We start from the raw sequence: 72,089 nt of genomic DNA on the forward strand, positions 1-72,089 counted from the left end.
GGTAGGCACAACCCATCAAAAGTCCCATTTTTAGAATTTATGGTAGTATTGGGTGGAGCCAGGCCATCAACCCATCAAAGGTCCCATTTGTAGCTTATGGTAGTATTGGGGACAGAGAATGTGGGACACCTAGCAAAGCCTATTTGTAATTTATCATAGATTGAGAATGTGGGGCAAGTGACCATGTGGTGAGTTTACTTAAATCAAATTAGAAAAGTTGCAAGTAAGGTGTTTATTGACATCGGGGTTACTCTACATAGGCTAGTGGGGAGCTCGGTCCCCAAGGCACAAAGTGTTGGCTTGATGGTGTCTTTGAGAGTTGACATAAGGAAAGTAGGGAAAATGGAGACATGGTTGATGTACGATTGCATGCATGTACCTTTTACCTCAAACTCTCCACCTTTTACTAATTGTTTGTTTTTGAAAAATTTAATATGTATTTGGATGGTCCCATGCAAGTTACTTGAAATCCTATTCCTCCTCAACCCCTCCATCCCCTACCTTGATGACCAATAATATTGTTTTGGAATTCTTATAAGGCGGGGTATGGTCTAGGAGTGGCTCATCTCTCATGTTAGTAAATGGATTTGCAAGTCACCTTTGTGGTGGCACATGGTTGTTTAGTAGTCCTTTGTTGGAGCTTGACCCTTTTTCTCGTGGTTGGCGATTGGAATTTCTAGGTAGGAGGCTTTGAGTTCATCAGTTCTTGACGTTTGCTGAGAAATTAGCACCCAACTGTTGTTGTAGGGCCCCTCATTATCATGTTGCTGGAATTTGCGAGTAACCCCCAATGACACTTCTCGTGATTCTGATGAAAGGTTAGCAACGAATCACTGTGATGACCCTTTCCTCTCACAATGCTAAGGAGCGAGTGGTCTGAATGCCAGTTTGAAGGAGTCTTGAGAGAGGGGAGAGGTAGGGAAGGTGCTCAGTGAGTGGGTCTTGACTCTGGAAGAGACTTGACCCACAAGACTTGACTCATGAGACATGACCCATTCATGATTTGCATGGCGGGAAGGAGCAAATGAAAGAAGAAAGAACGAACGTAGGCAAGTCAAATTGTTAGGGTTAATAAAAGCGATCGTCTTCTTCGGCGCATATGAAGGAACATATATATCATATATACACTGTGTGTATATATATTTTCTTCTTCTTCTTCTGACAGAGCAGAGCTTTTGTCGTCCTGAGCTCAGCGGCTATGGCGTGCAGCACGGTTCCCTCACATGCTTCCAAGCACCTGCTCTAAGGTATCCTCCCCCTTTCCCTCTTCTCCCTGTCCGATCTGCCCTTTCGCATCTCTTCCTTTCTTGCAACATTTTCACTTCTGCTTCTTTTCACTCCCCCGATCTCTGCCCTTCTCCACTCTTGCCTTCGCCTCCCTTCTCCGGTGCGACTCTCCTCACTCAATCCATCGCACCTCGTTGGTGATCGATCGTTCTCCTCACATTTTACGTCCCATCTCGATCTCGTTTCACCCATGCACGTCCTCTTGTGCTGTTTGCCTTCTATAAGAATCATTTGGCTCTGTGGTGCTCTGGTAGATATGCCTCGTCCACCTGCAATACAATGCATTGCGTTCCTCTTTGTTCTTGATAGTTCTGGCGCTCCCTTAGTACGCGTGCTGAGTGATTTTCAAGCGAGCGTGCCTCCAGCTTATTCTTAGTCATCTGTTGTTAATGACGATGCTGTTTAAATGGTCGCCTGTGACTCTAAAGAGCTTTCGCCTAATGCATTAGCAAAGCCTTGATTTCATAACGAGGTCGGATAATAAATCTAATTAGTTTAACATCGCGCTTGACCGAACAAACCAACAATCTTCGGCAACGTAATTGTCCACAGGTGAAATACGTAGCGCCCATAGGGATAAGAGTTTTCTGCTGAACGACATTTAGTCCACGCCAGGAAATTCAAGACAGTCTTGTCGCAGATTTCCCAGGCTTTTTTCAACTGCAAGGATCGTGCAAGGATCGTACATTAGAAGCGTTGAGCTATTTAAATTGCGGTAGATTTGTTGCTCATTCAGCTTTATGGGCCCTGTCAAGTCTATATGCTGTGCCTCTGCTCTCATTCTGCACAGCTATGGCATCGTTTGCAGGACATAATCAGGATTCATAAAGATCAGTTTCTTGCGCACCGGGGCACGTGGAATCAGATTTGCTGATGTTGGATTCCCAGGAAGTCTGTAGCCGAGCAAACCTTGAATACTCATCAAAGACAAAAGCCAATTACGCCCATGGTGGTTCATCTTGACAGCTGCTTCTTCACTCACTCTTCACACTCAAGGACATTTGCCAGTCAGAGGAAGTTGGAGCTTTTGAGGACTACTTTGCAGAGCTTAAGCTATAGCTGTGCTACGGACATAATATGGGTTCGTGTCTCTCCGGTGACACTGGAGGAAAGTCTGCTGTTGGAGGGATTTCTCAGCAAAATTTTCAAGGAGGACCAGATTCTCTAGAGGCTGTGCGTGCAGTCACTGGAACTCGTGGTTTGACTTCACAGATAGAGGTGCAACATTTCCTTTAACTTTTTCTTGCCTTTGTATATCATGTTCTGAACAGTCTGTTCAAGCTGGATGGTATAAAGTCAGTAGTATTGTAATGCCAAACGAGAGAGAGAGAGAGAGAGAGAGAGAGAGAGAGAGAGAGAGAGTTATTAATGTTTTCGGATGGCCTTACTCACCTATGAGACAAAGTATACACCCAAAAAAAGTAGCTGCTACATCTCTGAGTGTCAGAGAGTTGAGGATCTCAGCTTGAAATTATTGTAGCACACATCTATCTTCTAATCCTATCATAAATTGGCCTTCGTTATGTCAATTTAAGACAGTCTTTGGGTTTGGATTTGAAATCCTTAATTAATGCTCATCCGTTTAGATAGACCGCCTTTTCCAGCTTTACACTCTCCTTCAGCTTAGTGAATTCAATATTACTTTGTTTAAACTTTGAGCTGGGTCAGAGTGAGCTATTCAGATATCCAGATCATTGTACTCTTCAACTTATCTGTTTGTCTATGTATCTTGACCCTTGCTACCTTCTCTCTGAAATAGACCTGCACTTGTGTTCAACTTATATAATTTTCATCCCATTCGACTTGTGGTATTTTCTTCTTCAGGATCCTCTCAGTTTGTATTATTGCTTCCTGCTCTTTAACTTCCACATAAATATCTGCGCCATTAATTTTGTTCTTGGCATCAATAGCCATTTCTTGCTCAATTGAGCGCACTTGATTGTTGGTAATCATCTCCTTGACAGTGGAGACAAGCATTGGTGTTGGTGGATTTGTGTATGACCTCTGTAATGATATTCTGCTTTCCAATACTCTCCAAATTCTGCACTTTCCCCAAGGGCTGCAAGCTGAAGCCTGAGCTCTCTTACTTCTTGCTGCAAGTAGTAGATTTGCTGCTGAAAGTTCTTCTCTCCGCACATGGGTTCTATTTGTAGCTCATTGTAAAATCTAGACCCTAGTAAGGTGTAACCAAACTATTTCCAAATCTTGTCCTCCAACTGTTATTGTGAATTTCGTGTCTCATGTCCCAATGATTGTGGTTGCCTTGGCAATGCTCACTTATGTTTAAAAACTTAGAGAAGTCATAAGTCATTTTCAGCTCTTGCAAAGGGAACATCATCTGCAATGAGCCGCAAGAGGAGGATGTAGCTTATGATCTGCTCCCTTGCCCTATTGTGCGGGTAATATGTTGATGGCATCCTCCAGTGGTGTGTCACACCCCCCCACACATCCTGCTGGTCTAGATATTGGTCCCTCATGATTGATGGAGATGGGGGCAGAGATCACAAGGTGGGGAGAGCAAAATGTGAGAATCCACGAGCTGAGGTTGCAATACTGAGAGAGTACGGGGCTTATCGATATGACAAACCACTTTGGTTAAAACTGGGGCAGGCACATGGGCCATCAAACCCACCAAAGATGATTGGCCTACAGTCCTAGATTATGGTTGACCTTAAGGGCTAGCTGTGGGGCTGAAAGGTGCCTATGCCCAGCTATTGGTCGATCTACTGGGCAGGGAGCTGCATAAGGTGCCTGTAAGCAGTAGAGGCTGCCCTGGTCGTCGATCGGTGCAGTCTGTGGAGAGGATTTGCAGGAGCCCCCATTGGCCATGTTCTTGTTGAGCTGATAAACAGATTGGGTTGGCCAAGTCTGTAGGGTATGGTTGGCCAGACTGAGGGCCCCTTAGTTCAGAGTTGCAGCAGACGCCAGGCTCCACGTGTACATCCCTACCGGATGTAGGAGAGTACACGTACAGTAGCAGGGAGCACCACGTAGAGCTCACTCTAGAGCAAGCTGCTGAAGCCTACGAGAGGCACGTGGTGATCTAAGAGGGTTGTCATATGGAAGAGGGAGGAATTGATAAAATCACATGATGGAGACCGGAGTGAGGTAGTGGTATATTTTTGAAGCAAGGGTAGCTTTGTCTTTGACATCATAGGTCAGGTCACTACACCTCCACCTCAGACTCCTATTCAATCACAACCACTACCACATATGACATGTGGCTCTGAAACTTAGACTCATTCCCAATGAGACTCTAGTGAGGGACACTCTAGGACTTCTCACACTATGGCTTCAATGGTATGAATTGTAGCAGAAGAGGAATGTCCAAAAGCAAAAGAGGAGGAGAAGAGTGGAGTGGCTGAACTCAATCCGGGAAGTCTCTATCCTGCTCTGATACCATGTTAGAAACCCTGGTGGAAGAGGGAGAAAGTGATAAAATTACATGATGGAGACTGGAGTGAGGTAGTGCACAAGATCTTGTTGATAGGTATATTTCTGAAGCAAGCGCGAGAGCCTCCTTTTGTAGGCAAGGGTAGCCTTCCCTTTGACATCATAGGTGAGGTGATGAAACCTCCACCTCAGACTCCTATTCAATCACAACCACTACCACATATGACTCATTCCCACTCAGACTCTAGTGAGGGACACTCTCTAGAACTTCTCACACTATGGCTTCGATATCCAACACCCCCCTTCAAAGCAAGGATGAGAAGAGATGAGAGAGAGGGACTTCAACAACAATTGGAGTCAAGTAGCTACAACAAAAAATCTGATGGCATAGCTTAGAATTCCATTCGATGAAGACAAGCAACAGAGGTAGATCTCTTCAGGAAGATGTTAAGGAAGAGAGTCTTCATGGTAGGGCAGCGCATTCAGAATCCACATTGTGATAAATACTCCACATGGGAAGTAGGAACTCCAGCAGGCAATCACGTGCAGAAATCAAGAACAGCGTATATCTTGCAGAGTAGATGAGTCTACGCTGGTTGGACAGACACGGTCGTTGAAGATCTTCACAAAATGAGCTTAGTTCACGCTCTTCCAGACATGTGATCCGTCGCCATGCAGCTCCCAATGCTGTCCATTAGCTACAAGGGATGGTTCTTGACAAAAGCTTTGAGATACCTCCGTAGTGTCAAAGGAGCTAGATGAAGGAGGTAGGCGTTGAGGTCTTCCGTGGAGGCATAACAAAGGGCAGAAATGTTCAGCTGGCTTGAATCATGGTATGAACTGTAGCAGAAGCAGAATGTTCAAAAGCAAAAGAGGAGGAGAAGGGTGGAGTGGCTGAACTCAATCCGGGAAGTCTCTAGCCTGCTCTGATACCATGTTAGAAGCCATGGTGGAAGAGGGAGAAAGTGAAAATCATGTGATGGAGACTGGAGTGAGGTAGTGCACAAGATCTTGTTGATAGGTATCTGTTTGAAGCAAGTACAAGAGCCTCCTTTTGTAGGCAAGGGTAGCCTTCTCTTTGACATCATAGGTGAGATCACTCAGACTCCTATTCAATCACAACCACGGTCCACTACCACATATCTCATGTGGCTCTAAACCTTTGACTCATTCCCTTCCCACTGAGACTCTAGTGAGGGACACTCACTCTAGGACTTCTGCTTCGATATCCAACAAGCGGATGTTTGCTGAAGGTGTTGGAAATCTTTGATAGGTTTTGTATTCTTTCGGCTGTACATCTGTGTGTGATCTTCCACACATGAAGGCTCTCTATATCTTGTATATGCACAAGTCTTGAAGGGATACAAGTGGGTGTTGTACCATGGCATATCTTCTGCATTGGATATCTTCCGTTTTCAGTTGATTAGTGAAAGAAGATTAGTTTATCTACAGGCTGTTTTAGTTTAGCTATGCTATAGACATGTGCAGGTCTGTTTTCCAACATACAGATTTAGTGGGACCCATTGACGTCAAATCTCTGAGTGGTGCTCAATGTTTTATTACTTTCATCGATGACTACTCCAGGATGACTTGGGTATTCATGGTGGCACACAACTCTGATGCATTATATTATTTTTCAAAAAACTTGTTTCCTCTTTTTTATTCTCTTTTGTTTTCTCTGTGTAGATTTTTGGAATTTCGAACATCAAAATTTCTGAATTTGTACGATTGGAAATATCCAAGTCGTGCAAAGGTATATATAAAAGATTCTCAAGCTTGAAAATTGTGGAGGATATAAGTTTACAGCATTTATTGATTATTGCAGGAAATGTGGCATATAGGGACAATATACAACAGCTCATGCCCCTTAACACAATGGGGTCGTTTAAATAAAGAACAGTATTATACTGGAATCTGTTGGAGCAATGCTCAGGAATGTACCAAAATATTTGTGAGCTGAATCTGTAAATACAGCTGTGTATTCATTGAATAGAGCATCTACTATAGCTGTCCCAGATACGACTCTTGAGGAGGCTTTCACTAAAGGAACCCAACTGCTAACATCGCAGGATCTTTGGATGTAAAGCTAATGCTCATGTTCCAGATGAGAAGAGGAGAAAGTTATATACTAAATCAGTCACAGGCATCTTTGTTGGTTACACATATGATTTGAAGTCATATAGGTTGTATGATATGCAAGCCAGGAAACTGATAAACAAGTAGTTGACGACTTTTGATGTTGAAGAAGAAGAAAGAAGGCAAGAGGTGGAACTTAAACAGCCGAAACCACCTGACAAGGGTAAAGGCAAGGAGAAGGTTGAGGAGGGAGCTCCCCTTACCACTCAAGAAAGGAAGCTTGCAAAATGATACATGGACTTAATAAAAGGTTCTGAAGTATAGGAAACCTCAGAAACAACATCAGAGGGACCTAGAAGATCTGACTGTGAAAAAGCTCATTCAGGGGTTCTAGTTATTCCAATTTAGCTTTTACAGATGAGATACAGCATGTGTCATTTGTGGGAGAGATGCAATTGGACTGTGTCTTTTACAGAAGCTGTGAAATGACAGGATGCCATGGAGTTTGAATATAAGTTATAACTCCATCATGAAGGATCAAACATGGGAGTTATGTGAAGTACGAAATGTTAAATCAGCAATAGGTACTAAATTGATTTACAACATCAAGAGGGATTGTGATGGTAGAATACATAAATACAAAGCAAGGCTTGTTTCAAAGGGTTACAAACAAGTTGAAGGTATTGATTATTCAAAACCTTTGTGCCTGTCACAAAACTCAATATCATCAGAACATTTTGCTCTGTTGTAGCACAGAAGAGCTGGAGAATCTTTCAGATGGATGTGAAATCAGCATTCTATGGCATGGTATGCAAAAATAGATACACATTTCCTTCTTAGGAAAAGTTATGCTGATCCAAATCTCTGTTATTTTAGAAAAGGGATTAATTTGGTGCTTGCGATTATGGATCATATCCTGATTACTGGCAGCAACAGTGCACATATTTACAGCAGTTAAGGCTGATCTCTATAGGTCATTGACGTGACAGATCTGGGACTGATGCACGATTTGCTTGGGTATTGAAAAATGGCAGCTTTCTGGTGGGTATATTCTCTCACAGGTATTTTAAAGAGTTTTAATATGTAGAATTGCAAACCTTTGAAATCTCCCATGGATGGCAGTGACAAGCTTACAGTGCAGGACGGGTCAAGTTAGTTGATGCCACTTTATACAGGCAGCTTTGTGGGCAGCCTAATTTATCTGATTACTACCAGGCCTGATATCAGTTATGCAGTCCATAAAGTAAGTCAGTTTTTTCCGAAACCTTGGGAGTTTTGCTGGAGAGCAGCCAGAAAGATCCTTGGATATCTAAAAGGTCCAATGTAAATGATTCTTCATCGCGTTAGTGATGGAGACTGGACTGGTTCTGTGCATGAGAGGACATCAACAACAGGATACATGCTTTCTTTTGGTTCAAGCAGTCACCTGGAGCAGTAAAAAGTAACAGAAGTGACAGTTGCATTGTTTCCCATTGAAGTTGAGTGTAAGGCAGCAAGCATGGCAGCATGTGAAGCTACTTGGTTAGGCTTGAAATGCCTCAAAATGACAGTAGAGTTGTGTTTTGTAACGACAGAAGCTGTATTTGTTTGGCTGAAAATCCTGTTTGATCAAGTGCACTGAGATACCGTTTCACTTCATCATAGAGAAACTAGCAGAGCAGGAGATATATCTCATAGTTTGCACCACAAATCAGCAAGTCACTGATATTTTCACAAAGCCATTGGGAGGCAGGAAATCTGAATGGTGAAGGGACATGCTTCAACTGCAAGAGATCAAATTGAGCATTAAGGGAGAGTGTTAGAAATTAATGCTCAATCATGGTATACTCATTGATGTGATTTTTTGACCAACTAGTGGTCGTTTTTAAAATCTGACATCAGTCAAGCTAAGCATGAGCAGCTTGTCTTTACAATGGTCAATATATTTTTGGCTTGCCATGTGGTCATAGTATCTAGAAACTCTAGTTCTGTAACTACATCAGTTTGGTGTGTCTTTTTCATGTGAGTACTTCTCACTCATGTTTTGTATGCTATCCCTCTTTGATTGTGAGACTTCTATCAATACAAGCCGGCTGTTTTTCTCATTTCCACCTGCTTCACACTGTTGCAATAGGGGTTGGGTTTCTCACCTGAGCTGAGGTTGAGAAGGGCGAGCTATGCCCTCTAGGGTGTTGTGACGTCGCCTAGATTCACAGGCTACATTGAGAGATCCAAGATATATGATGACTGGTAGCCAAGTCAGGGGGGCCAAGCCTCTTGTATAGGCTTAGTCCCTAGCTATACTATAGTAAGGTTTCCAACTCAGCCCTACATGGTCTTGACTCCTTAGCATTCGTGAATATATCACCCAATCTAGGTACAAGCGGACTTTCTCATTCTAGGACATTGATCACCATGAGCCTAGATATCCTTATGAGGACACCTTCAAAGTGTGTTTTGGTGGTCTGGGATGCTAGGGATGACCTTCAGATTGGAAGTTGTCCAAGATATTGTCACCTATGGTTGGTGGTGAGCTTGATGCCCTGAACCCAAGGTTGCTGATTCATCATGATAGCTACTTTAGGTGGTTAGTTTTAGATTGTGGCCTTAACATTGCCTAATGAGAACTGGATTGTTTTGATTTATAATCTTCCATTAATCAATACATTGTTTGTCTTGGGTGTTACCTTATCGGGTTTGGTACTTATTTTGGGGGTTTAATTCATCTTCTTTCTATTGGAGAGGCTTCACAAGAAGGTTATACACTTAGTTTTTAAAGGGTCTTACAAGACAGCAAGGCATTCTAGTAGCATTTTGAGTGTGGCTTGCAAAGTAGTAATTGAACATCGATGCTTAAAGGTTTGGTTTTGAGGTTCACGGTGTTGTGATCTCAATTTTTAGTGCCTATCTTAGTTGCAACTTCTAAAAAAAGATTATCACTTGGTGGTTTGAAAAGCTGTCAAATCACTCGCAAGTTGAGCTTGCAAAGTCCTAGCACAATGTGTGGACAATGAATTTCATGACTATCAAGATTGACTAATTTATCCTTTTGTCCATGTCATCAGCTATCGATATCAGCATCCAATTTGCGTGATAGAGACATTTTGTCAAAGGTATGCCTATGTGCAATATCGAGTATGTCACTTGTTGGTAGATTGCTATCTTATGAAGGGAATTTCATTTCAGTATTTTGACAAATGTTTTTGTTGTTAATAAAGATAATGAATTTGACATTTGCATTCAGAGTGATCCTTTGGCGGTCCTTTATATCAAGACTAAAGGTGGAGGTCTAGAAGAATTGGGACGAACCGAAGTAGTAGTGAACTCTTTAAACCCAAATTGGGTCACAAAATTGATTGTTTTGTACAATTTTGAGGAGGTCCAACAATTATTGTAAGTGACAAAGAAATATTAAAATACCAAATTCTAATGGGTTATTTTGGGCAAATTTATACGTGTCAGTGATTTAAGTTCTTAATGCATGTATTCTTTATGATCCTTGGGATTCTTCCATGCTTTTCTACAAAATTTGACTCTTGCTTTTTACTTTTACAACAGGTTTAGAGTATATGATGTGGATACAAATTTCAAGGTGCCACCCAAGGTGCTGCATTTTACATTTTAGGGTTCTTTGTAGAAGTCTTATACTTTCGTTTGATGTGATGGTATGGATAAATGTTTAATAAAAGCGTGTTCTAAAAAATAATAATCGTATATCAAAATTGTAGTTTTAGTGTTTAAATGGGCAGGACAAGCTTGTGCAGTGTGCATTGCCATGTAGGGGGGGTAACTCATTAGCGAACTGATATAAACGTGAAACATTGCATACGTTTTGCATACATATAATAGAACACTCTCTCTGTCTCTTCCTCTCTTTCTCATGCCATTTCTTATTCACCATCCATGATGCATACTTGATACTTGTAAAATATAAATAAAGTATGCTGAATTGAAAATTCTGACATTATATTCAGACTTCAAAGTCTGAAGACTTAAGGCTCAACAGAGCAGTTGCGGGCTGCGGCTCAGGCGGTCGGGTGTTCACCCACTTGAGCTGGCTCCCCATGTTTGATTTCCTCAGGAAGGCCCCTGTTGCCTTTTATCGTAGGCCACGGGCGGACGTGCCCCACATAGATGGACATGTGTGTGTGTGTGGGGGGGGGTGTGAATGGAAAGAAGAAGAAGAAAGGCTCAGGCTCAAAGGTGCAAGCATAAATTTCAATGAACATACAGGTACTAAAAGTTGTATACTTGAGACTCAAGCCTCAATGTGAAAGAATCCAGTAGATAGCAAAACTAAAGTTGCAAAAATAAAACGTCAAGTCACAAGTCTAATGATTCATCGCTCAAGCCTATGGCTTAATTCCTGTGCACTACCGAGGGAACAATAGCATCCAATGCACACTTGCATTTATTCTACATCCTGTCGTTTGTACCATCTGTTTTAAATCCCCTCCGTTTGTACCATTATCAAACTCAGATCAGACTCTTACTTGTCCTCTCTCATCCATGTCATCGAGCTTAGACATGATAATTTGGTTGCATTGATTAATACTCACTGGTTACTAATTTCTTTTCTTCCTATGGATATGTCCACAAGCACTCCAAGTTCTCTCGGTTGAACTCCAAGAGAATGTAGAATATTGTTATTGTTGACAATGTCAACATTTTCCCATCATGTCAAAGCAAAGAGGCTGTTTTTTAACTCTTGTTCAATGTCATGAGCAACTAATGCCATTGTGATACTGTGCAAAGTGATCCTCAATCTTGAGATAACCAGGTTTAAGATGGAATCTGAATAAGCAATATTACATATTAACAATTTTGTAATAGGAGTCAGGATCTAGATTCAAGTTTCAATCTTTGATTGTAGACATCTTACCTCATTTGGCCCGAAGAATCGTAGTTATGATTGAGATGGCTCATCTAGCCACTGACATGTACTCCATGGTTCAATGTTATTACTCCTTCCTAAAGGGATGGAGCATCAATTGAACTATGAAACAGATCCCATATCTTTGCCACAAGACTTGTAAAGATTTGAGAATGATCATATTTGATTGCAAGATGCTAGCACCTTAATATATGATTGTGAATGTTGAAACTTTGAAGACCCTAAGGTTCAGCAATCAAAATTTCAAAAAAAGTCTATAGGTAATAGAGATATTTGTCCTAAGGAGAGATGTGCACTTTGACATAGCATTTCCAAGCCTTCCCACGAGCTCATACAGTTGGCCCATCGTGCAACCCACTTTATTCAGGAGGCGGATAATCGTTAACAAGGGATGGAGCATAGTTTTGATAGCAATTGTGCGCTTGGAATGTTCGTGCCACTACTTAAAAAAATGTCTAAGTGAATCGATTGGAGGTCACCATTGCCTTGGAGTCAAAAGTGTTCTATATAGGTTCATGCAAGACTCACATATATTCAAAGATCAATGGATGGCAGATAAACCTTCTACTTATCTAGGCTTCCGTATCTTGTACATTGTGTCCATGTTGAGATGCCCGTACTACTCATGCGGCAACTTGTTGGAGTTGGTATCAATTCTAGCTATGTATAGAAACCATTTTCAAAATTACACCTTTGTCTAAGATTCCTGCACTACTCATGTTAAATTGAACTTTATAGCAATCTTCGTAAAATGAACTGAATTGAGGAAACAGCAAGCATGTCTGCATCATTTCCTCCAATGCTTCCAGCATTGCTGGATCAGGCTGTCACTGTTGTCACTGTTGTGCAGACATGGCTAGCACTTGGCTTCAAGTATGTATCCTCCATGACCTTCCATATTCACCATCAGGTCATGAACCTCTTGATCTTGACTTTCCACAATGGTAGTTGGGTCATCCAGCTTCTCCAAAGTTGGGAATGGGAGTTGGCAGGGGCAATTGTTAATACTCTAAATTTGCTGTAAATAAAGAAAAATTCATTGCTGTGCAAAACAAATCCTAGAATACCCTTTCAATATAACAAGCTTTTTCTATTGCCTGCTTTCCCTCTTGAATAGTAACTTGCAGCAGCTCTTCAATGTTCAATGTGGACTATTTGTTGTGTCTTCTTCTGTCCAAAATAGTAGACACCTCAATGTGAAGTGGTGTGGGATTGTTGCCCATCTTTTTGCTATTTTGCAAGTCGCCTCTCTTGGAAGCAAGAATGAAATATCACCCGGCTACCTGCTGTCATGTCCTGTACTGAGGCTCTTGCTTGGAGTCTTGACTTGACCTCACCACTTTTAAATGTCAGGTCACTAGTGAACAAGCTTGGCTCTGATACCATGTGAGAGATTTGCTTTGCACGTACGCTTAAAGATGAAGCAAGTAATCACATCAAACTTGAAGACACACATTGGAGCAATAAGTTGGTCCTTTGTTTTTGGGCATGTCACGGTCCCAAGGCAAGCTGAGTACAAAAGTGAACACGTGCAGATGTGTGCCTGAAGTAAGGCCCTTAGTGAGCATACAACTGTCATTGTGAACTAATCACCCTCAGAGGGTGGGGGACTGAGAGAGGAGGAGGTGAGGTGAAACACACAACTGGTGCCATCCTTGATAAGACCACCTTTCCATTCTTTCATGACTCTCTCAAGACCAGCTATTTCGTTTGAGAATATTGGCTCTCTAAAAGGTCTTGATTGACCCAGATGAATTTCTCATTATGGTCGTACTTCTGCTACAGTGTCTTTATTCTCGTTTTAGCATTACCAAACTTCATATCGGGTTTTCTTCCCACTTTTTTCCAGTCATGTATTGAGACTGTGAATTGTCATGCGAATTACTGTCTTTCAGACCCTGTATTTGCCAGTTGCACTATCCAAATCTGTACCTTGTCTCTTGATCAGGTTACTTTGTGCATCTTTTATTTTACAAGGCCACATAGAGGTTATATGGTTTACAGTTTGCTGCCTTCTTTTTACGGATTCTCCATTGCAAAGTGGACTCTGGTGTAAACCCTTCTTTTGCTTGTGAGACTGTTAAGACATCCTACTCCTTGTATCTAGTTCTTTGCTTTCAATTATTAAATTCCATTGGTATTCTTGCATCTCTTGTTGGCAGGCCCTCACATCATCCAATTCACTTTGGCTTTCTTTTAAATGTTAATCTCTCTTCAATTAGTGCCTTATTTTCTGCTTCCTATGCTTCTAATGTTTCAATACGCCAAAGAGCCTCCTTGAGTTGTAATGTAAAAGGTGAAGTGGGGTTGCGGGCATGCTCGAGCGCTTTGAACACACTATCCCTTTTGCTCGACCGAGTGTGCATTTTTGCCTTGTATGATTTCTATTGTGTTTCAGGCAGGCTTATCTTTAGGAAGAGCAAAAAGAGCAAAGCAAAGAACCCCCCTCACGCTAACCGGAAGAGCATCCAAAGGCGAATATATTGTGAGACTTGCTTGCACTTTGAGGTTTCAAATATGTGGTGACTTTTCTCTTGTATGCCAATTTGAACCTTGTGCCATTGCTTTCAAATTGTGTGTGCATTGCTGCTTGTAATCAACATGGGTCTTATATATAATTATAAATATAAACATAAACAAATAAATTATTAAACAATCAATATAATTTATTTATTTATTTATTTGTATTTATATTTGTATATATGTGTGTATGTTGAGAGAGAAAGAAACAAATGTTTATTCATGTTTGCGAAAGGCAAAAATTACTAAGAGACCAAGAGATTGAAGTCCATGTGAAACACTTCCTGTGGGAGGAACTGAAAGTGTCGATCAGATGCTAAGCAAAAGATAAACTAATCGGGGCAGCACGGTCCTCTATGAGTGGTATGTGATCGATGTAGGTTAGGAGTCTGTTTAGGCGTCCAGAGTAGGCCGGTGAGAGGCTGTGACTAAAGTGTATGTCATGGTAGGTGTCGTGCTTCCTATGTGGTGTGTGTGGTGTGGCTAAGCGTGGGGAGAGAGAGAGAGAGAGAGATCAAAGGGTTTATGAGACTGAAGAAAATCTAAGATACAAGAAGCTAAAGGGTGAGGCAATGAAAGCGAACATCAAGGCTGATCTCTAAAAAAGAGAAATGCACCGCGTTATCTCTGCATGAAAACCAAAAATCCAAAACACATTGGGAGGAAGATTCCATCAACTGGTCAATTTGTCGTCTCATCATTCGAGTGCCAAAACTTATGTATGCTGTCCAGAGGATCAACTCTGTGGATCGGATAAGGATAGAAGTGATAATCACAGCCGACATAGGCTTTGGCTCTGGCATTGTCGAGGAAGGGACTAAATAATAGAGTGCACTGGTGCTCAGCCTGATTGGTCTATTTGGAGCCCTCTATCCTCTGCTGTGGTCTTGGAGCGGTAGGTTGTTGTTTGAGTGCCACCGTCACTCTGGTCGGCCTCCCCTGGTTGAATAGTAAAGAAGAAAGACTTGTGGTCCTTATGTGAGAGTCACCTTGAGTGTGATTCTATCGTATGTTGCTCTCTAAGTCTTGGCAGTGTCGTGTCCCCTGCTATATCTGGCTCAGGTCAACAAGAAGGAAGATATTGGTGATCGCCCTTGTATTGGGCTCTAACGGGCCCTGGTCTTGCCTCTGTGATCAGAGGAGTTAGTCTCTATGATGCTGGGCCTTAAGTAGAAAAGTCACCATTCGTCACTGATTAAGATGGGGCAGGAAATCTGAGTGGTTCAAATCTGCTCCTGAATGGACAGTAACGTTATGCATGGATCTCATAGTACACAAGGCATCTGAATGCAGCAGGATACATGACTTGATTACCTATGTGACTTTCTACTTGAAGATGCTGTTGTCCACAAGTACGTGATCGCATAGATGCACAATGTAGACTGCTCTCCATTCTTGGCTGTGCGTGTTGTTTTGTTTAAGTATTTAGCTAGTAAAATGGACTTAGCCTTTAACTGACATGACATACGGTCACATAACCATACTTTGGTGATAGTTATTTAAGCATGTTCTTCGGTCTTTGGTATGCATTTTTTTATTATACTGCTGATTGATCTTGCTGCTTTATAATGTTTGGGATTGGTGTGTGCTTGGAAATAATGTTTCTGGGGAGAGGCTGTCTGGGTTATAGGTCTGTCTGCCTCCTTCCTCTGTGTGTGGGATTGCAAGTCATGGCTTTATTTCAGGTCTGTCAACATAGTTATAAACTAAATAGCCCAGAATGATCTAACATCCTCCAGATTCCTATTTTGAATATCAACAGATGATTCCTCTTCAACAGCAGCAGTTCCTCGGAGAGATGGAGTGTGTCTTATCACAGGTATAATGCCATCACTTGACTTGAAGTCTTAAATGCAACTCAACCTAATCTTTCCTTATGGATAAGGAAAACAGACGTGCTGCTAACAACACATGCTTCTAACCTAAATTTGAGGTGCAGTCTTTCTTGTCATATTACCATAGACCATCTGGGAAGTTTATCTAAAAACGTTATAGGATTTCTTCGCTTGTGTTACTAATATGCCCACAACATGGAAACTTTCAACATTTAGGGTAAAATATGTGAGCGGGGTGTAATTGTTTGATGTCCTTGGTATTGATAACAGAGTATGATGATGGGATTGTTGCAACTTGCATAAGTGAGGAAATCAGCCATTAGGGTTGAATTGTTTGTTAGTGTTTGCCCTCTATTGTGTTACCTTGACACAACTTACTCAACCGGATGATTTAAATACTGCTGAGGTAGGAAAGGGTACTAGCTGTCCTGCCTATGTATATCTTGCAGTCCTCTAAAATAGTTATTTGGATTTACTGCAAATTTTTTATGTGCTCCCTACTGTTGCACTTGTCATGGTTGAGCGTCCAAACAACAATCATTGTGACACGCTAGCAAAGTGTGGCATCTGCTCTGATTTGGCATTTTCACATGATTGGGAAGATGTGCTTCTAATTTACTTGTTGCAAACTTATTATCGTTTCCATTGTTCTTTCTTTTGTGCGTAAGATGGGCATAGGTTAATTCTGCAAATAACATTTTCTCTGCTTCATCTTATCCTTTGTTTTCACCATTTGTGTCAAAGACCAGCATTTGAAACACTGCAGTAAAGCTTCCTTGACTATATGCAAATTCAGAGATGGGACTGGCCTGTGAAGGCAAGATAATATTATATTTGTGATTATTCTAAAACAATTTGTGATAATGGATTCTAGGAGAACTTGGTCCCTTTATCTACTTGTATTTGTGCTCTTACTCATGTCATCATGGTTTGATTTTTCTGAAGAATGATTGGAATTTTTTCATGCACGTGTTGGCATCTCAGGTGACTGAGGCTCATCGGTGGATTTTTTTCTCTGTCAGATGACAAGTTGAATTACATAATAAGTAAGGCTTTTACTTTCTATGTTAGGGGCTCAGCATTTCTACACTGTTAAATTCTCAGCCAGCGCTTTGCATGGCACTGCTGTCAAATAGAGTCATCTTGTCTATTTCCTGGCCTGCCATGATGTTTTAATCGTGGTAATAGGAACACTCTCTTTTTATGCAGAGAGGTCAGGCATTCTAGGTCCTCTAGGTTAGCTTTGTTACATCCCTAGGTAACCTTGGCTAGCTAGTGACTCACCTGTGGGTTTGGGGAGACCCTAGTGGGTGTAATCGATGGGTTATGAGGGGTAATTGATGGTCTAGAAGGGAGTGGAGCATGTATGCTAATTATGGCAGTGGTGTGTGGCTATATATTGGCATAGGGGGCTTAGTGTTGGGAGACATGGGTTAGTACTAGTATAGTGGACAGGCATGACGTTTCTCGGGAAGCTAGGTCGATGCATCTGCAACAGATTGGGCTCTTGCGGTATGGGACACAGAGGGCTGTTGACCGAGAGTCAAGATGTGTGTCTTTCTTGTGACTTCTAGTTCTTGGGGGGTTGACTGAAAGCTCTATAATTGGATGGTGAGTGCTGGAGAGGGGTCCAAATCTAAAGACAATGGTAGTGGCTTCTGATCTCATGGTATACAGGACATCTGAAGTCACAGAGAGAGAGAGAGAGAGAGAGAGAGAGAGAGAGAGAGAGAGAGAGAGGACCTCACTTCTGTGTGAGTCGTGCATGGGCTGCATGTGTCATAGTGAAAAGGGGTCCTATGAAGACTGATCCTAAATAGGTGTAGATCTGCAATATCTCCATTGGCTTGTCTCGGTAAGTGAGGTTGAGTCGACGTAGTACTGTATGTGAGTGTTGAAGACCATAACCTTGGTCTTGGTCTTCCCAAGGTTGACTATCAGGTCTCTCTCTCTCTGTGCAGAACACAGCTAGGGCCTCCAAATGTCTCTGCAATGCCTCCGCTGAGGATGAGATAAGGATCATGAGATCGTCCAGTAGTGATCCTTCGCCTCCCAAGCGGTCTATGAAGTGATCTCATCAATGTAAAGCCCAAAGAGGGTTTGTGAGAGGGGTGTAAAGATTGTGGGAGAGAGGGAAGGAGTCTCACTTGCGGCTTTCTCACAATCACAAATGGGGGAATACACACAAAGGTGGAGGCTGAAAACAGTTTTCCTCTTCTTAGTTGTGAAAGCCAAAAGAACTCTTGTACAAAGAAATAGAAGAACTCTATATGTGGGTCTCAAACCAAACTCAACTAACTAAGGTGGCATACTAACTGAGCCACAAACTATAGTAGATAAGGATAGCTGTCATCCAGCTATTATTCGTGGGCGGTGTACCAACCGCATCTCCAGCTAACAAGTCGGTGACATAAGTACACAACGGTCACCCTGGCATATCTCGAGTGGAGCTCGATATCTCAACACTCCCCCTCGAGCTCAATCCTAAATCCTGCACACCAAGCAGGTCTCTGGACTTGCGCAGCTTCTCTGCGCCCAATGCTTTCGTGAATATGTCAGCTACCTGATCCTCTGTGCTGACATAAACTAGATCAATAAGACCTAGTAAAACCTTCTCCCGCACATAGTGATAATGCACCTCAATGTGCTTTGTTCTGGCATGAAAGACTGGGTTCTTTGCCAAGTGTATACTGCTCATGTTGTCACAATAAATGACAACCGGCCCATCTGTAGACTGATGCATATCATAGAGTAGCTTATGCAACCAAGCTATCTCACATGCTGGACAGCATGTCCAATCCATACTGCCTCTGCAAGAGCTGTATCCCACTTAGTGATCTAATCACCTCAATGCCCAAGAAATAACGCAGCTCTCCCAAATCCTTCATCTCAAACTTCTGCCTCAATAGCATTTTCACATGAAGGATATCTTCAACACTATCACCTGTGATGATCAAATCATCAACATAAATGACCAGCAGCATAATCCCTTTCTCTGTTTTTCTCACATAGAGTGAGAAATCTGCCTTGGAAATCTGAAAGCCAATAGTGACAAGATACTGTCCTATCTTGTCAGACCATGCTCTAGGTGCTTGCTTCAAGCCATACAAGGCTTTCTTCAACCTGCAAACAAACTCAGGATGAGTAGCATGAACATAACCTGCTGGCTGCTCCATAAAGACCTCTTCTTGCAAATCACCATGCAAGAAGGCATTCTTTATATAATGGCTGTAAATCCATCATATTTCAGCCTATCCACAGGATACCTAACCCTGGTAGACCTGCTCAAAATAGGCTCACTTCCAGGTGCTCTCAAAACATCCCTGGTCTTCCTTACTCCAGGTGTAACAACAGAAGGAATACCCAACTCATCATCAATGCTCTGTTCTTCACATCAAACATGGGCTGATCTACCTTCTCTTTTTCTTTTCGTGATACCTGCGTACCACTATCTGCATTGCTTTGAGGAGATTCTCATGATCTCAATCTACCTGTCCATGGTGAAGTATGTGAACCACTGCTAGAGGACACTGCAGGTCCACTGATATTTTGTGATTGCTGCTGTGAATTCTGTGCAGCAATACCATTTTGTGCATCTACATCAATCATCACATTTACTGGTTTATACCAGCTGCTCATCTCATCAAAAACATCTCTGCTCACTGTGAACTTATGTGTAGAAGGGTTATAGCATCTATACCCTTTCTGCTGCAGAGAATAACCAATAAAGACGCACTTCTCAGCTTTTGGATCCAACTTGGACCTCATTTCATATGGCACATGGACATAGGCAATGCAACCAAAAATCTTCAAATGAGAAATATCTGGTTTCCTACCAGTATACATCTCCTCTGGCGTCATGCCATGTATTGCTGCAGTGGGAGTCCTGTTCATTATATAGACTGCTGTAGCAACTGCTTCAGCCCAATAATAATCTGGTAGATCTTTTTCATTTAGCATAGCCCGAGATACCTCTCCAATATGCCTGTTTTTTCTTTCTGCAATTCCATTTTGCTGTGGGGTATGACTGCATGAATATTGCTGCTTTATACCATGCTCCTGCAAGAACCTTGCAAACTCATTTGAGAGGTACTCTCCCCCTCCATCTGACCTTAGGCATTTTATTTGCAGGCCTGTTTCTTTTTCAACCATAGCTTTGAAAGCTTTGAAGTGCCCAAACACTTCACTTTTCTTTTTCATAAAATACACCCACAGTTTTCTACTGAAGTCATCAATAAATGTGACAAAATAGTGACAGCCTCCAATAGATGCAGCTTTTGTAGTCCACACATCAGAGTGGATTAATTCCAATGGCTTTTTACTCTCTTGAACATGCCTAGGAAAAGGTTTCCTTGCCTGTTTCCCAAATTGACAGGCTTCACAAACCTTGTGCATTTCTGCAACCTTGAATTTAGGCAATCCTGCAACAATATTTTGGGCTTGCATTGATTTTAGTCGCTGTATATTAACATGACCAATGCGTTTGTGCCAGATATCAATATCTGCAACTACACCGGTCCCATGTGCAAACATTGCTGCACTCAATTCAGGCATGTCTGCATCCAACGTAAACATCCTGCCCTTCTTCTTTCCTTTTGTTATCAAGCGACCGTTATTTTTCATATCCTTAACAAAGCATCCATGAGGATTAAATCTAACCTGCAAGCCCTGCTCAACCATTTGACCAACAGAAACCAGGTTCTTGGTGATGTTCGGGACATGAAATACATCCGACAAGTATTTCTTTGTTCCATCTTGCATAGACAAAGGAATTTTGCCAATCTGCACAATAGGATGTGCAGTATCATCACCAGTCTCCACAAATCCTGGTTTTTTCATTTTTCTTGCATCCTGCATCCATTCAGCGTGACCTGTCATGTGGTTTGATGCACCCGAGTCAACATACCACAGATCATTGCTTTCTTCTGCACTTGTTACAGAATTTGTCATATGCTGCACCATAAACAAATGCTCATTTCTGTCATCGCCCTGTCTACTAGAGGATGCATAATTGCCTTGCTGCAATTTTCCACTCATAATGTCATTCTGCTTTTTGTAGCAGTCTTTAGCCATATGACCTATTTTGCCACAATAGTAGCATTCAACATTGCTGTTTGCATTTTGGCTTCTCTGCCATCCACCACGGTTGGCTCCCCCTGCCTCTAGAGTTACCACGTCCTCCTGCATAGGACTGGTTTTCTTGCGTTTGCTGCATATTCTGATTTCTACCACGGCCTGCAGATCGGCCTCCTCTACCTCTGTCTCTACCTCTGCCAGCATTTGAGTAGAAGACAGTTTCTTTTGAAGTTCCTGCTGAAGAAGATGCACCCCCATTTCTTTGCTCTTCAGAAATTAGAAGAGCAATCAACTCCTCAAAATCAAGAAAGTTTTCACGGACGGCAATGGATGTCCGGAACTGTGCATAATCCTTTCCTAGACCATTCAAGGTCACAGAAACCAAATCATCATCATCCACTGGCGACCCAATGGAAGCAAGTGCATCTGCAATTTTCTTCACTTTCATGTGGTAGTCATTTATGCTCAAATTTTCTCTCTGCACATTGTGCAACTCCTGTTTGAGTTGCATTTTCCTGGCTTGTGTATTTGTGCTATACATTTTTTCCAAAGTATCCCATGCCTCCTTTGGCGTATTTGCATCCTGAATATGCACAATCATGGAGTCCGAAATACTGATAGATAGCCAGTACATAACTTTCCTGGCTCTCTCATGCCATCCTTTGAATGCCTGCATTTCCTGTTGACTGGGAACATTAGGAAGAACAGGTTCTTCTTCATTTCCTGTAATGAATTCCCAATAGCCTTTTCCCATCAAGAAATTCGTCATTCTAAACTTCCATGCCTGGAAGTTGTTCTTGTCAAGCTTTTGAGTGACAATCTGTGAAAGAGAATCAGATGCCATTACAGAACACTGCAAAATATTCTGTCACTGCAAAAAACACAGCTTTTGCCTCACACGGGTAGATCTGCAAAACCGACGAGAGTGGTATTTCACCACACAGTCACTTCCTAGTGACGATTTTGCATCAACAGGCAATAGGCATGAATCTGCAACTCCCAATATCTCTGCACACAGGCATACGATGCAATTTCTGCGGCACCTTTTCACCGACTAGCCGCGCAGTGGTCGCACAGCAAAAAACAGGGCCTTTTTCTGAGTGCCTGCGAAGAACTTCCGCCTTTAAAACGGGCCCCGAAACGGCCTCAAATCACAAAAACAAAGTCACTGAAGGCTTCGCCCTCACCCGCAGCATATACTGCGCTCTCGCCACACCGCGAAGGGCGTCTCAATCTGAAACAGTGCACTCCTGCACTTCTGGCTGTGCTACCTGCAGAGATTTGCTCCCAAACTCGAAATAGGAAAGCAACACTGGTCCTCTTACCAGGACACCACGAACTTGGCTTGCTTTCTTGAGCTCCTTACCACGAACAAGGCTGTGATACCATGTAAAGATTGTGGGAGAGAGGGAAGGAGTCTCACTTGCGGCTTTCTCACAATCACAAATGGGGGAATACACACAAAGGTGGAGGTTGAAAACAGTTTTCCTCTTCTTAGTTGTGAAAGCCAAAAGAACTCTTGTACAAAGAAATAGAAGAACCCTATATGTGGGTCTCAAACCAAACTCAACTAACTAAGGTGGCATACTAACTGAGCCACAAACTATAGTAGATAAGGATAGCTGTCATCCAGCTATTATTCGTGGGCGGTGTACCAACCGCATCTCCAGCTAACAAGTCGGTGACATAAGTACACAACGGTCACCTTGGCATATCTCGAGTGGAGCTCGATATCTCAACAAGGGGGAAGCCCTGCTTTACTCCGATCGTACTCTTGACCCAATCCGAAAGACTCGTGAACTTTGCCTTTGACTGACTCATACAGGCTCATCAACCCCCATATCAGTGTCTCTGGAATCTGTAGCTTCTGTAGTCTCTTGATCATGTGGGACCGTGGGACAGTGTCACAAGCCTTCCGAAAGGCTGCAAGTATGTGTAGACCTTCTGGTGTCTGGACCTCGCCTCCTTAATGATAGCCCTTAGGGTGAAAATGTGATCTAGGGTAGAGTAGTGCCTGCTGCCCCCAAGCTTTGTGTGGCTGCTGAGCTCCCTCTTTAGAATTGATCCATAAATCTTGGCCAGAGTATGTGCAATCATGAGGGTACGGCAGTTCTCAGTCTCCATAGGGTCTCCGGCTTTGTGTATCGGTACAATTGTGGTAGTGCTCCATGCAGGATGGAAACTGTGGCAAACAGCCCTGTTGAACATCTGTGCTAGGACCTCCTGTCCATGTGCAAAGTGCTCAATCCGTAGGCCCTCATGGTCCTACGCTCTTCGATTGTGTAATCTATGACGTGCAGCCAGTACATTCTGTGTGGTGAACAAGTGGAATATAGTGGGTCAAGGCGCAGAGGACATATCCGGTGGTGTCTGCCTTTGGACATCATAGATGGAACATGCATACTTGTGCCACACATGATGGGAATAGGAAACCCCATCCAGTGGTTGGGTCTCCTCCTCGAAAAGATCTGACAATCTCGTTCATCCTATGTGTGAGGAAGGCCTGCCTCTTATGATGAGTCAATTGTTGAAAAATCCTCTGTGTCTTTAGTGGTGGTAGATGACCCAAAGCCTGCCCCTGTGGCAGGTGGGCTCTTGCCTCTCTGCACTCGTCGTCGAACCAAGGGCTTTGGGGCATCTTCCCATCTCAGACCCACATGGGTCGGGTCGTGGGAAATGATTTGGTAGCAGTGCCTTGTACTGTGTGGAGGCGTTGGCGAGTCTACATCATCTCCAAGTAGAGCCAAGAGTTCCCTGGCCAAGTGACTCACGTATATTGGATCAAGGGCATGGTCAAAGTGGATCTGGATGTGTGTAGGCGCAGGGGGGCTCTCCGTGTGTTGGCATAGTGGCAGAGATACGGAAGGGCAAGTATGAGTGGTCAGCTCCGAGTTGTGGGGGGGTATGACAAAGTCCTGTATCCGTGAGACAAAGTCTAGTGAGCCTAGTAGATAGTCCACTGTACTAGACCCACCACCTTGTGGGAAGCAGGTGAGTCCTCCAGATGATGACCATCTCTGAAGACCATTATAAATGATCAGGTGTGGACTGCCCCTAGCTCAAGCAGATGTTTGCCCATAACTTGTCACCTATGGAGCATCTGCAGAGTGCCTCAATATCTCAAGCTCTGCTGCATCTAGCTTTGGGACTATATATGAATCTCTGTCATCGGTGAAGTCAAGTAGGACTACCTGCTTATTTTCTGTCCGTGCATTGAAATCCGAGAGAGAGAGAGAGAGAGAGAGGGAGCGTTTAGGGTTTAGGGAGGGAGGGGGGGGGAGGGAGGGATGGAGGTCCTAAGACCGATGGGTCTATGAGGTTGTGAGCAACTTGGTACAAACAAGCTGTGGGGGTGGAGCTACTGAATGAGTATCCACACCAATGCAGAATGCAGAATGCAAAATGATAGTACTAAGTACAACATAGTAATGCCGGTGGTCGACTACAAATCAACACCATCATCATCATCATCATCATCATCATCATCATCGACATCAGGGTGGATGAGGCAATGAAGGCATGAAATCGGCGATAGAGTGCTGTCGGTTGCTCACGGGTGTGGCTCTGTGACGTCTCCTAGTCATAGCTTTGCGTCTAACAACGGCCATAGTAACCCCTATGGGTCGGGCTCCAACTCTGAACAGAGAGGGGATGTCTCCAAGTGTAATCTGCGCGTCAACCCTTTGTCTGAGCTGTCGGGTCACTGGCTCTGGATCGCGATCATGTCGAAGCCTCGTCTCTTGGGTGTCCATGTGATCTGGCAAGAAGGAACTCCGTGATAGAGCTCTGAGAAGGATGTGCTAAGGAAGAAGTCTGCTCCTGTCTCCATGATCGAAGTATCCTCTCACGGTGCCTGACTAACTCATGGATGAAGCCCGCTAAACATCTCTGGTCTCAGTAGGAGAGGAATCGGGATAAAATCCCAAAACTATCTCTAAAGAGGCAGTAGAAATGCCCTCGGATCTCATGGTAAATAGGGCTCCTGAAGATGAAGTGCTCCTTCGTCTCAACCGCCTGCATGTCACATAATGTGCATATGCGCCTCTCCCTGGGTATGCCCTCTGCTCTGCCGCTCTCAATGCGAAGTCTATGTGAAGAGACCTGGAACTCTCCAATAGAGATCCTCAATGAGTTGGGGTAGGCGGATCTGCGTATATCCTGGTGGGTCGATGAAACCCTCCTTTGTGATGTGCAAGCAGTGATCTCTGTAGAAGCTAAGCTTCACTGGGAGCTCGCTCGGTCCCAACCAGGTCCGGAATGTGTATAGCTGAAAGAGATCCTCACGGATTACCTGGTTGACCTCGTGTGACAGGAGGGGGGAAAATGGAGCATCCATACTTTATTGGAAGGGAGGGAGTCTATCCATGTGGAGCCCTTAGTTGCTCAAACCATCTCTCAGTGCGTGCATACCAGCATCTCCGTTGAAAGTGCCATAGAGGAGGACAAAGCTAGCCAAGGTAGTCTGCTGCGCCTAGAAGTGTAATCCCTGTATTCCCTGACTCGGTGTAGATACGTGATGACCCGAAATGCAGCATCTAGCTGTAATGGGGATGACCCAAACTCAGCCTGAATGATCTGGTGAGGAATGGATGGCTTACCGTGAATCATCCACAATAGCATGAGAACTTGTAGCCGCTCGACACGAGCCCACTCAGTATCCGACAAGTCTGGCCCCCAACAAGGGCTCTATACATCCCTGCTAGGTGGACCAAGGAGTCAAAAAGCAGCCCCTTGGTCCGTGGATCCTGAAAGTGCGAGCGATTTTGCAAGAGATTTTGCGAGACCTCACAAGGAAGCACCCCTGTTGAGTGCTGAGGACATATGTGGAAAAGTCATATTAGATTGGCCTGGTTATGCGTGTGGAAGGTGATGGCCTCATGGGTGATGGTTTAGAAGGTTGTCAAAAATTGATTTTTTGTTATTGATCAATTCAGGTATTCTTGAAAATGCACTGAATTACATCTGATTAGTCAATGCCTGGTGTTTTTCATTTTGTTTTGAGAGCCGGCTTTCTGTATATGACACTTCTCATACATATTGCTTCAAAAGTAATGCATGATTGCAGCCTTCGTCATGGCTGAGTCTGCCCTTTACCTCCGGAGTGCCGACAGAAACTCAGTACGAAGACTTTGTATAAATGGATGCTCAAGTATGTGTGGGTGTGTGGATTTGTATGTGTGAGAGCATATTTTTATACTATGGTCGACACCCACTGTTGGGCACTGATGACGTGAGTGGGGATGTCATAGTAGCTAGTCCCTGCTATGCATGATGGAGTTTATGGTTTTCAACCTTGTGAGTGACTATCATGAGATTGAAATTGCACTATGTTGTGTTTTTAGAGGATGAGTTTGGGAATGTTCCTGGATTCATCTAGGTATGTGATTGCAGCTGCATGGAGTATGCTCCAAAGAAAACTGTTTAGTACCATTCAGGATCAATGTCGCTCCTATGCAAATCACTAGCTTTTTTTTTCATCCACCTTTTTCAAAATCATTTGTATTTATACAAAGGGCAGAGGTTTTGTTTTGGATGATGCAAGGAACATTTGCTTGCAAAGCTATTTCCTAAGGTCTGATCTATTGTTTGCACTTCAATGATATTTGTTGACTGCAGATTGTTACTGCACCTGGTCAGAAGCTTACAAGAGCTCTGCAACCACCTAAAGAAAAGTTGGCGGATATGTCTGGGATGCCTGACCTTGGGTTACTCACAATTAGGGCTGAAGAGATGGTCCATTCAAAGTGTGTTGTGGAGATCAAGGTTCATTGCTCTGAGCTGGATAATAAAGATTTTTTCACAAAGAGCGTAAGTAGTTTCTAAAAGATCTCTATGCTTTTTTAATGCTTGCAATGTTTTCTACAACTCATCGTGGGGACTATAGAGCCAAGCTTAAATTTATTTTTTGACTGTCAGGATCCATTTTTGTCTATAAGCAAAAAGACAGAGGATGGACCTTTTATACCAGTTTATAAAACCGAAGTGAAAAAAAATAGTCTGAACCCAACATGGAAGCCAATTAAAGTTACTCTGCAGCAGCTTTGCAATGGCGACATGGTAGGAACTCTTCTATTAGAATTTTCTCTGCATAATGAGCTCTGAAAAAATAAATCTAAAAGTCTGGTTTCATTTGTTGAATTTTGCAGTATTGCCCTCTCAGGATTGAGTGTTTTAATTTCAATGGCAGCGGAAGGCATGACTTTATTGGGTGAGAGGCCTTCGTGTGTTTTGATGGTGGATTTGTTTTGACAATGATGATGTCTTCTTGCAAGTTGATAATTAAATCTATTTCACACGATACGGCTTTTGTTTAACAGGGCAGTTCAGACTTCGCTAAATGAGCTTCAAAGCAGAGCAAAGCATGAAGAGAATACAATGAATTTGGAGCGGCAATCCTCAGGACAAGCTTCCGCCAAGGTCCATGTGCTTCCATATTTGACAACATAGCTTAGATTTTGTGCCTACCTGATCTGTTTGTTTGGAAGCTTAAATTGAATACCTTTGTCTTCACAAGCAATTGTATTTTGGCTGAAGAGAATGTGTACTGCTTTTTGATGAGCTCTTCTCCTTAACAACGCTATCTAATTTCTGTGAAAATAATGATTGCATGTAAAATTTATCTTATTTATGGACCATAAGATCAGGGTTAAGAGTCTTTATATTGATCACAAGCTGCTTATAAAGTAGTTGAGATGGTGCAAATGCTGCAGTCTAAAGTAGGCTTACAGCGCATCTCGAACCACATGTGCTTTGCCAAAATTTCAGTGTATGAATCTTTTCTGCTTCTACATTTGTTTTTGGAGAAGCCAACAGACACCAATCCTGTCATAGTTAGACAAATTTTCTAATTTGTGGAAGGCGCGATTGACTTAATACTGCATATTTAAACCATTATAAATTTGCATACTCTATTGGAAGGGGAAAACACAGATAGGGCCGGAGGGGTAGCAGGACCTATAACAAATAATGTAGTGTTCTCCCTATTGAACTAAGAGGTTTGGCGTATGGCATTCGCTTCTGTTTTCTCCATATGTTGTTGTGTATGTCATGATTGTTTTGATTCATCGCTGTCACTGCCTTATTCATTACGTGAGTACATGCAATGCAAAGTGCATATCTTGATGGATCTGGCAACTTAGTGTGTTTTGCAGTAAGGTGGCATATTATCCAGCTTCAGTCAGGATTTGTTTTTGGTGTGTTTCAACTTAAAATTGTTTAAGATCTGCAGGAAATAGAAAAAGAAAGGTAGTGAAATGACATATTTTGAATGATAGGCTGCATAGGCTGGTGCTCCATAAGTTGCCTTGAATGTAAAACAGATTAGCTGCTCGTCCATGGAATTTGCAAGATTATGGTTTATTGAGGAAGGTGTTGAGTGATTTGTTAAAGTTATGGATACTCACATGTTGCCAGGTGGGAGGAAAGATACATTTTCAGCAGTGTGCGATAACCCCACAGCATAGCTTCCTGGACTATATTTTTGCAGGATTTGAGTTGAGCTTCCTGGTTGCTATTGATTTCACAGGTAAGTATTCTATATCCATAATCCTTAGGATCTACTTTAGGAAGTCTTTTGTATAAGAGTGGTGGTGGTGATTGCTGATGCTCTGAGCAAGTCTTATTACTTGAAAAATAAATAATGTGATTTGAAATTTCATTACTCTCTCAGATTTAATCTTGGCAAAGGATACAGCCTCAAGGACAGCTTCATGTTTCATAAACATATTGCTTGCAAGAGGAGGGGATGAGGGAGGACACATAATAGAAGCTAACAACAATAGAGAACACATACAAGATCACATGTAAATGGGGCTGATCTCCATATTCACTCTGATACCATTCTACCCACACACTAATAACTAATGACATGACATGTAACAGTAATATTGACTATTCCTTTCAATTGAAGGTTTCATGTCCGTGATGCATAGGTGACAGATGCTCTTTGTACGTATTAAATTTCAAATGTAGCAATGCCTTGATGAATGCCAACTGAATTTCAGAGAAACAATGGATAGGTTGAATTTCTTTTTCTTCACTTTGATGCCAAATGGAATGATAGGAAATCTTCAGTGTGCTTTCCTGGATTCTTCTCTAGAGCAATTTTACTCACGTTGTCGCAATCATAGTAGGTTTGGCCTCAGACTACACTAGGTTCTAGCTAGAATCCTTTGTGGCCATGTTGCTTCACAAGCATACTTGGATAAAGCAATACATACTGCTCTTGCTTTCGGCAAAGTAATTGTGTCTTGCTTCTTGCTAACCATAGAATGCAATATTGATTGAGTAGATAGACTTTAATGTTTACTCGTCTTTTATTGACATCTTCTGATGGTGTAATTGCATGTTCCTTCTTTGGGAACTGCCTTCTGTAACATAAAATTACATGGATTTCACAAAAAAGATGTTAAACACTGACTATCTATTCCTACTGCAGATCACGGGAGAAGCACCGAGTTATTCCACCCAGCCAATCCTTGCTGAAGCATGAGAGCTCACAGAGAATTCGAATCATAAACATACGTAAAACCATTCCTTCTCATCTCTCACTAGCTTCAACAAGCCCCATCTCCCTAGATAGATCTAGATGCCACATGTCATCCATATAGGGCCTTCCTAATGCAACATTTCACCCCTCTCTTGGGATGCTTTAATATCCTTTGCCCCTAGGCACATTCCTTGCATTAGGCCCTTAGCCTTAGATCCACCTAGTCTGGTGCTATCAACCCTCACCTAGGACCTTGACATTAATTCCCTCCCGATCTTTTACATGAAGCGCAAACAAATAATTACAACATAGACTCTTTAAGGGAAATGTCGATTGATTCTTCCGAGGTCATGCTATGGGCTATCATGGCACTGTCGAATGACTCTCTGCCTGAGATTATTTTGACTAGGTACTACAACCTTGCCATTTCTTTTCAGCATACCATCCCTTATGGTATATCTTGCATAAGTTTGGCCTTTTCTGGATGCCAGGTCATCCTTTTCGTTTTCCCCGGGTCTAAACACATGAGCTTTAGGCCATAAGCTCTGGTCAAACTCGTCCACCTTTTGAGTTTCTCTGATCTCGGTCATTAGAGCACTCTCTAATACCGTGAAACTCATATTGTGCATAATGCGAGACAACGCATCAGCAACCTTATTATCCTTCCCTCTTCGGTACCGAATCGTCAAATTAAACTCCTGCATGAGCTCTGCCCACCTAGTTTGGCGGCCCCTCAGCTGTTTACAAAAATGTTTCAGAGTATCATGATCCACATCAACATAAAACTCTGAACCATATAAATAATGCATCCATGTTTTCAAAGCATGGATAACAGCATACAACTCCAATTCATGAGTTGGCCAATTCCTTTGAGAGGGAGAAAGCTTCTTGCTTTCAAAGGCTACTGGCCTTCCCTCTTGAAGGAGAACTGCTCCTACCGCAATGCCACTTGCATCGGTTTCCAGAACGACGGTTTCTGGGGATCAACTATTTTTAACACCGGTCCTGTGACCATAGCTTGTTTTATGGTGTTAAAACTTTCTTGTTGATTCCATCTCCATATAAAAGGTACTTTATCTGAGATCAGATCAGTCAATGGCGATACTGTTTCGGAATATCCTTTGATATGCCTTCTATAAAACTGGACAAACCCCAAGAATGATCGCAGCCGCGGTCAGACTCTGAGGGATTGGGCAAGTTAGTATCGCAGTCACTTTCTTTGGATCCATTTCTACCCCCTCTGGAGTAATTATGAATCCTAAATATTCAAGCTTAACCATACACAGTATAGTTTTCTTTTTATTTATATAAAGACTGGCTTTCCTCAAAGTATTGAACACTACACTTAAGTGTTCACGATGCTCAGTAATACTTTTACTGAATATTAAGATATCGTCAATAAAATGTACTACGAACTTTTCGATATACGGACGTAGTAAATCGTTCATAAGCATGACGAATGTCGCTGGAGCATTGGTAAGTCCGAAGGGCATTACCAAAAACTCATAATGATCAAACCTGCTTCTGAAAGCGGTTTTATGCACATCCTTGGCTCTAATCCGGATTTGATGGTAGCCACACTTAAGATCTATCTTGCTGAAAATCACGGCTCCATGTAATGCATCTAGCAAATCATCAATTCGAGCCATCGGATACCTGTGCTTAATAGTGATATTATTCAATGCTCTGTAATCTATATAGAGGCGAAACGTATCATCCTTTTTCTTCTTTAATATCACTGGCGAAGCAAAAGGTGAGAAACTTGGTTGAATCTGCCCCAACTTGAGGTATTCTTCCAGTTGTCTACGCACCTCCGCCTCTTCAGTAAAACTCATTCTATAGAGAGGTCTATTTACAGGTTCTGCCTCCGGAGTCAGTTCAATCTTATGCTGAACATTCCGCTCTGGAGGTAACCCATAAGATAGTTCATCCCTAAAACATTCAGAGAACTCCTCTGTTACAAGATTAGCCAGCTTGGCCATCTCACCACTTTGCGTAACATCAGTGCTAGCCGAAGAATCATCAACCGGCTCTACCGATGCTGTGCAAAGGAATAAAAACTCTTCTTGAGCTTTTCGGATTTCCATCACGGAAACCAACGGTCCCTGAGGTACATCTTTCTCACCTCGCAAGACATAAAGCACATCATTCATCTTGAATTGATATACGTGCTTTTTCCAATCAATGGTTGGATTCTTCCTAGAATGCCACGCAATACTCAGGGCTATATCCGCATGAGCAAGCTTGGTCATTTCAAAATCAAGCTTCTCAGCATAGTCCTGAATTCGAAGCTCCAACTGGGTAACCCTTTGGTCCCATACTTCAGTTGAACTTCCATCTGCCATCCTTGACTGTATACGCATAGTCAGATGGACTTGTCTTTAATTTCAACCTCTTCACGAGCTTGGAGTTAATCACATTGTGAGTTGACACCGAGTCAAACAACACAATGACATCATGATTGGCCACTTGCCCTTTCATTTTAATTAACTCCGTATCATTAAAGGCTGTATATCCCGTTGCTGCGGGCTTAGATAAGATGTTATCAGGTGCACTCGTCACTAGCTTAGCAACAGACACACATAACAAACAAGGTACTAACCTCTGAGAAGATCTCGCTAGCTGAATCTGCATCTCTTCCGCTCTGGGACTTCCCTCCATCTCCACGTCGCATTCTGAGATCACCATCTCAGCCATCCGACGATCTTTGTTACGTGGACAATCCTTCCACTGATGAGGTTGAAGGCAACCAAAACATAAGCCTTCTCTCCTCGCTTTTTCCCTTTGTTCTGGGTTTAAGGGAGACTTAGACCAAGCTCGGGCTGCCATTGGGGTTACTTTCCTCTTCACTCCAATGGTGGTACTTGGTTTAGGAGTTTCAGCCGGTTTCGCCTGCTTGGCTTGACCACTCGGCTAAGAACCACTCCCTCTACTAATCCATTTCTTCTTAAACCCAGATTTCTTCGGATACCCATACTGGGTTCCGACCTGTGCAAACCCACTTGGCCTGCTGCCCTTGGCATCTTCATAGTTCAGGGCTATGGCTATTGCATCATCTAACGTGTTCGCGTACTTAGCGCGAACTTTCATTTTTATTCGATCGTTTAATCCAAATATGAAATCTTTCACTTGGATCGATTGAGGCAGGGGTTCATCAACCTTCATTACGCTCTCTCAAAACTTATGAGTGTATTCAGCCACTGACAAATTTCTCTGACGAAGGTTCCTATATTGATCCCAAGCTCGGGATGCTTCATCAGGAGGTAAGAAGTGTTTCCTGAACTCTCTTTTAAACCCCTCCCAGGTAGTGGATGCTATACCATGTTTTTGTTGTTTAATCCACCACCGATCCGCTTGCCTCACTAAACATGTGAGTGGCCTCGCGGATCTTCTTGATGTCATTTCTGATTTCACAAATGGCGAACACCTCGTCCCATTTGTGTAACCAGGTCTCAATGACATCGGAACTACGGTCGTTCATCCGACCAGAATACTTTTCTGGCCTGTAATTGGCAATATTTGGCACTTTAGCCTTCCTAGGCTCGACCGTATGGACACTTAGACTCCGGTTCCATTGGAGCCTTTCCCTTCTCCTCTCGAGAAGGTCTGGCAGACATACTGTGTATCGCTCTCCTAAGTTCAGACTGCCCTGCATTGGCCTGCAACTGCTGCGCTAATAACTGTTGCAAGGCATTCTCAAGCAATGCAATCCTGCCAGAGAAAGTATGAGCTACTGGGCGCGACACCTGCTGGGTCGGCCGGACTCCTGATTCACTAGGGTCCCTCCTGGAAGCTCCTTCTTCTGCTTCCATTCAGTTCAATGGGTGTTTTGTTTTGTTTTTTTTTAAATTTTTTTTAAAAAACCACTGCTAGAAAACTATATTTACAAACTAACACAATTCAGTCCACTTGCACGCTTACACAATTCCCTATACTAGGGAATTCCTGCAATCCCAGATTCACACTGACTAGGCATTTAACACATGCATATATCTCAAACTGCACTTTTCCCTATCCTAGGGAAGCTCCTGCAAACAACTCTGACTGCAGCGCATAGGCATAACCTCAAGCATATTCTGTCCCTGCTACAATATCAAAGCCTCATGCAGGCGGATCACTCACGAGATCCTGTCTATGAAAGTAGAGCATCCACCCGACTAAATCAAGAAGAAGAAAAAAAAAACACGAAACTGATGGAGGTCAAAGAGAGCTCCTTGGTCATCAACGATTTCGTCACAGCCTTGGATTCCCTCGATACGTATTTGTGTTTACGTGGCCTCTTATCCTTGCCTACCCTATTCAAGGCCCTACGCTCCTGCACCAAATCTGCAGCCAAGAGTGTTGCTTGAGCGTCGCTCTAGTCACGGCTTACGAGCAGGTTGCGTGGCGTTGGAGATCTCTGAGCGTCTTTGTTCCAAGGAAGTAGATCAAAGCTTATCACGGGCCAGTCAGACTGTTCTGTGTCACCTCTGCGCTCCAAGCCTGTCGTCCACTCCCAAAATTCAGCACCCCGTTCACGATTCACCACCCGTGGGTTTCGTCAAGTGCGTCCATCTACCTTGCGTTTCGTCACTGCCTTACGGGATCCCCATGCTCCAGCAACGACTCGAAAACGGAAAGGTTGTCAATAAGTCTTCCGTCCGTCATAGATCACGAGCATCGCTAGCAACTTCGTTGTCACGTCGCAACGTCGTTACAGTTCGCCCGTCGCACTGGAGGTTATGAACAGTCGAATTGCTCCACGCTTCCACGCACTTCACGCATCCCACGCTCACCTCAATTTTCGTCTAACGCCCCACATGGAATCTCCGTTGATCTGGCACTCTGGTCCTTCGACGACCCAGCTCCACGCCTTTCTTCCGTCACTCCGATTGTCTCTCTAATCCTTGCCTTGGGCTCTGATACCAAATGTTAAACACTGACTATCTATTCCTACTGCAGATCACGGGAGAAGCACCGAGTTATTCCACCCAGCCAATCCTTGCTGAAGCATGAGCGCTCACAGAGAATTCGAATCATAAACATACGTAAAACCATTCCTTCTTATCTCTCACTAGCTTCAACAAGCCCCATCTCCCTAGATAGATCTAGATGCCACATGTCATCCATATAGGGCCTTCCTAATGCAACATTTCACCCCTCTCTTGGGATGCTTTAATATCCTTTGCCCCTAGGCACATTCCTTGCATTAGGCCCTTAGCCTTAGATCCACCTAGTCTGGTGCTATCAACCCTCACCTAGGACCTTGACATTAATTCCCTCCTGATCTTTTACATGAAGCGCAAACAAATAATTACAAACATAGATCCTTTAAGGGAAATGGCGATTGATTCTTCCGAGGTCATGCTACCTCGGCTAGAGCATAACAAAAGAAAGTGTGTGTGTGTGTGTGCACCTTTTTTTCCTGTGAAAGTTGTATGTGCGCGCGCACACATATTTTTTTAAATAAAGTGAGATTTCATATTTCTCTGTGGGAAACCTCAGAAGAGGTGAAAACCCACCATGAAGTACAAAATTAAAAAGGTTACAAGTAGGCCCTTGGTAAGAGCCAGGAGGCTATCTGAAAACTAGAAAATACCCTTATGATACCAAGCAAAATGACCAATCTGTTTACATTTATAATACGCATTGGGGAAAGAAGCAAACTATAGGAGAATGCAAAAAGGATGCGGGAAACCATAATCAATGTGTAAACATGATGGTATGGGTTGCGCCATATCCCACAAGATGCAAACTCGGATGTCTCTACTCAAAACTAAGAAATCCTGCTTAGGGTGATGTAACACTCTTCCCAACAAAGATGCGATAGAAGAAGCATATCGAAGACATGTGGACAGAAATTCATAAGATGCTTTGTTGGGTCAAAAAGAGGATCCGAAGGCATAACATACACAAAAAAATTTGCAGCCTGAACCTTGACCATAGTCAGCAACTATCAGCACATTGTGCATAGTAAAAACCTTTGCCAAGAAAGACAAAGGACTGAATATGATCAGTGCCAAGTGTTGCAGACGTCCACGCACACAATGATGATTGACTCAAAATCCTGCCCATGAAGTATAAGCAAACGCCAAGTTGCTACGCCTGAGAGATGTTGTGAAGAAGAGATTTTGACGGGAGAGACCGACACAGCGTTGTCCCTAAATCTTGAACTTCGGAAATAGAATCCGCACATAAATGCTTGAGAAGCTCATGCCGCAATGTTAGGGTCGAGAAATTATCAGAATCAAGCTTAGCCGCTTTATCTGGCTGAGAGGAGGCGAAAAAAAGAGAAGGCCGTTTTTTTTGCAGAAGATGTCGTGCCAGCAAGTAGAGTCTAAGCCGATTGGAAAACAAACAAATTCGATTGCAGCATAACACTAGAATTTGCAAGTGGGCATCATACGGATTGACGAGAGGCTACTGTGAATCAACGAAGGATTCCAATGGGACATGGGTGAAGATGGTAGAGGAACTTTGGGAAAAGGAAGGAATGGAGCAAATGAGGGAGGGTCCAGAACATCCGAAGGAGGCAACTCAGTCGAGGACGAACCGTTGATGTGCGGAAATAGAACAGACGAGGAACCACTCTCTCACACACACACACACACAGGGATATGCATACATACATATGTATGTATGTATATCCCCCCCCAATCCTTTGTATCAAACTTGAGACTCCTGCCTTTCGGAATGGATTTCAAGAATCCCATCACTTTTTGAGATGTACATGTTTAATGTGTGTGTGTGTGTGAGAGAGAGAGAGAGAGAGAGAGAGAGAGAGTTTATTAAAGTCTTCGGAAGACCAAAAAGGGTCTATGAGACTAAAAGAAGCTAATACAATGTGCTGAGGGGTGGAGCCACTCAACACCCATAACAAATGCAAAAGAAAGTCCATAATCTTGATCACAACGTCGTCGGTACATAAGGAGACAAACTCTTTGAGCTCATGAATTAGAACCAACGAGAGTGTTAACCCGGGGGGGAGGGGGGGCTCATTGATGTGTGAGGCTGCTATGGTGGTATTAACCTAGTGAGAGAGCACTAACGGTTGTTGATATGTGCAGTCCGTTGTAATCTCCTTACTGTAGCGTTGTGGCGAACAAGTGCCACAGTCACTCTTGTTGGGCGTACATCTGGTCTTGTGAGCATGAAGGGAGGGGGGAGAGACAAAAGAGTTGCTCCCAAGGAAGTGATTCTATTCATAGATCATAGGCATATATGTGGTGGAGGGCTACGTTGAGTTAGGGCGAGCTATGTATGGCTCTAACAAGGTCAAAGTCTATGTGCGTTTTGCAACAACACACATTCTTGTCTTTGAATTTCTTAATGTACCATCTCTGGCCTCGATGAGCTATAGTGACTTGTTCTTATGGACGCATGAGCCTGAAAACAAGGGAGGATAGTTTGGGCAAGGGGAGCAAGGTCCAGGCCCGCTAAGAGGAGATCTCACCTTCCATCCTTTGATGATTTGGGATGCTATTTTCGAACATTGACGAGTGTTATAGGACAATGAATGGCTATGTGAAGAAAACCATCATCTGAATTCATTGCTTTCTTAGACCAACAAAGGCTAGATATAGAGAATGCATATGCGGAGCAATGTTGGATTGCGGCTGCTTATCATCAATAGGCGTGGGATGCATAAGCCGCACTGCAGCACATCAAGCAGGGAGGTATGTCCGCACCATTAGATGCATTATCGATTGCTTTGGCACTATCTCCCCCAGATGCTTCATTGCTGGTACCAAAGCTAGAGCTTACGTATCATCTTATGGATTGGGTTTCACTCCACCAGGGTTCTAGCGCTCATCCCTAAACTGTTGGCTGATGTCTTAGTGGTTAGGTTGTACAAGGTTTTGATGCCTCTAGCTTGGATTTCTTAATCGGGACAATCAGCTTCGGTCTATGAATCGTAATGCCAAGCGGTGGTGTAAAAGATTGCAACAACTTTGGTCTTGCAAAGTTCCTCTTTGTCAATAGGTATTTCTATGGCAAGTGATGCTTGGGGTATGATTTGTGACTTTCAGCTTTTTCTACAGCAGCATCTTTGAGCTCGGTTTCTTGGCAAGCTTTTTTGACTATTCGAGTTTTACCCAAGGAGGCACGAGTTGAATTGGGTTCGATATTGGGGACTCTGTGGAAATATAGAAACCATAATGTCTTTGGAGATTCTATTGTTTCACTACTTCCGGATGTCACTTAGACAATCTTTCTATGATTGTCTGTGTGTTCGTCAAATAGATTACTTTGTTTACTTGTCTTACGCTGAAATCTTTTGATATTTGTGTGTGTACACACACACACATGCACCGACCCACCCACCAACCCACCCACCTTTATAAGACTAGAATATATCCAAACTTTCCAATTAAAGTTTTTATAGAATAAGTGAAAGAATAAATATAAGAAGGGCGTTTGTAAGGAACTTCAAACAAAATTAGAAAAAATAAGTAATATATAATATATTTATATTTAAATATACATACATACATGTAGCATACCACCTTTGGCTTTTACTGATTTGGTTACCCTCGTTATATAGGTTTATATCCATGGCCTTGGAATGATTATGTCCCATGATGTTGACTGTGAAACGTTGACATGACATCCTTCCAATTAAAAGTGAGTGCCTATTGAGCTTTGAAATTCGTCTACAAGAAAATTTCAGGAGGTGTTCCCATAGATTTTGCAAGAAATTTTAGATTCTCAAAATGTGGCTACTGAATAGGAAGGACTAAAACAAGGCTTACAGCTCTGGCATGAAAGAGACAGTTAATAAGAGCTAGGTCCAAATCAGTAGGATTCCCGAATCCCCATCATTGAAGAATTGCTTTACAAACACAGTAAAACAAGAAACCCTTTTGTTTTAACTGGGATGCAACCAGGTCTTATTAAGGGTTCTCAACTGAGATAGGGCACTTAGAGGTATGTCTTATGCATTTTAAAAGAGAGCTGAAGAAAACTTTATGCCAAAAGATAGCACAAAACAAGGTAGGCTGAAATTCTAATGTAAAGCTCAAAACATCTGATAAAAAGGACTATTTGTGAGAATGGCTTGAACAGTTTCACACTAGCATCCCAATAGAAGCTCACTAAGAAGTCTCTTAAAGTGGCTATGTAGAAACATCCATACCCAAATAATGTTTTGCTCTAGAAAGTTGCACAGCTATGGCTGTAGTGGTTTCAATGATTCCTTGTGTTGAAATGGCATCTACTTCTATTTTTTGATGTTGTTTCTTTGTGTGGGGCCCAGCAAGCTCATCGTGGCTGGTGCTTGCTATTAAGAGACTGACCGATCCAGGGCTTAATCAAGTGGTGTGCAAGGGCCCTACTCACCACTATTTTTTTGATAATACTAAATTTTGTGATTGAATAGCTTAGAATCATTGCTGAGATCGACTGTTGGAAAAGTTCCATTTGTTTTTGCAACATTTGGAATCTGGATAATGCCAAGTTTTCTTTTTTCTTTGTGCAAATAGCAACAAGGGAAGTTAGAACTACCTTAAAGTGTGGATAAGAAATATGAGGAGCTGGGATCTTGTTTAAGTCAAAGTAGGAATATGTTCTTTTTTTTTGGGGGGGGGGGGTGCTGAATGTTGCAACAAATGTCCTGAATGTTCATTTGTTTTCTCTTGTGCAGCTTCAAATGGTAGCCCATCTCAAAGAGACTCTTTGCATTATATTGATCCGACTGGGCGACCAAATGCATACCAAGCTGTAAGGATCATTACTTTTGCTGTATGCCTGTTTGGGGCAATCATCTATGGCTTATGCTCTCTCTGGTGCCTTAATGTTTTTTGATTGCAGGCCATTTGTGCAGTGGGAGATGTATTGGAGTACTATGATTCAGATAAGCTCTTCACAGTTTGGGGTTTTGGGGGAAGACCAAATCAAGATGAACCAGTTTCCCATTGCTTTAATCTCAACAGGAACTCACAGGAAGTGAGAAATTACTTGCAGAGTATTTTGCGCAGAGCTCATACTGATGCAAACTAACAGCTGAAAACATTCCAGAATTTCGAAAGGAATGCATAAATTTTGTAGAAGGTAGACATGTAACTCACATCCTTTTTACAGGTTCTTGGAGTTGCAGGGATCATGGAGGCATACTCACAAGCAATACGCCATGTTTATTTGGCTGGACCTACTATCTTTGGCCCTGTCATCAATCAAGCTGCTTCAATAGCTAGTCAAACTGCAAATACTCAGCAACATAAATATTTTGTACTTCTTATAATTACGGTAATCTATCTATTGTCTTATTTTCATGCCAGCTAGCAGAATGGCTTGCAATCATCACATGTAAGTAAAAGTCAGGTTATGCTATACTAACGTACGTCCCTAGTAACCTGGATTATCAGGATGGTGTCATAACAGATCTACATGAGAGTGTCAATGCGTTGGTAAAAGCTTCAGGGCTGCCGCTCTCGGTGCTTATTGTTGGAGTTGGTGGGGCTGATTTCGCCGAAATGGAGGTATGCTATCTAATAGCATTATTTAAGAAGTGAACTGATCAGACTACTCTTATGAGGACTGTGTGGAGCATTATTCCACTTTGAAGAATATTCAAGTTTTAGGCACTTGGAATTGAGAGATAGAAAATCTATTAAAGTTTAATAGTCTTTTTTTGGGATGTAATGAAAATTATTTGATGTGCCTTCTGTTATGATTGTCCCAAACACACTATATAGAATAGCTGAAAATATTGTCACACGTCTTACCACGTGTTTTCCTTCAATACATCTATTTTCTGACTTGTAAGCAGGGTCACATGAGGCTCATTGTACTAGAAACATTTGTAAATACATAACCCAACAAATTCTCAACTAAGTAATGATGCATCACGTTAATTAATTAAGTCAGCATTTTCACTGCCTGGCTAGTCACTTTTTTCCTGTTTGACCTCTTGGTTTTTCAACTAAGTGATTTTAAAACAATCTCATCGTTCCCTTGCATTATCTCCAGCTGAAAGGTGTCAACACTTTCAAACATTTGCGTTTATTGTAGAGAACTCTGCAATTCTCATCTGTGTGCCAACTTATTTCTTTCTTTGGACCAAATTCCGCCTTGCGCTGAAGTGGACATTGTAGTTTCTACCAAGAATTTGTTCTATAGCTGTTAGGAACCCGGAGTGAGACGGGTCATGGGACTGCAATGTGGGAAAACGTTTTCCTTGCGCCGTTGTACACCTCTTTATGTATCATAGTAGTGGTGATGTTCTCATAGAGATGGCCTTAAGTAGAACCTCTGGGCCCTCCAAGCATCCATGTCTCTGTCAGCATTCATGATGGTGCCCTTGTACTCTCTCCATTGGTGCCAAAATTGTATTCACTAATTGTCATCCTTCTAGTCTCAAATAGTAGTGTAACACTTGAAGATCTATGATCTATGAGCTTGCTTTTGTGGCTGCAATAATCAACTCATCCATATGAAGGGCACATACTATACAAAGAAGTTGATGCTTTGGGACTCCTAAGGACCTTCAAGACCTCGAGGCCTTGCATGCATAGAGAGATCTTTGCATATTTAGAGAGCTAGTTGAGAAAGTTGTCAGAGTTGTGCTATGGTAGAAGCACATTTAACTTAAATAGACTTGGAATTCAAGTAGCCTTTGAAAGTGAAATCAAACCTTTACACATCCCATTCAAATTCACAGGAGGGATTGGGTTTAGAAAGGAAAAACAAAATAGGCCCTGGCACACCCGATGGGGTGTGAATGAGGTGCGCCCCCTACCAAGGCTAAGCCTTGGTATATTTTGAAGGAGATGAGTAGACGACTGAATGAAAGCAAGAGAGTAAGAGCTGAACGTAAGTATGCAATAGAAGAAGTGAACAAACTACAAGAGAGAGAAGGTTTTGTCTAAGTGACAAAACCTTATCCTATTCACTAATTGTGGTTAGGGGGACTCGCGGATGTTGCATTTTCTTCTAAACCATCCTTCTTAATATTTTTGATTACTATAAGAAGCATTTACTTTTCTCTAACATCGAGTTTTCATTCTGCTACTTGTGGAAGTACTAGTGACTCAATCAAATCTATGAGAATAGCTTCCCCTAACCAGACTATATGGAGGAGGTCCTAGAAAGCATAGGCTCACTCACCCCTAGCCCCATGAACTAGCTTCACCAACCCCTTGGGTATGGGTAGCCTTACTTAAGGGTGCTTGCCCCCTAAGGGAACTTTCACTAAGCTACTTGCTCACTAATTCTAGTGCTCACACCCAAGGACCTAACCTAACATTTATATGCCAAATATTAACCATGACTTTAAACCATGGTCCAATGCTCCTAGGCCCAATCTTAACTTGCAATGCTCACCCGAAGGGCCTATTCCAACTCATCGCCATAGGTTTAGCCCATGGCGATAGACCTCTTTTAATCCTCACCTCGGATCCTATAATAATCAATAATGTCCTTAAGTTTGAGGATAGCCTCCCCATACTTCGTTATATACTAATTTAAATCTGTAAGAAACTTTTCCTAGGCTTCCCATGACTTTTCTAATTCATTTTTGAAAAGAAACTTGGAAAGGAGACTACTCCGAACACTTCTTGGAACTCTAAACCGTACCACTTTCTTTGAGGTTCTTCAATTCTTGGTAGTATTCTTGAATTGCGGTGGTGCATTGAATTGTATTTTACAGTTGTGCATGCAATAATTTCCAGTGCAAAACCAAAAGCCCCAAATTTTGGGGTGAAATTGAACTGAAATTGGGGCAAATCCACGAAAAGCCCCAAATTTTGCAAAATGCCCAATTCATAGGATGTGCTCAAATTTGCCCAAAAGTCTGCTTTGCCAAACAATGGCTCCCTGCAAAGTGCACTTGCAAGAAGCCTTGACACTTGAAAGTGCACTGGCTGACATTCACAAGAATGCGTGGGTGTAAGGCAGTTGTACGGACAGTTTGAGTACTGTACGGTATGTACGGACAAGACTGTATGACGGTGCTGTAGTATACGGAACAGTTGTACAGACATGATGCAGGCAGTTGCATAGAACCATATGACATTGTACGATCGAGTACCTGAACAAGAATGTACGGTGTTGTTGGTCGTCCGTACGATGTACGGGGCACCTTCTGTACGGACGGATAGAGGCAGAGTATTGACGTGAACCAGACTTGTACTGGGATCCTTACTATGTACCGGCATCAGTGATTGTACGGGCGCCTGCAGCACAAGAACAGTACGGAACAGCAGCTACCCAGCGTGCTTCGGGAGACAGGTGTACAATAGTATTGACGAACTACAAGTAGATGGTACGGACGAGCGGTGATGGTACGTGCAAGTACGAAATTGCGAAATTTCGTACAGTCGTACGGACTGTACGGAGGAGCATGTACGTGGGCTGGAGCTTCGGGTTGTGTGACCTCGAATGAGATGGTCCGGGTGTGAGCAGTAGGTAGTAGTAGGAGCTTGTGGCTCTGATACTAAATGAAGGAGATGAGCAGACGACTGAATGAGAGCAAGAGAGTAAAAGCTGGACGTAAGTATGCAATAGAAGAAGTGAACAAACTATAAGAGAGAGAAGGTTTTGTCTAAGTGACAAAACCTTATCCTATTCACTAACTGTGGTTAGGGGGAAAACCTTTAAATGAGGGAAAAGTGCCCCTTACCCACTTATTGGCATTACATTGGTCACTGCCTAGAATAATTCTAACATATTTGCTACTACAAATTACAAGGAAGTTGGATTTAACAATAGTAGTTTATATTTTGGATGGAACCAAGGGACGAAGAGGTGCTATCATATATAACTGCTGTAGATACAACAATTTCTCTTCAAATAGAAGACCAAAACTGAATATCCAGTAGAAGATCGCCTTTGACAATGGTCTGGAAGTGTGTAGGTGAAGATATAACTCTAAAACTCCATCAAGGTGCCAAACATAGCAAATCTCCAAAGCTGAGATCAATGTCTACAGAAAACTGGTTCCAGTCTATCTCTTAAGCTTTGAAACACGTAAACTTCACATTAATAACAACAGTCTTTAGCAAATGTATAAAAAAAAAACTCGACCAAGTTCGTGAAGTCTTAGATAAAACAATATAACCATAAGTAAAACTTAGAATTAGAGTTAGAAATGGATTACAAATCAGCAATAAATTTCTATCTATCTTAAGTAATGCGTTGCCCTATCAGCTTAGACTGCTTATTTGGAAGAGACTAAAATGAATTCGTATAGTCTTCACAAGCAGTTAGAAAGTTAGAATGAAGAGAATTTTAGTGCTAGCCTTTGTCACAGCTGAGTCAGCTCTTCACCTCCAGACTGCGGACAGAAACTCAGTACAATAATCTTTGTATAGATTGATGCACAAGTGCGTGTGGGTGTGTGGATTTGCATGTGTGGGGGCATATGTTTATAATATGGTGTAGAGTTTATAATATGGTCTACACCCACTTTTGGGCAGTGATAATGTTGGTGGGGATGTCACCAGGCCACAGGTGATAGGCATCCTCCTCTGGTCCGGTACTAGTACAATAATCCAACTGATATTGCCATCAGTGCAAGGTCTACTTCCTCAAAGTTATACAGCCCCCTCTTAGGTCCAAATTGGTACACGGCCCCCCGAGATCGATGAACCTTGGTGCTCCAGTAACAATGGGCATCCAATTGCTCACTAGGATCAATCTGCGGTGTTTGGATCGGCAATCATTTGACCCATCCGGATCTCAAGAAGCTCAATAGACAATAGTCCCAACAGAACACAAGGAAAGCCCCTCTGGATTTCCCATGTCTTGATGTCCAAACACATATACACTCATAAACATACTGCCATGGGAACAACTCCTCGTGGCTCGAGGTCGTGCTTGAAAGCCTGCCTCGATCAAAGACTCCTTCGCCACTACACCTGTCCGGTAGGTCCTGCTGCCACATACAAGCAAGCAACCCTCTATCTTGAACTAGAAAGCCTGTTCTTGCCTCGTGCTACTGGAAGGCTGGAACAATGGATGTGACGGATGCAGAACCTTGCTTCTTCTCACTGGTTCTTTGAGGACACAGCCGCCAATAATGACCTTTATGGCCACATAGCTTATAGGTACGTGAGGCCTTTAATGCTTCCCTTTCCTCAGTTGTCAACTTCTTCCTAATCTTTTGCTCAGTTGACAAAGCCTGAGTGAATGTCATAGGTATGATCTACAAATCTCTCCTCTTGGTCGAGCACCATCGGAACCAATTCCTCCCAAGTCAACGTATTCATCCTTCCGTTGGTTATCAAGGACAAATAGAATGGAGGAAATGTTATGGCCATATCCTCGGATGATCCTTGCCTGAAGAATCTCTTCTTGAAGTTTTTGCAACTTGTTGATGTGCTCCGGTACCGATGAAGACTTCATGGGATCCAACAATCTCATGTGGACTTCCTAAGAGACCCTCTTCATGGGAGAGGTTCGATTGTACAAGTACGCCAAATGCTCCCAGATACTTTTGGCCAGCGCCATATGCTTCACGTGGTTAATCTCTGAGTAGTACATTTATGAACAACCTTACCCTTAACCCCACAGCTGAGACAGGGTCTCGGCCTCTAGGTTGGACGCAAGGGGATCAGGCCTGTGAACTCCCACCAATCTGAAGTCTCCCAAATCATACGACTGTAGCAGGAACTCCATCATGACCCAGTTGACACCGTAATTAGGGCCATTCAATTGACGGTCGATCGGAAATGTGGGCAAAACTGGAATTTTTTCCTTGCTCTCCGCCATCTCAGCCAGGGTAGACATGTTGGAGTGAAGAGAAAGTCGAACTGGAAGAGAGAATGGGTGGGAAAGCGGGTAGAGAAGGGGGGTAACGGGGGTTGACAGAGGAGAGTGCTGAAGAAGATGATGAATAGGCTTGGGGTCTAAGTACCTTCACACCTTTGCTGTCCCGACCCTCGAGAACTACTCCTTTCGAATCTGAAAACACCCTCGAGAACTGCTCCTTTCGAATCTGAAAACACCCTTCAAAGAATCCATGCCTTCGTTGACACCGACACCTTTGCACCGTCCTCAGGAACACCTCCGAACAGCAGCCCTAAACCTCCTCTCAGTTTGCTGCATCAACACTCCCTCCACGTCTCGGTCTCTAGCCAACTGTGGCTATAATACGATGTGAGAAATGCAGTGGATCTGAACAGAAATGGAGAGAGAGAGAGAGAGCAAACGACACAAACTGAGCTGCAAATGAGAAAAAGAGGTGAGAGAGACTGCAAATCCCCTCAATTGCTGGGAAAACCTTTGCTATATATAGGCACATATGTGTTGGAAAGGTCACCTCCCCATATGTAAGCCCCCATATGAGGAGAGCATGGGAGAGGGAGACCTAGGGCAGTACCCCACAGAAAAAGAGAGAAAGGGGCTGCCACATAGACAGCGTCATGGCTGTCATGTGGGCAGCACATCTAGAGCTGTTATGGGCAGATCAGAGGGCCAGAATAGTGGGGAGGCATGGCAGATCTGTACAGATAACAGACGCCTGCTGTACGGCTGGTTTGAGGGACATGTACGGAGCTCGGGCAGGAGCCCTAGAGCTGGAACAAGCCTGGAGCAGAGGCAAGATAGTCTGGGACAGATTGCGACGGATCTAGGACATGGAGGCACACTGTTTGCAGCAGGTTTGGGGGGGGCCTGGACCCTGAATATATAGGAGGGCATCTGCCCTTGAAAGGAGGCTCAAAGCCCTAGTGTTGTGGGTGAAGTGCCCTTGTAATGAGAGCCCTTTAAGGGCGGTTTCCAGCAGACTGGTCGGCCTGTTTGGGTCGGCCAGAATGGGTCTGCTGGTCGGTTTTTTGGAGCAGGCCTTGGGCCTATATAAAGAGGCCATTGGGCCTCATTCAATGGTCATTTGGAGCAGCAGTTGGGGAGCAGACAGCAGCAGCAGCAAGGCCACCCTTGGACCTACACATAGGAGGAGAAGGAGGCTGACATAGAGCTGCAGACTGAGCTCAAGGTGCTGCCCACCTAGGCTGGCTTCCAGACAGCAGCATATGCTCGAGGTGGAGCACACGGGCTCAGAGATGTAGGAGTGCTTGACATTTAGTAGGAGAACCTTTTGGTATTGTATTCTGTCCTACTTTGTGGATGGACGGAAATATAAAGAGTTGCTTCTATATTTGTTTCTGAGCATTGTCTATTTACTGGCTTGCACATCTATGCACATAAGTTAAGAAGTTTGTGATTCCACACCCCACACGCACACTTTGTGAGTTCCTGGGAAATACTATCAGTCTTCCGCATTGCGTACCCTCTGTTGGGTCATTTCTAACAATATGGTGCTCCACATTGAGTTGGTACGAGTGAGGGAAGGGGGGCCTATATATAGGCAGCCACCTCCCCTCTAGTTGGCTAGTCATGTGGGCGAACACCTGCGCTAGGTGGGCCGACCCCCTACAGCACATGGGGGCTGGCACACAGCCCTATAAAAGGGCTCCCCCCTCGCCATACATAGGGCGACTAGACCGCCAAGGCCTCCTGCCCTAAAAAGGGCTGCCTCGCAGCCAAATAGGGAGGTCATCCCCTGCCCTACATAGCCCGACCAAACAGACTAGGTGGACGACCATAAGGTTGGCCCACCTCTGCCTACAAATAGGCTCCTGGGGGGGCTGGAATACTCAGTATGCTGCCCCAAAGGTGGCCTCAAAGGCCCACCACAATGGGCCTGACATAGGTGCTGCCAGGCGGCACATAGACTGCCCCTGGCCAGCCCGTAGCCTGTCCATCCTGAGAACGTCCATAGCCTGTGTGACATAATGGGCTGCCAAGTGGCAAGCAAGCAGATCTGCCCTCTGCCCTACTCTGTACTACCCTCACAGGGGGGTGGGCACACCCACAAGCAAGGCCCTCCCTTTCTACCTAAAGCTTAAACCATGCGACATCAGGAGATGCTGACCAGCAACAGGTATATGCTGAAAGTAGGAGGTGATTGGCCTAGAAGGTAGGCTAGAGTGTAGAAAACTATGATAGGGCCTCCAAAACCCTCTAGAAGCAAATCGGAATGGGTGAAACAGGAGGCTAGGAGCTAATTCAAGTGCTGGTGATGAAGTCTGTGAAAAGCAAGAGGTAGTAGCATGACAGTGGAAGCAGGATGAGTTTAGAGCTGAAATCTCAATTGGGGTTATGCCAAAATATTCAGAAGAGAGCTCTTTATAGGGGAGAACGCCTGACAACCGAAAAGCTAATAGTTAAAAGCTAAAAAGTCAGGTCGTGAAGTGCTAAAATTTAGGAAATCTGGCTTTTATTAAAAAGCTTATGAAATATTCAACTAAGTATCCTGATCTGAATTAGGTTAGTTTAGTTGTAAATTGACCAGTTGGTTCTTAATCATATCTGCTCCATGATCCCTCTATCCATGCACAGAATTAAATAACATATGAGGCCTAAAACAAATTATTATCCTAGGCTTGCTAGGTTCATATTGACTTCACTAGGCGAGAGTATGCCCAAAGTGAAACCATTTATTAGAATTTGATGTGCTCTTTCTAATATGCATCTGAGTGATCAAGGTTACATAAAAAAGGAACTTCTATTAATGCTTGATAAAAGACCACCTTACAACTCAGCAAAAACAAAGTAGCTGATCAAGGGAAAAGAAGAAAAGAGAAGCCGCCTAAAGGGGCCACCGGAATAGGGGCTGACAACTGCGATGGTGGACTATACAACCAGCGAATGCCTCTCTCTGTGAGAACATAAAAGGATCCTGCAGGCCATGCCTTGCAAAAACGCGCTGCCTTTCGGCGGCGGTCACTCCAGAGCCTAGAGTCCCACTCTCCCGAATAGCACACAGAGTGTAGATGATATCTTGCCAGATGGCAACCAGAGTGGCCGCTGCGGAGGTCTGGTGACCTCCTATCTCCCAACTGCAACGAGCGACCTAGATATGCCAAGCGGTGATGCTAGCCACGTTCTCCCACACACAGTCCTTTGCCAGAGGTGCCAAGTGTGCCTGTCTGTGAGGAATTACCTCGTGTATCTCGATTATAGTCACTGTCTGTCCCTGAATCCGAAAGGATGGCGAGGTGGGATCAATCAAGAACGCATGCGTTGTTAGAAAAGAGAGTGTGAGAGCAAGAGAGCTGAATGTAGTGCTTGTAATAGAAGCAGTGACTAATACAAGAAGTGGGATGGGTTTTGTCTAAGAGACAAAACCTTATCCTTCACTAACCGTAGTTAGTGAACTAATTGTGGTTAGGGAAAAAAACCTCTAAATGAGGGAAAAGTGCCCCTAACCTACTTATTACATGACATTGGTCACTGCTGAATTATAATAATAATTCTAACACCCCCTTGTAGTGCCAATGTCATGTACAAGGAAATGATCAATCACCAAAAAGAGATAAGTTCAGGGCACTCCGAAATGCCTCAAACTTTTCACGTGGAAGTGCTTTGGTGAAGGTGTCTGCAACATTGTCAAATGTTGACACATAGATCATATTGATCTCTCCTGCATGCAACTTCTCTTTGACATAGTGATAGTGAATTTCAATGTGCTTCGTGCGAGCATGAAACACAGGATTCTTTGCCACTGCTATAGCACTCTGACTATCAGTGAGAATTGGAGAAGGACCCTCTAATGAAAGATGAAGATCAGCAAATAAACGACACAGCCAAACACATTCAATTGTCGCTGTGAAAGCCGCCCTGTACTCAGCTTCACATGAGGAGGTAGCCACTGTAGACTGTTTCTTGCTCAACCAAGAAATGCAAGCATGTCCTAGAAAGAAACAATTCCCACTGGTGGAGTGCCTAGTATCATAGTCTCCAGCCCAATCGGAGTCACTGTAAGCATGCCTCTGTAAGTCGCCCCCCCTGGGAAACATCAAGCCAAAAGACTTTGTACCTTGCAAGTAACGGAAGATGCGTTTTACAGCCTGCCAATGCATAATCTTTGGGTTGTGCATATACCTGCTTACCTGAGAAACTGAAATTTGAATATCAGATCGTGTATTGCAGAGATAAATGAGGCATCCAACAGCCTGACTATAGAGTGTGGCATCAATTGATTCACCCGCATCATGCATTGTAAGCTTCAGCCCCGGCTCCATGGGAGTGGACATAGGCTTGCAATCATGCATGTTGAATTTGTCCAAGAGCTTTTGAACATACTTGGACTGAGACATAATAATGCCACGTTTCTCTTGAATAAACTGGATCCCTAAAAAGAAATGTAACAAGCCCAAGTTTGACATATCAAAAGTAGCTTTCAATTGGGCCTTGAAATTTGCAATTACTTCCTCATTTGATCCGGTGAGCAGCATGTCATCTACATAAAGAATGATGACCAGAATATCCCCCCCATCCTTCTTGATGTAGAGGGTGCTCTCAGTTGGACTATTGTGCAGCCCCTTGCTGGTCAGAAAGGCATCAATTTTGGCATACCATGCACGTGGGGCTTGTTTCAGCCCATACAAAGCTTTATTCAGCTTGCATACCTAAAGTGCATTTCCTGAAATTTCAAAGCCCGGAGGTTGTTTGACATAAACTTGTTCCAACAAGTCTCCATTAAGGAAAGTTGTTTTAATGTCCAACTGATGAACATTCCATTCAAAATTTGCAGCCATGGCTATAACTGATGTGATGGTGGTCATCTTGGATGTAGGAGCAAAAGTTTCCTCATAATCTATGTCCTTTTTTCGAGCATATCCTTTTGCAACCAGCCTTGCCTTGTACCGATCAATGTACCCATGTGGCTTTCTTTTGACTTTGAAAACCCACAGCGTGTACCTATGGCATTCTTACGTGTTGGCAAGTCCACAACATCCCAAGTCTGATTTTTATGAATGGACTGCATCTCATCGTGCATGGCATTTATCCAATGCACATTATCTTTTGTTTCTTCAAATGTCTCAAGCTCCTCCTCATCAAGAAGAGTACCTGCATAAGCTGATTCAACTGAATGAGCTCCCTCCATCTGCCTTACTGCACTGCGAGTTCTGCCAGGCAATGGAGCTTCAAGCCTACTCTCCCTGAGAGTCTGAAGCAACCAATGCGGGACTGTTTTGGCTGCGTGTATCTCTTGAATTCGGAGGTTGCTGTAAATTCTGAGTTTCAGCGGGGGAACCAAATGCTATATAGGAAGCATCCCCTCAAACACATCATCTGAAGAGGACGGAATCTGAAATTCAGCATTTGTATGTGCAGAATTTTGAGAGAATATGACATCTCTACTGACAAAAATCTTGCATGTAGCTAGATTGTAGAGACGATAGCCTTTGCTTTGTGAACTATATCCCACAAAAATGCATTTTAGTGCCTTATCTGACAACTTGTGTCTGAACTCCACAGGTATGTGGGCATATGCAACACAACCAAAAACTCTGAAGTGGTCCACTGAAGGCTTCCTCCCATGCCATGCGTCATAGGGAGTGATTGTATTTAAAGCCTTTGTAGGAGCTCGATTTAAAATATAGTTGGCACACATGAGGCCTTCCAGGCAAAACCTGTGAGGCAACTTCTTACTTGTGAGCATGCATCTATCGATTTCCATGGCGGTGCGATTCTTCTGTTCAGCTTTGCCATTCTGTTGAGGTGTAAGCCTCACTGTAAGCTGATGCATAATGCCTTTTTCTTTCAAAAATGTCTCAAATTCATGAGACATATACTCCCCCCCTCGATCTGTGCGAAGTGTCTGCACCCTGAGTCCTGTCTCATTTTCAACCATAGCCACAAAGTGTTTGAAATGCATAAACACATCTGATTTTGCCTTGAGACCATAGACCTAAGTATAGTTGGGAATGTAACAGAATAGAGATAATCCCCAAAAGCAGGTGTCCTAATGGGACCGCAGACGTCACTGTGAAAAAGCTGCAATTTTCTTGTAGCTTTCACTGCACCATCCTTCTTGAAGGGAAGCCTATGTATTTTGCCAAGAATGCAACCTTCACATGCATGAGGAGGAGGCTACTCCAAAGGAGGTAATGCATCAACCATATCATGCCTCTGAAGTGTCATTAAGCTGCCATAGCTCATGTGCCCATACCTGGCATGCCATAACTCCGCATTCTGCATCGCAGCAGTGGGAGTGCTAACTGATAATGCAAGATGGGATCTTTTTTCATATAAATCAAGCTGAAAAAGACCCCGATACAAAGTGCCATACAATCTTAAAGCATATTCATTTTCTTTGTCTCTGATTGCACATTTGTCATGATAAAAAACAACCTGAAATTCTCCTCTATCGAGTGAGGACACTGAAAGCAAATTCTTCTTTATACCTGGCACATAGAGTACATATGAAATTCTGAAATCTGTGCCATCAGTGGACGTGAGAATAATATCTCCCACTCCACACACTGAATAAGAAGAATTATTTGCACAAGTGACCTTCTTTTTGGTGGGTGGAGAATGCAGAGTTACAAACAGATTTTTCTTGGAAGTGATGTGCTTTGAAGCACCACTATCAAAATACCAAGTATGTAGTGTCTCATCAACATTGAAAGAGCATTCATCCTTTGAAGGATCGTAACTGCGAGTCAAAAAAGCATATGGGTCATCATCATTAGTGGCTGTAGTGTATCTGAACTACCTACTAAAAAATCTGAAGTACTCTTCAACCAAGTTGGCTGCAACATCTCCTCCATCATGGCAATGTGGACCTGATGCATCTTATACAGCCATACTGGAATCCCTTTTCTTTTCTTTGGCTATGCGCTTCTTGCACTCTCCAATATAATGACCTGGCTTCTTGCAATAATGACAGATGCCCTTCTTTTTCTTCTTGTTTGTATCACCTTGTGCCTTATAAGAAGGCTGTCTTGAATCAGCTTGATGCTGATGTGTGGGCTGATTGGCATGTGGCTTGTGCTGCCCTTTACCCTTGGGCTTGAACTTGGAGAGCATAGCATGCTCGCCAGCCTGGGTTGCCATATTTCTGCTTGTTTGTTCCTCCTACAACAGAAGTCCTACCAACTCCTGAAAGGAGAGAGGATTGCTGCCCCCCCTCAATGAGAAATTGAGCGAGGTGTGGAAACCGAGATAGGACTCAGGAAGAGAGTTCAGAGTGGTGGAGATCATGTTTGAATCCGGAATGACTTCATCAATGTTCAGCAATTGCTCCCTGAGATCCTGAAGCTTCGTGAGGTGAGAATTCATGGAATCTCCTTCCTCCATACGTGTATGGGAAAGTTCTCCCTTCAGAAAGGAAACTCTGGCATCGTTTCTTGCTGCAAACATACTCTCCAATATTACCCAAGCTGCCATAGATGTCTTGCATGACCGAATATGAGGTATAATGAACCTCTTGACAGAAAGAGAAATTACTGAAAGAGCTTGTGCATCTCTAGAGTCCCATCTTTTTTGCTCTGCTTTGGGAGCTCTTGGAGCTGCTCCAATCACTAATACAAGAAGTGGGATGGGTTTTGTCTAAATGACAAAACCTTATCCTTCACTAACCGTAGTTAGTGAACTAACTGTGGTTAGGGGGAAAAACCTCTAAATGAGGGAGTGCCCCTTACCTACTTATTACATTACATTGGTCACTACTGAATTATAATAATAATTCTAACATGCGTCTCCTCCGTGAGCCAAGCCACCATCCCCCCATGTGAGGACCTTCTGCTTGCGCTGCATGCTTGCCACTATCCTCAAGACTCTATGCTGCTGAGCATCCCCAAAGGCTGTGAGGAATCGTCTCTGTTACATCATCTACATAGCAACGACATCAACCATCCACCCTCATTTACTCCAGCTTATGGCCAATGGGTAAGCCTCCATGTGCTACCATCCAAGAAATGAGAAATCTTCCGTGGGTGCAAGCTAGACCAGAGTCGTGACTAGAAACGGGGAATGATCTCCCTGGGGACCTTGTTCTCAACCGAGTGTTGCTCCCTTGAGGGAGTCCAAGCTGTTGCTTCCAACTGCAGACGGCGACTATACGGATCGTGTAAGAGAAGAAAGTCACCTCCTCCACTCTGTCAGAGTGCCCAACATGAGTGGGCCAGAACCACTCCCTTGGATCCCACTGTACATCCCTAAGAGGATCCCCCCTTATAACCATAGGTGCCTGTGGTGCTTTCTCCTGTCCAATAGGATCGTATCTGGGTCAATGGTCTAGTTCCTACCCTGTCGTCCCACAATCTTGATCCTCTGCTAAGAAAGCCCATCCGTAGCATCCTCATCCCTCTGATCACTATCCAACTCTGCAACCAGAAAGCCTCCCTCCCCTAGGTAGAGAGTTTGCTGGAGGAACTGTACCCTGAGAGGCAGTGCAGTTCATGTAAAGATCAAGATGGAATTTATCTATGGTTTTGAAGATGACGTCCTCGTTAAGCCAAGCATCAACACCTAAGATACCAAGGCTCACCTCCAAAGCTAACCTGAAGGGTTAAGTAATTGGAAGTATAGACTGTACATGTGTTAGGAACTCTTGTGGATTTGTGCAAAGTGTGATCAGTTTCATATGGCATATTGATATTTTAATATGAGGTAAAGAGTGATTTGGAAACAATACTCAAAAGACTTGTAACCTCACTAAATTGAAGTCCACCAAAAGCTCTAGCTTCCAATGTTGTTTCTCTGTATAGAGACTGACCATGATACTGAAGATTCATCACTATGCTGTAGATGGTGTAACCATGGTAAAGATGGTAAAGATAAAGTAGAATCATAACCACGAGATCACACTGTAGATGGTTACGTCATACTGAAGACGACATGTTCGTATTGAAGATGACATTACCATACTGGAGATGGCATAGCTGGAGAGCATACATGGCGATCAGCAATAAGTACTGAATGGACGATCGCTTTTGCACAAGATTTCTTGAAGAAGATAATCAGGGGGTGTGTGAAGTCCTATAACAATAACTCACACAGAAAACTCATATGTGATGTGTGTGTGTGTGTATGAGAGAGAGAGAGAGAGAGAGAGAGAGTCATGATTTAATAGCTGTGTTCTTGTAGTATTTGGATTCAGATAGAGGCAGACTGCAATCTACAGATAAGAACAGAGTGGCTGCACGTGATATTGTGCAGTTTGTGCCACTGCGGAATGCAACAGGTGCATTTGTTAATTGGAATTTAGCCAGTTGTAGTGAAATCATATCCCGTGCTCTAGCCACAGATTTGCTAAGACTGAATGTGACAATGCAGGGGCATTTTCACTTGCACAGATGCTACTCGCGGAGCTTCCAGCACAGTTCCTTGAATACATGCATGGCGTGAAAATTTTTCCCAATGCAGCACAACAGGATATGGTTAATGTACAATAGAGTCCCTGTAATGTTTCTAATTGCTTGTGTTTTTTGTAAATGTTTTGCAATCTGGCAGTCTTCAATTTTTGGCAGCATGGATAGCGGTTTAATTGTATGGGTATTGGCTACTTCAAAAAGATATCCACAAAGAACTTTGTTTCTTGAAAGAAACGTATTGGCCTGAATGTCAGGGGTCATGCCTTACAATCCATGCATTCGAGTTGTGTACTCCCCTTTGTAACATTGACTCCACTTTTGGGGTAAGGTATATAAAGGCGCAGATTTTTAAACGCAGCTCATATAAACATGCAAGCTAGTACTTGTGTAGGTCTAATGCTCATGGTTGCTGACCACTCATGGTCACATATGAAGCATACTACAGATATGATCTATCTTGACCATTCAGCTATGCATTGAAACTCCGAATGCTTAGGGCATCCTTAAGGCTCACACATCAAGAGATTATTCCCATTTTTGTATATACTTGGATGTCTTGACCATGCACATACTCAAGCCAGAGAGGAATAATCCTTTAGATTGGTTCTCATCTATGAATTTGATAATTTCATGTTAATTCAAGTGTATAGGGCTATGAAAAGCAATACGAAGTTGCTAGCTTTGAAGATAGGAGGAATCATCCCTGTCGATTGATTTGACACATGCACATGTGAATGTGTATCTATGTGTGTGCGTATGTATTATGCCCTTAAAGTAAGTAGTTGTTAGATGAAGTAATATATTTTTGGCAATGATTGCATGTCTCTTTTACTAATCTTTAAACTCTCAATGTGAAGAAAGGTGGGTATCACAAGCTTTAAGGTTTGACCAACGTGTCTAGGTTTGTTGTAGGTGAAGATCTCTTTTCTCTAAAATTTGGAATATTTTGGATAGTCTTTTACGATGACTGCCTCATCATACCACCTAGTTTGGAGATTATTTCTTACACCTAGTTTGGAGATTATTTCTTACTTGGCTAGATCATCAGATGTTAGCGTACTCAATATACGCAGCATGTAGAGTTTGGGTGATGGATGGTAGGTTGTGGATATGCGCAAGAATAGTGTGAAACAGTGTTTTACAGGTCTTGTTGGTCAAGGTTAAATGGATTTTGGTACGAGATGGCTTAGCAATCTTGGCAGATGATGGCCGATGATCAAAAGGTATGGTGATAGCTAGGTACACGTGACTATCTCTCGATGGCAAAGTTGAAATATACAAGCTTCAAACTTTTTAGACAATTTTTAGGGAATGAGTGAATCTATTTCTTGGAAATGAGTTTGAACCTCCTCCATGTAGGAGAGTTATCGAAGCATGTCGCAGTCCTCGCTCTACATCCAATTTTATGGGTTCAAATCATGTGCGCTCAAATTTGGCATGCCATAGTTAGTGACATCTGTCTTGTGAGTGATCCTTTGTAGTAGTCTCTCGATTGTATACTTGGTAGCATGATTTACAATCAACCATGTTTGCTTGTCTCTCTTGTAGGAATGATGCTTAAATTTGGCATGCCATAGTTAGTGACATCTGTCTTGTGAGTGATCCTTTGTAGTAGTCTCTCTCGATTGTATACTTGGTAGCATGATTTACAATCAACCATGTTTGCTTGTCTCTCTTGTAGGAATCATGCTTAAAATCACACAAAGAGTTGAAATATCACTTTGTAAAATTTTCACACAATCTAATGCACCCATATAGTATTATGATGCCTTGTTGAACAATATTCCCCTTTGCTTGGATGCTCTCACACATCTTTTATAACCCAATATGCAACCCTACTTTCCTCTATAGTGTAGTAAAGGAATAGAACTCACTTGCCCTCTATGACTTCCTCTCCAAGAAAAGAACCAAAGCTCTAGTGTAGTGCTCAAGCTCGAGCCTCTCCTTAAGTAATATGAACAAACAGCAATAGGTCGACCATGATTTCTAGAATAGTGGCATCAATATATTTACCATGGCCTTTGTGTACATATCGATCAAGTATTGGCTTGGAACTCTACCTATTTACTCATACACAATTGAGGCTATTTCCAACATTGCCAATCGAAGATTGCCTCGATGCTTTATAAAATTCTCCTCCTTTTCACAGGTAGGTGCATCTCACAAGAATTTCAAGGAGTATGGATATGGACTTGACCATAGAGGCTTGGAAAATTTTCAATGTTTTGCATCATATTGCCAACCACTAGGCTCGTTGCCAAGGGGTGTGCTTTAATGATAACTGAGTACCTCCCCCTTTGTCTTCCTATTTGGTTGTAAGGGATTACAAATCTTGGTTTTTCGCAACCTTTGATAATCACTCACATCGATGCCCAAAAGAAATAGAGCCTCCATGATCTCATTGGCCAGGTGCTTCTTGGAATGCCGGCTTTGCTTAGGTTGCTCAAAAATTAGGACTCAGACCACTTAAACTCATAGGTGTCAGATATTGATGTGATCATACTAGGGAGAAGGCTCTTTTATCCACCACGATAGTTTGTATAGGGTCTGTTTGGTCATCCTATTAGAGCTTAGGCTACGATGATGTGCATTTGGTCTTCGAATTGTGTTGGTGGTGGTCCTTGAAGAAACGAAGCACCCTCTTATTGGACCACGTGTCAATGGGTCGTGTGTGTGGTCCCAATCCCACGACTAGCCACCCACAAGAGATCCCATCCCCCAAAATGGATCTAGGAATATGGGCCTCCTCTCCCCCTCAAGCCATTATATGGTGTCCTCCATGAGCATTGACTTTGCATGTGGGATATCTCATTTGCACCTTGTCCATGTGCTAGTCTCACATACACATTGTATGCTTCAACACCCCTCTTCAAGCCATATGTGGTCATGAGTGGTGTTCATTGTGGGGTCTTCACCTCCATGTTTCACACACCCATTCTTGCATCAGGTTTGCCCGCATGTTGTGTCCTCTATACCTATTGGTCGTCCTTGGCATTTGCCACATCATCAGCTTTTTCCTTGTGTCCATTGTCTACCAGTCTGCCAACAATTCGCCACGTGCACTCAGTTGCACCTATTTTGTACATTGTTTTGGTTGTGTGCGCCCACGTGGCACCACCTCTTAATTCTATCAATCTCGCTTGCAATTTTTTCCTAACCACCTTTTGCAGCATTTGTTGGGTTGGCCAGGTGTCTTCCTTCGTTTTTCACGCCAGCTCTGCTCTGTGGCTCAGCTCAGCATCAATATTCTTTGGGCCCTAAAAAACTCCAATTGGCCATTGCATCTCTAACCTGACTCCTTGCTTGAGTATAGGCTCTACGTGGACTCAGTGTGCCCCATGCCATGCCTTCATTGTTGCACAATTATCTATGCTAATCTGAGCGTTTTTGGATGACGTGTTTTATCTGGCCTTCTAAGCTTTTGGGCCTTCTAGGCTCTACATATCTGTTCTGATCAGGCAACCACCATTGTCGTCATCTTTATTATGTGCCACTTGGCTCTCTTGTCACCGCGAATGCCATTAGTCAACCACCTCAATGATTTGCAATGTCCTCGCTGCTACTTCGTCTTTTCCTAATTTCATTGACTTCTTGCAGTACATGGTGTTGCAACCATGAGTCTGTCCTTCAAAGCACAAGACCTGCTCACCCTTGATGAACCAACACAAGATTGAAAACACATACAATGGGTGAAGGTTGCGGCTATTTCTCCTAACAAGATAGCTAAAGGAAAGAGAGGACCCTTCCTCTGCCATTAAAAAGAAAATCGAGATAGGGGAAGGGCATAGTCCTTAGGCCCTATCACACTTGAACAATCAAGTTAAGGCTAGAGGCTCTCATACAGACAAGTCCTTTGGGCAAGAATCCAACTGATCCAAACCTCAAAAGGAGAAGCTATTTGAACCAAAACCTTCAAGACAGTAAGCTCTAGAGGATGAGCAACTATAAGACAACAATTACAAAAAGTAGCAACACGTACGGATAAGGAAAGTACAATCTCTATGGCTTGTGAAGGAGTGCACATGGCAAGAGATAGAGGCATTATGGCTCTAATACCATGTTGGGGAGAGTTTCTATGTGCTTGAGTATGTGAGAAGAAGAAGAGATGTCACAAGAAAAGTCCAAGATACAAAAAAACAACTCTAATTTAGAAAAAAAAGGATTACAACAGTATATGCAGAAGTCCCACTAGATACCACATAAAAACCTTTACATTTAAGGTTGCATTTTCACCACTCTGTACATACTATATGCACATATGGTGGTATTTACAACTAAATACAACAAGAAAATGAAACCAAATCGAATTTCAAAGTATAAAAGGGATCACAAGAACTTGAGGGCTTCTAGTGTCTTGAGGCTTGGCCAAATCAAACCAAGTTTAATATGGATGTAAAGAACAAGGAATCTTGGTGTTTATATTAATCTAGATTATCCAAGTGGTAATAAATCACTTGGTGTGCTACCATCCATAAGATCATGTCACGTGTCAAACCCTATCCACATTGTGGTATTTAATAGATAGGTTGGAATGTCTCAATATCATGTTCATCTTCTTTGAATTGGACTTTTGGACTCAGTCAATCAATTCTTCACCATGGCATTACCCAAGAGATAATAAATTATCTAGGTGATAATAAATCACTTGGTGTGCTACCAAATAAATAAATGAGGTGATAATATATAACTTAGTGTGCTACCAAATTCCACTGGATAGGGAGATGCTACATCATCGTATGAGTGATAGATAGGTTGTCATGTCTCAATATCATGTTCATCTTCTTTGAATTGGACTTTTGGACTCTGTCAATCAAATCTTCATTGTGGCATGTTAGAACTAATCCAAATCTCATTTGAAATGTACACTGCCTTAGTTTTCTTTAGATTTTGATGTGCTAGAGTGTGGATACACCTAATGTGAATCTTAGAAACATTCAAATTCTTGACAAGTGCAAATGGAAACTTCAAAAACAAGTCACAAGCATGCAAATCCCATGCATGATGCAAAAGGGAGCCTTCAATTACACTTTGTGCTTGGTATTCTTGTATGCATGAGTGTTTCATCTTATATGTATGAGTATTAAAGGTTAGCTCAGTCCCAAGCTTGTAATGAATACTAGATTGCACTCTTCAAGGCAATGATGGCTTGTACAACTTTGCATATGTGCAAAATTTGTGGTTTGTGCCATCTTCCTTAATCTATAAGATAGTCTAAGTTATCGTCTCCTCTATTTGGAGGTCACAATGAAACTTTTATCCTCCTAATGTAGGTAATGATGACTCTGTCTCTGTCTCTGTCTCTCTCTCTCATTGCCCTAAGCTGAATGCTCTTTCCCTTCCACATATTTTCCATGGGTGGGATCTCTTCTTGCTCACAATTCTCACAACTCTCTTCTTGTTCATGATTCTCACAAAAGCAAGTCATCTAATCTCTATTTCTCACCTTGTTTCTTGATTCCTTCCTTCCTCATCCTGAGAGTGTGGACATTCTCCTTTTTCTCCTCCACTTGGTTCTCACTAACAACATCTTTATCTAATTCTACTAGTTGCAACCAAACCACTTGAAATTCTTTAGCAGCTTCATTGTAGGCCTCTCTCCAGACTACCAGAGTACTTTTCATATCAGAAAGGATGGAGACCTATCTCTTAAAATTTCAAGAGCCATGACACGCTCCTCCAAAGTGGTTGTACAAAGTGAGACTATGATATTGATAGCCATAATAGATAAACTAGAAGAATATCCTCTTAAGATGCAACAGGGTGCTTTGGAGTGTCTTTGTTCATGCAACCTCTCTATGCAAAGATTGTTGTATGCCAATGATCAAGACATGGATAGAACAATTCGTGCATGCTTGTTACAACCATCTATCCAGAGAAGGTAGAAGCGGCATGTGCATTGGCCACCAAAAGGCTCCCTTTAATGAAGGGAAGATACAACTCCTTGATTATAGGAAGAAGCCCTTGTTTGATGAAGGGAAGATAAAGCTCACTAATGAAAGGAAGAAGAAGCCTATTCATGAAGGGAAGAATTCATAAATGAAGAGAAAGCCCCTATTTGATGAAGGGAAGATATAGCCCCATTATGAAAGGAAGAGGAGGCCCATTGATGAAAGGAAGAACCCATTAGCAACAGCAGTTGGCGGACCATTATGATGGTTTTACAACAATTTTTTCGATGTAAAATTTTTAGTATTTTTAATGAAACGACTCTGCCAAAATTCTTGTATTTTAAAAATCTTTTTAACCACTTTTAAGCACTTTTGGGCATTTTTGAGTACGTTTGGTCACTTTTATGCACTTTTCTAGCAACTATTTGATTAGTATTTAGCCCTCTTTTAGCACTATTTGAGCACAATTATTGGATAAGCATAACTACAAGCAGCGTGGTGGTTGTAGGATTAACTACAACTAGCATAGTTGTTGTACACATTAAGTGATTTAGGATTATTAACTGTAAATAGAGTGGTGTTTTTACAAGATAATTGGTTTAGGAATTATCTTTTTTAAACCATTTCCAATGCAAGCAGAGGGTTGTACATGATATATACTAAAATTGTTATCTATTTCTTATACCAGTTGAGCACTAAAATTGTTATTTGCTTCTTATATGCACTAAAATTATTATTTGCTTCTTATACCAGTGTCTACTCTTGTACCAGTGAACTCTTAGACACATTCTTTTCTTTGAGCTTATTGACATACCAGGGCTTATAATGCTCAAAGATCCTTTGCTTGATTGAAGGTTAGGTTCCCAACCATAAATCTAAGTTGTCGTCTACTCATCCAACATGCAGGAAATAAAAATTTGGGATGTTCCAACCATCGGGTTGGTTCTAAACATTGTTCCAATCATTGAGATGGTTTTAAATATTAATTCTAAGCTATTAATTAAACTATGATAAGTTTCAACCTTCGCGCTAGTGGGTTGCAAGCATGCTAAGATAATAAATTATTAAACTATTAAAAGATGTAGATGACAACCATAGGTTTTAAACTATTAAATACACTCTCATTTCACCATAACAACATGCTATTCCAACCACCTAGTTGGTTTAAATAGTGGGTTGTTTTAAGCCTGCCAATGGCAAGCTAAGAACATAAATTAAACTTTAAAAAAATGCAATTATTTCAACAGGTGGGCTGGTTAAAGAGCAACAAGAACGCCAATTAGACTATAACAAAGCACAATAGATGCAAAATAGATGGACGTTTATTTATGGTAGATTGGGAATGATGACACTAGGCATGTTCATATGGCCCTTGCCGGTAAGGGGACCCCTCAAAGGCCATATTCACTCTAGCGCTATGCAAAATACAGCAATGGTAGTACATGATGTAAAATATATGCAAAGTTCATAACAAGCTTGTATATATTAGTAGGCTTGTATTCATAAGACCTACTACAACCACCATGCTAGTTGGTGATGTAGAACACATGGCGCTGCACATGACCACTGCGATATCTAAAATTCTAATGTAGGTGCTATCGCCCATGTCAACCGCCTGCGACGGTCGAGCCCACTAACTAGATCCATGAAAAATATTTTTAAAGCTTTTAAATCAATACTAAAGCTTAATCGGGATTGCATCCATATAAATATCAAGATTTTTCAAATAAGACCAATATTCATAAGACTAAAATTCATAAGACTAGGATTCATAAGACTAAAATTCATAAGAAGTTTGTATATATTGACAAGATTATGTTACAAAAAGGTGTTTTGTTGATTCAAGAATGCCATATTCATAAGACCAAGATTCATAACAAATTTGTATGTATTAACAAGCCTATATTACAAAAAGGTGCTCTCTGTTGATACAAGAATGCTCAGCTCAGCAAGTGCTTGAGCTACTCAACCTCAGAAAAATTCTCTACTCAATTGGTGAGCTACCCAACTCGACCTTCATGAAGATTGATCCATTCTTGATGTCCCAAAAACTCTCACAAGAATATTTCTATGGCTTGATTGACCTATGAATGTAGATCATATAGAATCCACAAATAAACTTCATTGTTGTGGGACTCAAATGCATATCTCAGTGGACTAAATTGGGTATATTTCCCATCTAATGAAGGTCTTATATTTTACCCACTCTACTATCATGGAAGATAATTGTTACCACTTTGGAGATAGCTAGGAACAAGAACAAAATAAGCTAGAGGTGGGACATAGCACTTAGTGGATCCAAAGGGTGGAGCAGGAGTTTTGAGTAGGAGACAAGGGTGGAGAAGTGTGAAGTTGACAAGGGTTGTGGAGATGAAGGTCTGGTAGTGTGAAGTCGATAAGGGTTGCAGAGATGAGGGTAGAGTAGTGTGAGTCGACATGGGGTCGTGGAGAGGATAAGGGTGTAGTAGTGTGAAGTCAACATGGGGTGATGGAGACGATAAGGGTGGAGCAGTGTGAAGAGGCTGCATGGCACTTAAATAGCTAGTGCCCACTAAACCACCTCCATGAGCAATTGGCTAGTTTGATCAAATTGCCAGTCAACGAGCAATTGGCTGCCTACTATCATTTTGCAGGGGCACTTCAAGAAAATTTTCCAATGTGGCTCTTTGGTTTGAAGGGGGAAAGGGGAAAAACCTTGATTCCACTTTGTACAAAATTTGCTGGGCATAGCGATGGATTAGATAGTTGTCCCATCATGCAATCAAGGTGGCTATAGAATCCTGATGGCTACTTGATTGGATGCAAGCACGCTGTGACTAAAAAGCAATGAGATTAAGTCATGTCACATAATTGTAATCAAATTCTAAGGGCCACCACTTTATCCTCACCACACCATTGTTGTACTTAGATGGTGCTCTCTACTCCATCATTTTCTCAACTATACCATAATGTTATGTTACATAACCAAATCTATGAAGTTGAAGATAACATAAGTTCATTAACATAAGGTCACAAATGTGATTACTAATTTGTAGTAACTAGTAGTGCAAGCATGGAGGGGCCAATTTCCACCATCATTATTATAATTATCCACGTCCCAATTAGGCCTATTGAATGCCATGGCCCATGGTAGTCGATTTCTCTAGCATGAAAAAAAAAATCTCGATTAAAAAAAAATCTCAATAATTGTATAAAATTTAGGGACTTTTAATAGTTCAAACTTTGCATTAGACCATGCGGTGGTTGTGATCGAACATGTTGTAACTAGAATTGATGCATATGCTCACTACCTAGTATAGTAATTCGTAGTGAGTGTCTCCATCCTTAAATTAAGCCAATTTCCTCTCATAATGCTCAACCAACATATCGCGGCTACAACAAGCATGGTGGTTGAATATCGACCATCCACCACCCTTACAAATTTCATAAAATGCAAATGAAAATCAACTAGCATAATAGCAATAGACAATCAACATAGTGGATGCAACCATTGCTCACTTTTGATTCTACAACTATTTCTCCCCTCCTCAATAAGCAACTCCCTCTCTCTCACTTGCAAGCCTCTCCAATGTTAACTACATTGGTTGGCAATGTCATTTGATGGATGATCGCAAGTTTGTAGAGCTAAGATGGTTCCATGAAGCTAGATGGGCCCAAGATGACTGTAAAAGAATGAGGAAAGAGAGAGAATAGGGTTGGACCTCCCCTCAAAAGGTAGCATGTATAAAAGGCCAAGCAGTTGATTTTGGCCTTTAGTTGATGGATGCAAGACAGTTGTGTCTTGTATTTCCCTTCTTCCCTATAGTAATAGCACTCGCCCCCCTTCCCCTTCTCCTATCTCTCCACTCCCATGCCCTCTCCCTCTTCCTCTTCCTTCTCCCCTTCCATCTCTCTTGTGGATTCACTATTGCATCAACTTTGAGAGCCATTTGAGTGACACATATGGATTGTTCAGCTCCCATAAGGAGTATCCTGGAATAGGAGGCTCCATCAGAACACCTCCAAGATCCCCATGACATGTGAGTCACTATCAAGACTACACATTTTTTGCACCACTGCGAGGGAGTTAGAGGTATGCCTTGCTTGCATGTGCTTCTCCCATTATGTCCCATTACCCAACACTTAGTATCTAGGTGAAAAGTAGCTAGTTTTGGTGGTTTGAAAGGTATAAGCCAAGAAAAGAAAAAAAGTGAGTGAGAAGAGAGATAGGTAGTCATTTCAAGTTGTTTGTGGATGCTTTTAAGGTTCTAGTTGCACAAATCTAGGAAGAGGTAGATGTGATCATTGCTAAGCTTTCTATGCTATCCAATCCTCAGAGAAAAGACAAAAAGTGATAATGGGGGGAGTTTTTCAAGGTCTTGGAAATGATAGACAATCTTATTTTTTGAGACAAGTACTCCGTTTTACTCCAAATTACTTGTTTTTTATTGTTTCTTATTTATAAGTAGGTAGAATAGGTAGAGAAGCACCTCCCTAGCACTCCAAACCTTGCAGAGAAGCCATTAAAACTCAAAAATCTATGAAAATTCTATTGGTGACATAGTTTGGAGAAGACACATTGGGTTAACCCTACCACAATGCATGCTAAATTATGACGCAACACACAACGTTGACCACACGGGGTTAGGTTTGATCATCTGATATAGAATGACACATTGACATTTGATAAGATCTTCTAGTTGGCACATTAAAAGCACAAAATCTAATCTAAAATAGGAGTCAATCCCTAACCCAATGCACTCTAAATTATTAATCCAATGCACATTGAGTTAGTAACATAGCACATGCTGAAATAGCAAAGTCAATGCTGAGTTACAAAAGTCAATGCTGAATGACAAAATTTAATGCTAAATCAACAAGGTCAATGCTAAATTAACCTTAATTCAATGTCATGTTGAATTATTAACCCAGGGCACACTGAGTTAGTAACTCAATGCATGTTGAGTTAGTAACCCAATGCACGTTGAGTTAAGATCACATTGAATTAGGCATATTTCATTGCACATTGAATTATTCATATTTCAATGCATGATGAATTAGCAATATTTTAGTGCACACTGAATTAGCCATATTTCAACACCCACTGAATTAGCTTCTAAAAAATGAAGGTTGGCTAGTTGCAAATTAAAATAAAATTGATAGAATTTACATGCAAATTGCATTGAAATAAACCCATTTTTAAAAAATATTTCCAAGGCACTCCCCCGTACCTTGTCGAGATGCTATCCTTGGACCCTGCCCTATTACAGGAAGCCACAAGGGCCCTTGACCCTACATCGAAGCATATTTAACCTAGAATTGGGCCCTCAACTACACCAAACAACACATGCCTTTTCAAGATCAAGAAGAGTCCTAGGAGCTAACCTCGAGCTTGAGGATAGTGCCTCAAATACCCTCTTGTCAACCTACATATCTAGCTCTACATTCTTAGAGACAACAAGCTCAAAAATCAATTCTTATGCCATGCACAGACCACCACAAGGTGACATGTCTAGTTCAAAATAGTCTAAGAGCCTAGAAAGAGACATGGTAGAACCCTCCAATGTTAGAGCCTCAATGGCTCCAAACTTTAGCTATAAGGATCCCCTATCTCCTACACTATCTACATTAGCTAGATTGAGGGAAAACCTTTTCTAAAATGATGGGTAAGCTTGGACTAATTGAACCAATAGACATGATAAACCCAACTGCTAGGCGGAGTAGGGTGCTAGTGAAACCTTAGGTGTCAAACCAACCATTGGTGTCAAAAGCAATATCTAGGGAACCAAGTCCCACATGATATGATGGCAATCAATTGCCACCATGTCCATCCTTTGATGAAAGCTTGTCATATACGGGCAAATTTGGGCCCAGACTCCCTTAATAGTTTTAAATACAAGAACAACATGGATAAAGGGGTGATCCAGAATGTCCACAAATAAGACAAGCCACATCCAAAGTCCCTTTAGTTCCTACTTGGCCATAGAACATGGGATGTATGCCATACCCAATGACCACCCCTTATAGGCCTATGCTTGGGGTAAACATGTTGCTTTCCAAAGGACCTCCAACACAACCTGTCAGGCCCAATTGACCCCAAGTCACAATGCAAATGCCTAGTGGGTCTGGGTCCTCAAATCCTAGATTTGTACAACTACCAAATACACGAAACCCTCCATGGGGACAACTAATGTATAGAGTACGGTCACCATATCCTCAAGCTCTAACCTACTCCACAAATGGTACTTACCTCGACGATGAGGATCTTAGTGCACATACAAGAAGGAAGGCCATGCCTCCGTTATTTTTGTTGGGAAGAGACCAAAACACTTCCAGAAGTAAACCATCCCAATGTTTAATTCAAATTACCAAGTTCCTAAGAGAAGGAGACCCAATCTCCCATGTAGAGCATTTTGAAGAAATATGCTAGACATTTGGTCACATCGATGATTTAGACAAGGTCAATGATTTTGGCTTTAATATTGATGGCAAGGCAAGTCAGTGGTTTAGATCTGTGAACCCCGAGGAGAAGAGAAATTGGGGCACCTTGTAGAAGGCATTCATAGTAGGGCTTGCCTCCAATGGACCCAAGTGGAGTCCTATCAATCAATTATATAATGTTAAGCAAAAGAAAAGTGAGTCTCTTAGAGATTACATCACCAAGATTAAACATTTGAACTCGAGATGTGAACCTCATAAGAGAATAAATGCTGCACAACTATTACCATGCTTTCTCATAGGTTTATGGACTCTAAGCTTCATGGTCATCTATTTGCAATGAAACCCATGTCATTTGAGTTGTGTAGTTAGACTGCAATATGTCTAGGTGATAATATGAAGGAAAAGGATCAAGGAAAAAGTCTTCATCCACCTCATCTAAGGTATCACAAAACTTGAAAGCAACCTACCTAAATGAAGCCAAGGAGACATCCACACTTGCTAAAGGCATGAGTATGGAGGACTTGGCTACCAACTGGTTAAATCAGCTAAGACAATAGCTGAAAGGAGGAGTAATAAGGGAAGCCCCCCAACAATCCTCATCTATTTTCCAAGATGCAATAATCTATAGTATGGAGTATACACTAGGAATCATCCCACTAATGAGTGATCCATCCTTACGGTAAGGCCAATACTCTATTGTGCCCATCACTGTGCATGATGGGGGAATCATGAGGCATCACAATGTAGATATTCAAAGACCTTAGTCCATGTACCAACTAAAGCCACCACCAACATTTCTAGCACCTCCAAATCCATCTAAGTAGGGACAATCAGCAATACAAGGAACCACTACTACCAACCAAGGGCAATTTAGAGCTCAAAATCTCCTGTTACCCCTACCTATACTAGGACCTCAACCACCTCCACTGAGAAACTCCTATGAACCAATGTTAGTGGAGGAACAGTCTAGTGATTTGGTAAGAATTGGATCACGCCCTTAGTAGGAGTGATTACTCTCAATACAAAAATACTATGAGCCACTCAAACTATATAAGTCATTATGTTATGTAGAATCACCAATATATTCCCATTTACCAAACAACTCCTATTTCTCAGCCGATGAGAGATATGAACACCTTGAGAAGGAGACCGCTGATGATCCTTGTCAAGGTCCTCATAGGGCTAGTGAATGCCTTATCAAGGCACAATGACTAGTGCATGATTGCCAAGAAAGATTTGAGCAATGGCTAATGGAAAGCAAGGGACCAAACACCATCCATCTTAACTACCAGACTGCTAATAGAGCTCTAAAAGCCTCCCATGTACTTGAAATAGTGGATGAGGAAGGTACACAAAGTTCATCAACAGGATGTCTTGACATGTCTAATTTGGGGGAATTGGACAAACATAGACACAAACACGAAAACAAACACAAACACAAGAGTGGGTAAGAAGCGGAAATATAATTTACTTAAAAGACAATACTTAAACTTTACTTAAAAGATAATTTATTACTTGAAACTCAAATTCAATTTACTAAAACTATGAAAAGACAATTTTTTACTTGACTTCATTGTATATTATCATATATCTCCATAAGTTACATTACCATATGTATCCACCAAAAGAGTATTTATATACCGAATTTGGGTCTAAAAGAGAGTTCAAGTATAAAATTATATCCAAAAGAGTTTTCATGTACAAAAATTCTCACATAAATAGTATTATTAAACAAAATTTGTATCCAAAAGAGACATTATCCAAAAATGCCAAAAGAGAGGAGGTGGTCTACTGTTTTGCATTACTATCCGAGGTACTTTCCTCCTTCTCACCACCAGACAAGTCACTCGAGACCTCATCTTCCACTTCTTCTAATATATAATTATACTCTTCTTGGACTATGTACTCGCAGTTCAAGAAGATGTCTACACAAACCATTATGTCTTTTATACTATCATCCTTACTATATAGTTGGTCATTGCGGTCTGATGGTCAGACACAAGTGTCTCAACCTTGATGAGGTTTGGAGCCTTGATCTTAGTATCTTATTCTCCTAATTATTTTAATTAGTTAGTATCTCATTCACAAGTTTCTTAGATGTGCAAATTATAATAGGTTGCTCGAGAAGATGTTGCCTATCCCAAATGCCATGCCCAATTCTAGAGATGAAGCAAAGAAGATGTTGATGATGGTTGGGATGGATTATGACATGATCCATGCTTGCCATAATGATTGTATTTGTTTCGTCTCATGAGTATGGTGATTTTGTTAATTGCTCGGAGTGTGGAGCACAGCGCTATAGATAGGACTTGTTGGGGGGAGACGATCCTAGTGAAGGTCCTAAGACATTTTTCCATCATCCCTAGAATATAGCACATGTTCAGATGCAACTCCATTATGCAACTGATGATGTGCCATGCTACACACCGGTCCATCAATGACACTTTGAGGATCCCATCATATTGTGCTACTTGGAAGCATGTAGACAACATGTGGCCAGACTTTACGAGGGAGCCACACAATTTACATCTCAGGCTCGCAATGGATGGCGTGAACCCTTTCAAGTTATGATCCACATATTGGTTGACATGGCCCATAGTCTTGGTGTACTACAATATCCCGCCATGGCTAATAATAAATAAGGGACACCTCATGCTTGCCCTACTTGTGCTAGGGAAGTACAAGGCAAAAAATATGGACATGTACATGGTACCCTTAATCGAGGAGCTGTAGATCCAATGGAGAGGCATAAGTTTCTTTGATATTTCTAGAGCCTCGAGGTGAGCTATAGACATGCAGCCACAGACATGTACATCAGGGGAATTTTGATGTGGACCATGCATGACTATCCAGGATTTGGGGAGTGCGCAAGTGCATGCTTTTGCATGCCCATTGATACCTTTATGTTTCTATTGTGGTGTGATCTATGCATGTCTAATGTCCTATGTGTCCGTGCATATATGTAGGACTTAAAACACAAGGGTACCATGCTTGTCCTATTTGTGGCCTTAGTTTGAATGCACAACACTCCAAACATATGAGGAAGATGGTTTATGAAGGTCATGCTCAATATCTTCCGCTTGATCATCCTGCACATGAAGGTCAACTTGATCTGCTACCAGTCCGTAGGAAGGCAATTGAATGTATTCAAGATTGGAGAGCTAATAGTGAGGAGCCTCCTCCAGGTATGGACCGGATTCCATATTGGGGTGAGCTACAAATCAATCGTCTCTTGGATCCCATGCATATCTTCAAGAATGTGGGGGATTCTATTTGGGCACACTTGGTTGGTGACAAAGACACAAGGGGAGTGTGAGAAGACTTGCATGAGATGGGTAGGATGCCTCACTTGTGGCCCCAAGAGTGTGTGTGTAGAACTCAAGAGCGTGGTTCTACAACTCAGGAGGGTGGTTTAGGAACTGAAGTGGGTTCTCCACAAATTGTTCTCCCAAAGGCACCATGGATCATTTCCAAGGTAAAGGAGGCAAGGGTCAAGATGGATATTGCATCTTTTCAGACACCCATAGGACACATGCATTTCCTGAGGGGAGCACTTACAAGGGACAATAAGCTTAGTGGCCTTAAGTCCCATGATTGGCACAAGGTCTTACATGTATTCTACATGTTAGCTTGAAAGGAGAGTATTTTTAATGCTTTTGTGTAATAACTTATATGATTGTGGCACATTGTTGGCCCCTCCTTTGTTGCTTGGGCAGTTTATCCTCCTAATTACAGTGAGAGTATGCTTATCAAAAGATGTTAGAACCTCTATCTACAAGATCAGTGGCATTGTCAGGTATGCTTACTATCATATCACCTTCGTTATATTTCATACAATTTTAAATGATGGATATAAAATATTGAATCTTACAAGTGCATGTTGAATAGGTGGATCTCACAAAAAGAGATCTCTGTATTGAGCATTGAGAGGGATAAGGTGGACTCCATCGAAGCTGTGTACCTGCTTGAGAAGCACTTCCCTCAAGCATTATGATGACCCAGGTGCACTTGCTTGTACAGATAGTTAATGAGGTTACCATTGTAGGAACCGTTCTTAGTCATTGGATGTTTTTCCTTGAATGGTTTATGAAAACCTTGAAGGGATTTGTAAGGCAAAGAGCTAGACCCAAAGCAAGCATGGTGGAGGGATGGCTTGTGCAAGAGTCATTAGTATACATAACAGAGTTTCTTGCATCCATGGATCCTGATATGCCACATGCTTGGAACATCAATAGAGATGCCAACAAAAGATCCAAATAATGATGCCGATGGATCTAGGGAAGAGAATGAAGATGACAACATGGGGCACAAAGAAGGTGATAAAATGACACTCTAATGGACGAAGGTGGAGATCATGACTTTGGGGAAGAAGAGGGAGAACTAGAGGCTGGTGAACTAGAGGATCAAGTCTTAGGTAGACATACAATAGGGTATGATGATGTAGGTGATCAATTGTATGTAAACCTTGAGATAGACATATTTGGTGCACAAGACTTGGCTCAAGATGAAGCCATTGATGTAAATGCTACTAATTCATCGTTTTGACATCGAAGAGACTTCTTATGTATAATTTGGCCCTCACATTTTTATAGTGACATTTTGTACATTAATTTGTATGTTAATTAAGTTTACTATCAATATATGAGTGTTTGATCTCAATTTTGGTGTACATAGTCTTATATTTTTTATGAAAAATTGTACCCAAGCATTGGTGAAATCATCGGTGCAAGGGTTGGTGTCAATCAGTATGGTAGTCGGTACAAATGTCGGTATAGGAGTCGGTATTTACCGAGGCCTATATCAACACATATACCAACGACCATACCCATGGCTATTTTGATGTCCACACTGACACCTTCCCTGCCCGCCAACCGTACCGATGATCTTCATGCCTGTGCTTGTGCCCATGAAGCATCAGAAGATAGTGTAAAAAAGAGGCCCGTGTCTTATAGTGATAATGATAAGGAGAAAAGATAGCCAAATTTTAGCATTGCAAGTTTGACTATTTACTTGCATTGTGTCAAGCATGTGTATGATGTGCTCCTCGTACTAATTAAATCCCCTCCACAGCCTATAGGCATTCTCCTTGTCTAGAGAAACTCCGATGCGCTAGAACAATGTCATTATGATGATGACTTCTAAACTTCC

General features: G+C 42.2%; 1 protein-coding gene across 4 annotated transcripts; it reads left to right on the plus strand.

Annotated features, from left to right (window-relative positions):
• Positions 1–1,073: 1,073 nt before the first annotated feature.
• On the plus strand, positions 1,074–55,271 carry LOC147891362 (protein BONZAI 1-like). 4 transcript variants are annotated; one of them, XM_087390096.1, is made up of 18 exons: positions 1,074–1,247; positions 2,096–2,505; positions 9,801–9,848; positions 9,980–10,128; positions 10,294–10,339; positions 14,028–14,114; positions 15,912–15,968; positions 26,677–26,868; positions 26,977–27,117; positions 27,207–27,268; positions 27,378–27,477; positions 28,474–28,585; positions 39,171–39,247; positions 39,338–39,472; positions 39,608–39,772; positions 39,892–40,005; positions 54,407–54,503; positions 54,596–55,271. In XM_087390096.1, the coding sequence occupies exons 2-18, from the start codon at positions 2,365–2,367 to the stop codon at positions 54,712–54,714; spliced, it is 1,842 nt and encodes a 613-aa protein (XP_087246222.1). In that variant the 5' UTR covers positions 1,074–1,247; positions 2,096–2,364; the 3' UTR covers positions 54,715–55,271. The 4 variants fall into 4 exon arrangements, with proteins under 4 accessions (XP_087246222.1, XP_087246225.1, XP_087246224.1 ...); XM_087390098.1 differs by lacking the exon at positions 1,074–1,247 and adding an exon at positions 1,289–1,387; XM_087390097.1 differs by lacking the exon at positions 1,074–1,247 and adding an exon at positions 1,408–1,537.
• The last annotated feature ends 16,818 nt before the right edge of the window (positions 55,272–72,089 follow it).

Source organism: Dipteris shenzhenensis, chromosome 18, assembly GCF_047967505.1.
Source record: "Dipteris shenzhenensis isolate YYH24624 ecotype China chromosome 18, Dip_SZ_1.0, whole genome shotgun sequence".
Taxonomy (NCBI): Eukaryota; Viridiplantae; Streptophyta; class Polypodiopsida; order Gleicheniales; family Dipteridaceae; genus Dipteris; species Dipteris shenzhenensis.

Coding starts and splice junctions, on each gene's coding strand:
- LOC147891362 (XM_087390096.1), top strand. CDS start 2,365: ATGGGTTCGTGTCTCTCCGGTGACACTGGAGGAAAGTCTGCTGTTGGA. Junction 10,340..14,027: donor ATTTCAAGGTGCCACCCAAG/GTGCTGCATTTT, acceptor ATTGTGTTTCAG/GCAGGCTTATCTTTAGGAAG. Junction 40,006..54,406: donor CTGATTTCGCCGAAATGGAG/GTATGCTATCTA, acceptor GTGTTCTTGTAG/TATTTGGATTCAGATAGAGG.